Consider the following 72,089-nt stretch of genomic DNA (forward strand, 5'->3'; position numbering starts at 1 on the left):
CTCTGATCTGTCAATTGGCCCCCCCAAGTCATGGCCTGGAGATGGAGAACTCCTTCCTTTACAGACGCCCTTGCTCACCTCTACTAACAGATTTCTGGTATTTTCTCATAAAACTGCAGAGAAGGCTGAAGGAGGGGTGTGAAGGCGAAAGACACAATACTGTCTTTGAGAGAATGTTCAAATCAAGGGAGTGAACTGTATCAGGGAGAGGAATGAAAGGATATTCATGACACTCAATCAGTGGTCATGGGCCGGGACTGATCAATTTAAGGCTCTCATAATCATTAATTTTTTTATTTTTTAAGATTTTATTTATTTATTTGACAGACAGAGATCACGAGTAGGCAGAGAGGCAGGCAGAGAGAGAGGGGGAAGCAGGCTTCCTGCCGAGCAGAGAGCCCGACGCGGGGCTGGATCCCAGGACCCTGGGATCATGACTGAGCTGAAAGCAGAGGCTTTAACCCACTGAGCCACCCAGGCACCCCTTTGATAATCATTTATTTGCAGCTTCACTTAAGAACCTTGAAATACAAAGTAAAATAATTTTTTTGAAATTTCTTGAAATTATGATATACATACATACAGAAAATGGAATGTAAGTATAAATCTTGATGAACTTTCACAAAGTGAATGGTCCCCTCTTCACCAGCACCCAAACCAAGAAAAAAAACATTACCAGCTCCCACAGGTGTTTGTGGGTCCCCTCCTACTCATTATCCTATGCCAAGAGCAACCCCATCCCATCCATAACAGCGTAGAGTGGTTTTCCTGTTCTTGAGCTTCCTTTAAATGAAATCCTATGATACCTGCTCCTTTGTGTATGTTTCTCTTTCCCTCAGCACTGTACTTGTAAGGTTCGTCTATATTGCTCATGTAGCGGCGTCTATATAGCTCATGTAGGTCATTCCCAGGGGTGTAGAGAATTTCATCATGTAATTTTTTTTTCCATTTTACCATTTATTTATCTGTTCTACTGTTGAAGGGCATCGCCATATTTTTCAGGCATGGATGACTGAGGCAGTGCTTCTACGGCCATTTTTGGACATGATTTTTGATGAATGTATGGACAAGTCATGTTGCATGCACTAAGTGTTAACATCTATTGGCACAGAAAAGACAGGATCTGATTTTAAAAATCCATCCTTCATTCTCTGAGTTACTGTTCCCAAGTGAAGTCCCAAACCACTGAAACACAGTGCTGCCATCTTGCAAAGGAAAAGCAGGAAGTGCGACATGTCCGTATATAATCCTGCTCTCAGCTGGTTTTTTAGATGCTGTCTGTTGCAGGATGTCACACATGTGCATCTGGCCATAGGAGACAAGAGCTTTACATTATAGGGTCACTGAGATATTGGGTGATCACAGGAGCAATTCTTGCCATATGCATACACCATCCCTAGTCCTCCACCCTACCTCTACTTCCTGCCCATGACCTAGGTCACCTACATTGGGTGAACTCTGGGCTTCACATCCTCAACACAGTGCCCCTAATCAGCTGTTCTCTACATGGAAAAAAAAAAAAAAAAAGGAGGGGACTGCTTTGGAATCTGAATCTGAATTTAGATTCCCCACTCTTATGGTGACTCCCTTAGAGTTCTCTGATTTTCCCTGTTACCTGGCCTCTACTGGGGCCACCGAGGTCCAGTAAATGTATCTATATAACTTGGAACTTACAAGGAAGGGAGTCTTGACAGCACTCACCACTCTGGAAGACAGCATGGAGTTTCCTCAAAAAGTTGAAAATAGGGCTACTCTATGACCCAGCAATCACACTAACTGGGTATTTACCCTAAAGATATAAATGTAGTGATCTGAAAGGGCACGTGCACCCAAATGTTTACAGCAGCAATGTCCACAATAGTCAAACTATGGAAGAACATAGATGTCCATGAACAGATGAATGGATAAAGAAGATGCGGTACACACACACACACACACACACACACACACACACACAAAATATGGAATACTATGCAGCCATCAAAATAAATGGAATCTTGCCATTTGCAACACTGTGGATGGAACTAGAGGGTATTATGCTGAAATAATTGAAATAAGTCAACCAGAGAAAGACAGTTATCATATGATGTCTCTGATATGAGGAATTTGAGAGGCAGGGCAGGGGGTTGTGGTAGGTAGGAAAGGAAAAAAAATGAAACAAGATGGGATTGGGAGGGAGACAAACCATAAGAGACTCTCAATCTCACAAAACAAACTGAGGGTTGCTGGGGGGTGGGGGGGTAGGGAGAGGGTTCTTGGGTTATGGACATTGGGGAGGGTATGTGCTAGGGTGAGAGCTAAGATATTTTCTAACAAAACAATGGGTATCTACTTTCCATTTGGAGAATTACATGCAAAAAAGAATGTCTTTTCTGTGATGGCCCAACATTGGAAAGATAAAAAGCAAGTTGTAAAAGAATATAAACAATATAATATCATTTGTGTAAAATTTAAAACCCTAAGAAACGTTAGTATATTCTATTGGAAAAAGTTAAAAAAAAAATAGGCCTAAGAATGAAGCACACCAGTCCCAGATGGTGACCTCTGGATTGCAGTGGCTATAGTGGGGCTTGGGGAAGTCAGGAGGAGACCTTACCTGCATTTGTGGCTTTTTTTTTCCCAGAGCGATCCAAAGCAAATACAGCAAAATATTCATGTCTCTTAAATCCTGATAGCAGGTTTATGAATGGTTGTTACATTATTTTCTGAATTACCATTTATTGTTTGAAAAAATCCTTAATTTTTAGGGATGCCTGGGTGCATAGTCGTTCAGTGTCTGATTCTTGATCTCAGCTCAGGTCTGATCTCAGGGTCCTGAAGCTGAGCCCTGCGCCGGGCTCTGTGCTTAGTGTGGCTTCAGCTTGAGTTTCTCTCTCCCCCTTCTTCTGCCTCTCCCTGCTGTGCTCTTTCTTTCTCACTGAAATAAGTAAATACATCTTTAGGAAAAGGAGAGAAAAATTTCATAATTTTTAAATTAAATTTTAAAAAGTTTGCTCATCTACACTTCTCAAATGCTAAGCTGAAAATGTGAAGGTGAAAAGCAAAAAGGAAAACTGTATATATAGTTTAATCTCAACCATGTGCCCAAAAACGAAAGGAAAGGAGATTGAAAAACAAATCACAAATGTTAGCAGTTGTTTCCAGTTGGTATGAATAGTGGGTGGTGTGTGTGTGTATGTGTTAGTGTGTGTTAGAGTGTGTGTGTGTGTGTGTGTGCTAGAGATAGTATGTGTGTTCTTTGTATGCCCCTCATTTTCCCAATTACGAAAGGGACTCAGAATACCCCATTGAGGCATAAAAATTATTCTGAGCCGAAGCCATTTGAGAATCAACAGATACAGAAAAGAAGATCTGACCCCCTCTTATCTGCCTAAAAGCAGAACCTTCCAAAAGAATTCAACTGCCATAAATCCCCCTTCAAAGGAGTTTTCCCACACTGTGGAGAGATGAGAAGTTGGAAGTGGGATGAGAAATTGCCAAAGGAAACATTGTCACAAAACTATCATACCTCCCATCTACTCTCCTAAAGGCTCATTTATCTTTCTGAAAGTCATTCATTTTTCCGTAAGTGCCCTCGCTCCCCCCCTTCTCCTACTGAGATGGTAGATAAGCCCCATATTCTAAAAGCTTCTTTGAGCCACGTTTCTGTAGGCTCCCTTGTACTTACACGAATGCACTTTGCCTTTCCTCCTGTTCATTTGTCTTTTGTCAGCTTAATTTGCAAGCCCCCAATTACTGAATGTGAGTGGGTAAAGGAAATGATTTTCCTCCTCATATTATCTGTCTAATTATTAACCTAATAGTCCAACGTGTATAAATGAGGGGTGGGAGAAGAGTGGACTGCATTAAAGCGGTACCAAAAACCAGTGAGTCCTTGGGCTGGATTCCGACTCCCTGAGGCGCTTTGCCTTGCCTGTGGGAATTGCAAGTCAACCTCTGTCTCCTTCCACCTTGCTCAGAGGAAGAGCTCTGAGCCCCTGCCCCTCAGGCCCTGGGTTCTAACAGTTTTCTTGCCTGAAAGCTAGGTTTCAGCTCTGGGTATAAGAAACCAAAACCTATAACACAATTTAACTTTTATCTATTTTTATAATTATATATTATAAATTATATATACTTTTATTTAGTATATATAATTTATATATCATTTCACATAAAATCTCATTAGATATTTTCCAAAGACACTTTAAAGTTCTAGAAATTATATCCAATACATTGACATGGCTGCTTAGAGTGGAGAGGGTGTTGGTGACAGCAGTGGGAATGAAAGGGAGTCGTGGAATAAAGCAGAAAGGTGGTTCTATGTGGAGTAGTAACGTTAGTGTGCTGAACTTAGAAGTATGATTACCTTCACTTTTCAAGCTCGAGGCCCAAAAGACACAAAAATGTCCCACACAGGACCTCCTGGATCAAATGGGAAATAGGAAGGGTAGGAATCTCCATATTTTTTTCTAAGTTCTCTCAAGTGATTTTTTTTTTTTATTAGTTTAAGAGAGAGAATTCAGTGATTCATCAGTTGCGTAGAACACTCAGTGCTCATTGTATCAAGTGCCCTCCTTAATGCCCATCACTCAGTTACCCCATCTCTCCACCCTCCTTCCCTCCAACAGCCTCCAGTTTTGTTTCCTAGAGTTCAGCACGTCTTATCGTTTGCTTTCCTCCCAATTTTCATCTTATTTTATTTTTCCCTCCCTTCCCCTATGTTCATGTGTTTTCTTTATTAAATTCCACATATGAGTGAAATCATTTCTCTGACTGACTTATTTCATTTAGCATAATAACCTCTAGTTCCATCCACTGCCTTGCAAATGTCAAGATTTCCTTCTTTTTGATGGCTGAGTGATATTCCATTGTATGTATATATCGCTTCTTTATCCATTCATCTGTTGATGGACATTTGGGCTCTTTCCACAGTTCGGCTATTGTGGACATTGTTGCTATAAACATTGGGGTACACATGCCCCTTCAAATCACTATGTTTGTATCGTTTGGATAAATACCAAGTAGTGCAATTCTGGGTCATAGGACAATTCTGTTTTTAACCTTTTGAGGAACCTCCATACTGTTTTCCAGAGTGGCTGCATCAGCTTTCATTCCCACCAACAGTGTAAATAAGAGGGTTCCCCTTTCTCTGTATCTTTGCCAACATCTGTTGTTTTCTGAATTGTTAATTTTAGCCATTCTGACCAGTGTAAGGTGGTATTTCATTGTGGTTTTGATTTGGATTTCCCCGATGCCGAGTGATGTTGAGCATTTTTTTCATGTGTCTGTTGGCCATTTGTGTGTCTTCTTTGGAGAAATGTCTGTTCATGTCTTCTGCCTATTTCTTGACTGGATTTTTTGGTTTGTTTTTAGATGTTGAGTTTGGTAAGTTCTTTTCAGCTTTTGGATAGTAGGCCTTTATCAGATAAGACATTTGCAAATACTGTCTCTCATTCTGTGGATTGCCTTTTAGTTTTGTTGACTCTTTCCTTTGCTGTGCAAAAGTTTTTTATCTTGATGAGGTCCCAATAGTTCATTTTTGCTTTTATTTCCTTTGCCTCTGGAGGCCTGTCTAGCAAGAAGTTGCTGCAACCAAGGTCAAAGAGGTTTCTGCTTGTGTTTTCCTCTAGGAATTTGATGGATCCTTGTCTCACATTTAGGTCTTTCTTCCATTTTGAGTTTATCAAGTGCTCCTTAAACACCAAAAATCTAATCTAACTTAAGGGGGACCACCTGATTCTTGGTCACCAGGCTATGCCATGAACAGCAGAATCGAAGCTCCCAGGAAGGGCAAGCACAATTCTTCCCAAAGTCAAATTTCTGCGTGTATGTAAATATGAATTAACTCCAAGAATGAGGCACTATATAAATGCTGATTGCTCCTGGCAAACGTAATTTCCTACTTACCTTTTAGGAAATTTCCTTTTCAATACACCTGCAAAGGGAGGGAAAGAATCCGTTGTTCTTACTGTTGTTAATTATAACAAGAGTTAGGTGTTTCACCAAGATGAAAGAAGAGAATACAATATCCAGTGCAGAAAGGAACAGGCAGTTTCAGATACTCTGTGTGGGAATGTGACCTGGGATAGCTAGTAAATCCCATCCTAAAATTGCCCCTTAGGAATTTATCCTCCAGAAGGAGTCTTATGAATGTGCAAGACACATGTTTAAAAATGGCCAGTTCCACATAGATTGTCATTGAACACAGAAAGGGAGCCACCCAAACATCCTTGAATATGGAATTAACTGATTTTATTATGGTGTATCAATAATGATTGGGAAGAATGAGAATCTATGCATAGTAATGTAGAAACATCTAAGATGTAATATTTCCAAGAGATATTGCTGAAAGAAAAAGAACTGGGGAGACTAGTATGTCTAATATGAACCAAGTTTTGTTTTCTAAAGAAAGAAATGAACATAACTATTTTAGCATATGTCTAGACAAGGTTGAAAGCATATGCTCTGCATTGTTTGCAATGATAATCTCTATGGCATGAGATGGGGGAAGTTCCATTCTATATATTATGTATTTATGAAATAGTTGTATGGCAACCAACTCTGTATTACATTTCTAATCATAAAGAAAAGAACAAAGCTTTGTTGATCCCCAGCAAATGAGGGGGATAAAAGTCTAATATCTGAAGTGGTCTCCATTCTTCTGTACTACGTACTGTAGGACTTGAGACAACATGCTGGGAGAACACATTTTGATTAATTAGACATTTTGTGGTCAGGGAGGTTTACTAATAGGAACTAACTGGCTTATCATACAAGCAAAATGAAATAGCTTCCCCTAAAACAAACAAAAACTACATTAGCAAGATAGCTCAGCCAGACCAAGTGTTTATACATAGAAGGGCTTCAAGAGACTATAAGTAGCTCTGAAAACCAAAAGTGACTGGTTCTCATAGGATCTATAATCTTTTGAGCTATTTTCTTCAATATATCCTCCACTGAAGAGCAGTATAGATTTCTTGAAAAAAAAAAAAAAAAACCTATGAAATTGCTCTTAAAATAATACCCCATCTCCCTCCCCCAGCAGTACAATGATAAACTATAAACTGTAAAACAGATGAACTGTAAATCAGAGCGCAGCAATGGGGAAGGAATTGTGGGCACTTGAACTACAGTGACCTTGGAGGTATGTCAACACACAGACCTATGACTAGTTGGGTGCCCTCACCTCTCGGTGGGAGGCTGTACCTGTTACAGGAAGCTACAGGGCATGCCTCCTCCAGGTCATGGGGTGGGGGTGCATTCAAGGGAAGGGAATGCACTATTTTCAGGGAACCAATACCATTATGACATCCTGGTAAGCTCTGCCAGAGAGACCTAAGATGATATCAGCAGAGGGAACATAAACCAGAGATTCTGTACGGGTAGGGCAAGCATTGACTGCATTGTCAACTAGTTGGTCGACTGAGCAAGTCAGTTGTCTTTTTAGGTCTCAGTTTCCTTGTTTGAAAAGTAAGATGAATAATTGTATAAATCCATCTCAGTCATTTATCAGATAAGGTGGTTACAAGGATTAAATAAGATAATTCTTGCAAAGTGGTCAGCGTGACACTCAGTAGGTAGTTAGCAACTGATGTGTAGTGCAAATGATTATTAACCATTGGGGTTGATAAAATGACATATATTTTGAGACCAGTATTCTTTTTAGATGGTATATATTACTTCTCTACTTTTGTATAACAAATTACAATTGCCCCTTGAACAATGGGGAGTTAAGGACAATGACGACACTCCTGCATGGTTGATAATTCACATACAGCTTTTGACTCTCCAGAACCTTAACTACTAATAGCCTACTATTGACAGGAAGCCTTGCTGGTAATATAAGCCATCGTTTAACCATATTTTGTGTGTGTATCATGTACTATATTCTTATAATAAAGTAATCTAGAGAAAAAAAATTATCAAGAAAATCATAAGAGAAAATACATTTATAGGACTGTACTGCATTTATTGAAAAGAAAAATCCATGTGTAAGTGGACCCATGCAGTTCAAACCCATGTTGTTCAAAGGTCAATTGCAATCAACATTGTAATATCAACTAACAACTTACTGAGTGTTGTCTGTGTGCTAGGATTGTACTAACTCTTTTGTTTGTAGTAGATCCCTTAATCCAGCTCTGCAAGAGGGACAGTGCTATTATCATCCCGTTTTCCAGGTAAGGCAATTGAGACACAGAGAAGTTAGATAATAGCTCAAAGATCACAGAGAATAAAATTAGAGATTGGATTTCTGCCTGAACAGGCTGGCCATAAAGGAAGCTGATAGAGAGGCTCATGGAAGCTGTCGGCTCTCCATGACCAGCATCTTGAGCCTGCTCCCTCCCGGTTGTCCTTCCTACTGCACCAGCAGAAGGAAGGAAGGCTGGATATGTAGCAAAGAAGTTCAAGGACAAATTGGAACCCAAGAGGACCTTAGTATCACCCTCTCAACACCTGCTGTAACATTGAACTTCAGATGGCCACTTCTTCACTTCCACATCCGTTTCTCAGGCAACTTCATTTTTGGCAACTTTAACCCAGACCATACGAGAAAAGAGGTTTGGGGAAATGTAGTTCCAAACTATAACTAAGTTGCCAAAAGAACAATAGCGCACATTATATAGCACTGTATCTCTGGTTATTAAGTTGCCTCTGGAAATAGAGAATCTCTAAAATCACTTTTGTTTTGAAATACTTGTATTTGACTTTCCATTGGTCAACATCTTAAACACTACTGTAGCCAAACAAGCCCTTGGCTATCAGAACTAGAAAGAATGACCAATACGTGTTTGCACGTAGTAAGGGGAAATAATTTGTAGTAAGTGTTTATTTTATGTCAGGCTAAGATCTTTTTAGGTATTGTGCCATTTAATCTAATTGTTGTCTTAAACAGTGTTATTGGCATGCCTGATTTGCAGCTGAGGGAACACAGACCCGGAGAGACAAAGCCTTTTTTTCACAATCTTGTGGTTAGTAATAATAAAAATAATAACTGACTTTGGCTGAAGGCTTACTATGTGCCTGGCACTGTAATTTAAAAGCATAGTGTCATTTTATATGACCACAATACTTGAGTGAGAGGCCATTGTTACTCCTGCTTTACCTTGGAAGATAATGAGGCACAGAGTATTTCAATACCTTGTTCAAGGTCACATAGCTACTCGCAGGTAAGGCCACGGGTGGCAGAGATGACAGTGCTCGTCAAATATTGCCTCTGCTCTCTGATTTCCCCCAGAGTTGTTGGTCAGGGGTGGACATGTGACTACTTATATGCTACACTTGACGATGGGTACTAAGCAGAAGTAATGTGTGTCATTGCTGGGTCAAGGCAGAGTGTATATGAAGTTTTATATTCTCTCTTCTGCAGTACCTAGGGATAGTCCATGTGGTGGAGGCTCCCTCAGCATGAGTCCCTGAGTTACAGTGTGGAGCAGAGCCACCTACCCTGATATATAACATAAAAAAGAAGTTAATCATTTTTTACATTGAAATTTAGGGGTTCATTTGCTACTGTAGCATAACTTGCCTATCCCGACTAATGCACCCATGCTAGTCTAATCCTGGAGCCTCTGATCTTTTTTTTTTTTTTTTAACTGCTAAGCTATGCTGTCTTCACCAAGTGGTAGTGGTAGGAATGAGGACTTAGGTATAAAATAATATATGTGATTGCCCTTCAGAAATAAGTAGGCAAACATGGACAAAAGATATCTAGATATTGTGGTAAGTCCCATCTGACCACAAGTATTTGACTTACAAAAGTCAGTTGTGGCAATCAGTGATAATTCCCCTTGGCAGAATTCCAAGGGCTATTTGTAATATTTCACCTGAGAAGCAGAGCTATGGTCTCTAAATGAAGGGGAAAGAGGAAAGGAGAGCAAATTAAAACATAGCAGGGAAGAACAGAGTCCAGACTGCTGCCTGTTTTTGTAAATAAAGTTTTATTGGAACACAGATACACACTCCTTCACTCATTCTTGCATCCAATTGCTTTTGTCAATGGCTGCTTTCGCTCTACAGCAGTGGAGCTGAGTATTTGCAGCAGAGACCCCCATGGCCAGTGACGCCTAAAATAGTTGCTCTCTGGCTTTATGGAAAGGGAAGCATATGATCTTCCATTTGACACATGGTTACAAAGTCAGTAGCAGTCTAATGCTATGTCACAGTGCCTATGTCATGCCCCTGACTTAGTCTCATCGCATAGGCACTTTATCATCCCACATCATCACAAGAAGTGGGAGTATGGCACAATAAGGTATTTGGAGAGAGAGAGAATCCATATTCACATTAAATTTTATTATAGTAAATTGTTATAATTGTTCCAATTTCTTATTAATTGTTAATCACTTGGTATGTCTAATTTACAAATTACAAATTACAAATTATCATAGGTATGTATGCATAGGAGAATACGTAATATATATTATATATATATATTATATATATATATATATATATTACGTATTCTCCTATGCATACATACCTATGATAATTTGTAATTTGTAATATATATATATAATTTGTAATATATATATATATATATATGATTCAGTACTATCTACGGTTTCAGGCATCCACTGGGGGTTTTCGAACATAACCCCTGCAGATAAGAGGGCACTGCTCTATTCTGAAAATTCCCTTCTTAATCACACTTTCAAGTTAAATTAAGGCCTCCAAGGGCCCCATAAAAATGCAAATAGATTATCTGCTAACTCATTACCCCAGTTAACACCTTGGCACTAATTCCTTTTGCAGTCTTGTCTGTCTCCACTACATCTCTGAATGAGAGTAGTGAACTGTGGAGGAGGGAGGCGGGGAAGAGGAAAGGGATTGGGATGGGTTGGGGCAAGATTGAGAGGCTCCTGTTAAATGGCTGGTCAGCATGGCAAATAGAGTCAAGATCCCTTGCATCAGAATTTGGGCTCCATTTAGAGAAATCACTCTTCTGTGAGTGCATCCAACTAAATTGCCAATCTCTATTCTTAACCTTTGGGGTTGAGGGGCGACAAAGGGGCAGACCCTCATAAACAATGTAACATTCGCTCTTGTGAGTAATTTTCAGCTCTTGAGGTGCTGTCGCACACTGTTGCTCCACCTGGAGTCCCCTACCCTGTGTTCTGATTGGCTAAACTTTATGCATATGTCAAGGCTCAGGTTAGGCTCCTCTCCTCTAGGAAGTCTTCCCTTATTGACCAAGAGTGGGTGAGGTCTTCCCTTAGTCCCATATACTGTTCCTATTACCAGTACTTCAGAGTCCTGGCCCTGTTTCTAGATTGTTCTCTGAATAGCCAGGTCCCTGAAATGTCTGTCCCAAATGGCCTTAGTCTATTTCCAAGTGCCTGCAGAACTTCTTTCCTAGATTCTTCTTACAGAGGACAGATCACTTAGTATCCCTGGTTCTAAAGAATGGCTGAAGGGTCACTGCTTGGGGTGGGGGTGATGGTGGGTCCACTTTGTACACATTTGGAGGTGAGCTGTTAATGTGCAGGATGGAGCCTGAGGTAAGAAGAGAAAGGAGGTAGGTTTCATGGTCTCTGCAAAGGCTAGTAGTGGGCCTGGTCATCACCACCCTTATTTTCTGATATGATATTGCTCTGATTCTTATGCCATTAAGCAGTGAACAAATAGGGGGCAGGCGTTCTTCTCAATCCTCAGCTGGGTAAATTGCCAGGTGCCTTGTTAATTGTTGCAGTGTAGAGAAGCACGTGGAAATGGGACTCTGCACAGCTCTTGTGCCTTCCCACTTGGGGAAATATATTTGTAAAGGCTAAAAGTCTACCCAGATTCTCTCCCTCTGTGTGCCATCTGCAGAATTCCGTGGCTTGGAGATACCTGGGCTTGAAATGAATACAGAACCCTTTCTGGCAGGATTTACTTTTGCCACCTGACCTACTTCTAAAGAGTGAAGCTTCATTTAGAGAATTGGTGAAGTAAATTGACCTTGCAAAACTGTAATGAAACCACACCAGCCTAAGAACACTTGAATGGTGAATTCTCAGTGGTGAGCTGGGGAGAGGCATGGATATACTATGAATGAACCAGGCTGAGACCTGCCCCAGCCAGCAGAGATATTTTCATCCCATGAGCAGAATTCTGACTTTATCTTGCGTATTTATTCAGAACCTTGGCAGTTCAGTTCTGTTCAATGCCGGACTTCAAAAAATTGATTTATTAAATACCCATTATGTTAAATATTTAGGAATTTTGTGAGCCACTTGAAATTAAACATACTGGGAATAGCTATACAATGGATATTGACAAACACTTCAAATTAGGGCTCTCTTTCTTACTCTCTCCACCTCTGGCCCCCGACCAAACTAATTCACCAGCACACCACAGCTCATCCTGCAGAAAACCTCTTCTGCTTAGGATTGCAAGAGTCAGATACAAAATCATACAAAATCATTTCTTGGGGCACCTGGGTGGCTCAGTGGGTTAAAGCCTCTGCCTTCGGCTCGGGTCATGATCCCAGGGTGCTGGGATTGAGCCCCACATCGGGCTCTCTGCTCAGTGGAAGCCTGCTTCTCCCCCCACCTCCCCACTTCTCTGCCCATCTCTCTGCCTACTTGTGATCTCTGTCTGTCAAATAAATAAATAAAATCTTTTAAAAAATATCATTTCTTTATATTGTTATTTTTTTAAAAGATTTTATTTATTTACTTGACACAGAGAGAGAGATCACAAGTAGGCAGAGAGGCAGGCAGAGAGAGAGAGGGAAGCAGGCTCCCTGCTGAGCAGAGAGCCCAATATGGGACTCTATTCCAGGACCCTGAGACCATGACTGAGCCGAAGGCAGACACTTAACCCACTGAGCCACCCAGGCACCCCTAGATTGTTATTTTTTAAAAAAGATTTATTTATTTACTTTAGAGAGAGTGTGTATGTGAGCGAGTGCAGGAGGAAGGGCAGAGGGAGAGGGAGAAAGAGAGAGACTCAAGCAAATTCCTTGCTGATTACAGAGCCTGATGCCAGGTTCAATCTCATGACCTTGAGATCACAACCAGAGTCAAAACCAAGAATTGGACACTTAAGTGACTGCACCAACTAGGCACCCCAAAATATTTACTTTTTTAATCATAAAAGTATATATGCTTGTCGAAACAAACTAAAAAGAACTGAGTACGTGAAATATAAATTACAAGTCATTCTCTCTGAATACAAAATCCTCTCTCCCACAGAAGTAGCTTTGGAGTATAGCTTTCTAGAAGTTTTCTACAGTTATGCAAAAACATAGAAACAAATTTTCTTTTTTAGATAAATGGATTGAAGTCACACATGTTTTTTAATGCATTTATTCCCCTATAGGAATATATTGTGGATTTTTGTTCAAGTTAGATCATATAGGTCTACACCATTCATTTTAGTAACTAAGGGTATTCCATAGTACTGTCTTCATGATGGCCAGTCTGCTCATTTCCATTTGTTTTTTATTTTTATTTTTGCTTCTACAAATATGTTCTAATAATCATTCTGTGTGTGTGTCTGTGTATTTCCATACACATGCGGGAATATTTCCCTAGGATGGAGTCCCAGGACAAAAATTGTTGAGTGATAGCTTAGAAGATAGTGTTAAATTGTCCTGGAAGAGAAAATTGTACTAATACCCCCAATTACCAGCAAGTATGAGTGTGTTTACTTTTATAAATTCTCACCAACAATAAAGTTATTAATATTTTAAAGTTTTGAAAAGTTGTTAAAATTATATTTTATTGTTGTTTTAACTCACATTTCCTTATTCCCTAGGAAGACCACGTGTCTTGTTTTACATTTGTATTTCTTCTTTTGTGAATTACCAATTTATCTTCTTTGCTCATTTTTCTATTGAATTATTCATTTTAGAAATCAATGTGTAGGAACTTTCTAAATAAAATGTATTTTGGCCATTAGTCTGTAATGTGCATTGCAAACATTAGCTTCAAGTCTGTCTTTTGACTTTGTGTTATGTTTATTTATACAGAAGATCTATAAATTAAACTATCCAGGGATGGTTCTGTGTTATACTTATAAAGCCTGTTCATATCCCAAAGTATGAAAGCATTATCTTATAGTTTTCTAATACTTTTATTTTTCTTTTACATTTAATTTCATTGATTGTTTTTATCTATCCAGAATTTATTTTTGTGTAAGAGATAAGAATGAAAAGATGTATGGAGAAAAATGTTTCTTGCAATAATGTTTGAGTGGCAAGAAATTGGAAATAAATAACTCTATGTCTATCACTAGACATGTAATTAAATATATTATAAATCTATACTATAAGGCATTAGATAACTCATGAAAAGAAATAGTTAGGTCTGTACCTATTGACATGGAACAATGTCTTTGTTATGTTAGGAGAAGATACATTTCAGACAACTGTATGTGGTATGCACTGTGATGGGTGATGTCCAAGGTCATTTTGTACTGCTAATTCCGTGGACTACGGCATGACTGGCATCCTTACTGTGGTGCAATGTAGCACTGCTGTTAACCTCAGTGTAAAGTTTCGCAGGTGAGGTAAAGACAACACCAGGAGAGGTAGGTGCAAGGGAAGATTTATCAAAGGCATCTCTGGTGAAGTTTCAGGGCTCAGGAGAAGGGGAGCCGGGAAACTAATGCCGGGAGGAGGTGGGCACTCTTGGGCGAGGTTCTGCGCCTCCGGAGAGGGGAGTTGGGGAAGTCGCGCTGGAAGGGAGTCGGTGGGGGTCTTTTATCTGGCCAAGGCAGGGCATGGGCTCACATCCATATATGGTAAGGTATTTAGTGATTGGAGAGTATGGGGGGGTTCCTGATACTTCTATTTCCTGCATAGGTATCAGGTTACCTATGGAGCCGTGATCTGGGCATACAACCTTTTGGCGGGAGAGTCAAGGGTTAAGGAAGGTGGCGGGGAGAGGGCTGGAAGATGGCAGCCCCAGTGGTCATTTCTATTTTTCCTCCTGCATTCCTGGAGCCACTCACCCAACACTCAGTGTACCTTTAGCTGATATATGTGATGCATATCTTCCTGATCTCTGGAAAGTCCCCCTCATCTCCTTTCCTCTCTTGATGTACCCCTGAATCTTCTCTTTCTTGGTGGGCCCCCAACTGGGTTTCCAAGAGAGCTTTAGACAGAACATCTAGTAGGACCATGGGAATCAGACAGTCTTCCCCTCTAAACTCCAGCAGGGCAGACCACTTCCCCTATAGTCTCTCTTCCCACTTTGCCAGTTTGAGATCCCACAGCCAGGTTTCTGTGTCTGATGTCTTATGGAAGAATCAGGCACTATTCTGGGAAGCTTGATTCATGCAAGACACGTGGATGAGAAAGAAATGTTTGTTGGTAGTCATTGAATTTTGGGCTAGTTTCTTATGCAGCATTGTTGTGAAAATAGCTGATTGATTTTCTCCTTATTCTATGGAAACAAAATCCTAATTTTATTGGGGGCAGTAATGAGCTCAACTAAAAAGGATACATTTTTAATCTTTCTTAATTGCTTGGTGTGTCTGTGTAACTGAGTTTTGGTCAATGAGATAAAGTGCTGGGTCAGATTTCCAGGAAATTTAATTGAAAGGAACTGACTCCACTGAGAGGTAGACCCCTTTACCCTTCCCTCCTTTCTTCTTTCTGCTTCCAGTTTCTCAGAGGAGAACTGGAGAATCAGTGGCCACCTTTGGATCAGAAGATGCCTTTGGGATAGAAGCCAAGTTCTAAATTAGAGAAGAGGGAGGGCAAGAGCCTGGGTCCCTGATGTCTGTGGAGCCACCATAACAGTTCAGGTTGCCTGCCTCCAGATCCCTCTTACTTGAGAGAAAAAGAAGCTTCTATCTTGTTTAAGGCACTCCTAATCCTAACAGATTATGTCATAATGTGCTGAATGAGGATGCCAATTATAACTGTCTACGCTCTCATTGTAAAGATATTAAAACAGAATATATGTAAGAACAAAGACTAGAAGATACTAGAGCTAAAGGATAAGCTTGACTTGATGATGTGAAGGGAAATGTTTGCTGAGTGATGAATGGTTAGAGTCAGCCTGGATGAAAAGGCAGTATGCCAGGCAGGAGAATACCTTTGGCTTCTAGTTCTAGCCATGAGCAAATACTCGAGGTGTCACCTTTAATTCCTTTGAACCTCACTTTTCTCTTTTGCAAAATGGAATCAACCGGAAAATCCTATTTAAAAGTTAATTGTGATCATGAGAAATCAGCTAAAGCTCAGGTGACCGTGAGATTTATCATTCTATGGAGACATTTCTGGAAGACAAAGGATGTTACTGGGACTTTCCAGGCTACACTGGGTGTGATGGGTTTCAGACTGTTGGTCCTCCACCCAGCGGAGGGACACTTGAGTCCATGTTTGGTGCACTTGTCGGTTGTAATAATCAGCCTAGTTTTTACACATCTAATACAGGGGGACATCTTTTCTGCTTTTTTTCCCCCCACAAGATAACTGGAAGAACAACTGAAAAATTATATATTCACTAAATTAACAGTGCAATTCTGTGTTTATGTAATTGAGTTATATGGCCCCATTCATCCCACCCTGTAGAATTATACAGGGACAATACCTAAAGATGAACATCTTCCATGGTGGTCACAAGAGTCACATGAGCATCTATGAAATACTTTGAAAACTACAAAAGCTTCTGGGAATGCTAGGCATTTTCACTGATGGAGGAAAAATGTGAAATGACAGCCTTTGGGGGGACAGTAATTGCCTTGGAACACAGAAGTCAGTGGCCAAGAGATGATGCCTGCAGACATAAATGATATGCAGATAAGACCACAGTTACATGTCCTCTCCAGACCTTATCTCCTGAATATGGTCTTTGGAAAACCTGTGATGGAGACATCTTCAGTCAAAAACAAAGAAATGAAATAAGATGAAAAAAAAAATACAATAATGTACTACAATATTACCCAAGTTAAATTCCTTTGCCAGCTAAGCCCATTAAAGTGTAATTGTTACTGTCACTTACTTCAATGTATTATTAAGCACAAAGAATTATTATGATGATTGTTACTGTTGCAATTGTATAGTAAATTGACTCTTTTAAAGCAATTTGAAAACATTAAATAATTTTCCTGTAGGAGCAGCCCCCAAGGAGGAGTGAAGTTATGTTGCTCTGCCTGACCAGGCACACATGCGTGAGATTCTGTCTGGGATATATACTCCGCTTGCCTTGTCTCCTGCTGAAACCAGGCTGTGAGTACCTTATTCCTGTTCACTGATTCACGTTTATTCATTCATTTATGTATACTTACTCGAGGGCTTGCCATCCACTAGGTGTTTACTACAGCCGCGAAGAAGACTGTAAGTGCTGTTGGCTTCTCGCCCACTTTTCCTGAAACTTCAGCCTACTTATGAGCCTTCCGACTGCCAGTGTCTATATCTCTTTACCTGAGAGTATTCTCCAAAGTGATAAGAAGTCATTCACCACCACACTCAGCCACCCTTCAACAATGACTGATAAGAGTTAATGTATAAATACCCCGACTCTCTCACCCTTCAGATAGGAAACCTCTGTAGCATGGTTTTACAGTTTCCCAGAGTTACCCCTTGGGATTAAAATTCACTTACTCAGAATGGCAGCAGCTTGATAAAAAGCAACCTTTACTTATTTGTTTCCCTTCTGCATCTCATTCCTTTCCTGGGAGTATCTGGGATCCCTTCCCAAAATGGAATACTCACATCTAGTCCCTGTCTTAGAGTCTGCTTTTGGAGGGAATGCTGGAAGACATAACCCCTGACCTCAAGGAGGTATGGAAGAAGGATAACAGACTCCATTGCCTACAGAGGTCAGGCAGGTGTGGTAAATGAATGAAGCAAATTGACATTCCTTCCATGAGCATACCCAACTACCAATATATTTAGTGTTCAAGTCTTTAGCTCTGCCTAAAGACTTTACCTTTCTAGCTATTTTTTCTTCCCAAGATATAGTCCATGCTTCCCAGAGGATCTGAGGAGGAATGGTTGCCACCAGATAGCAACTGAATGACTGATGGTACGTTCAATAACCCATTCACTCATTCATTTGCTACCCATCAGCTTACCTACTAACCACTTAGGCATCCATCAGCCCATTTACTTAACACCATCCGCATACTCACCAGATACTCACTATCTCCTCATGTATCAATCCAAACATATACTAACTCATTGACTCACCACCCATCTAACCATTGGCTTACTGCTCACTCCCTCACTACTACCCATCCTCAGACACTTTTAAAGTCTTCATTCTGGGTATAAGATCATGCTAATCCAGTAGGGTAAAATAAGGAATTAATAAAATGTCAGCTGGGACCTTTATAAGCTGACCTCAACATATGTCATCTCTAGCTACTTCCTTTCCATGAATACTTTGGCCCATTAGAAATTTTCTGAATTCCTCAGGCTGTTTCACTTCGAGATGCATTTACTTTGAGTATTTCACCTCTTACCTCTCCCTCCCTATCTTTGTTATATGGATAACTTGTATTTATCCTTGAAAGCCATCTTGACAGTTAATACCTCTAACGGATGCTATAGTTTGTCACAGAGAGCCTCTCCTCCAGGACTGAGGTGCTCATTCGCTATACTGATGGGATGGGTTGTTGGTGGCTGATAGCTCACAGCACTCACTCTTCAGGGGCCTGACTGGTCCATCTGAGGGTATAAAGCCCTGATCCAGTTACCACAAATTGTATCTCTCTTAAGGTCCATCCCAGCTCAAGAGTTTCCTATGGGATATGTTGAGATCTCAGCTGCAGTTACAATGCAGTTGATGCTCTCCCTGGTCCAATTTTGCTCTTCTCACTCTCTGACAGGACACTCCTCAAGCAACTATCTGCACTCAAATCTTGGAGACTCAGAGTCAATTTCTAAGATAACCGGACCTAGCTTTGCAAAGTCTTCTCAAATTCTCGCAGCCCCTGCCCCAATAAATTAGAAAGAAACAAAGATTCAATCAGTTTGTCATCTTCTCCTCTGCGCCATCATGATACTTTATTTATATGACACATCTGTCAGTTAGGAAAACAGAGCTACTATTAATGTTATAGAATATTCTAGTCTGTTCGGGCTGCTATAACAAAATACCATGTACCGGCTGGCTTACAAACAACAGAAGTCTATGGCTCGCCATTCTGGGGACTAGGAAGTCCAAGATCAAGGTGCTAGCATGTTTGGGTGAGGGCCTTCTTCCAGGTCACAGAATTCTTACTGTATATTCACATGGGGGAAGGGGGTAGGGAGCTATGTGGCAGCTCCTTTGTAAGAACACTAATCCCACTCATGAGGGCTCTGCTCTAAGGACCTAAACACTTCCCAAAAGCTTCACCTTCTAACATCATCACTTTGGTATAAGGATTTTGACACGTGAGTTTGGCGGGGGTGGGGGGTAGATATTCAGACCATAGCATGAGAACCCGGGATTTAATGCAAGATTTTTTTCTTACATAAAAATGGAAGGCAGTGAGGAAATGAAGTTCTGGAAGTGAGGAGTCAGAGCAGCAAACAGATAGTAACTCATCATGTTTGTGAGAAGCACAGACGTGAATAGACAGTTGAAGCTTGCAGGGAAATCTGAGATGCTATGTATGTCTGACCACTCACATGTAATTCCAAAGGAGGTATCATGGAGAGCAGTATAGAGATTGCTGCCTCTGTGAAAGCAATTGTCCTTGCGGAATCTGTCATTTTGACAGGATTGTTGCCTTGTGGTCACTCTTGGTCAGCAGGGCTGGCAGTTGGCAATATGAGGTTGGTGAAGGTAGGAGGAGAGGAATCTGGGTGTATCTCTGGTTCTTTCTCTTCATGTTTGACCATCATAACCTCCTAAAGTCATGGTGTCTGTTTTTCTCTTGCTTTCTAAATCTCATATGAATTCTGTCTAGTCAACTTAAACCTAGAGTCAAAAGGAAAGGTGATCCTAGGGGATGTGGTTCCCAAACATAGATAGGAGTGAATGGTCGTGCTGAGTTGCCAACATGCATTCCAAACACATATAAAATTAGGACATTTAATGTAGTTCTTCACTGTTGGATCTTTCTGTCTTTGGTTTCCATCTGGATCAAGAGTTAGACCAACTGTAGACTGTGAGCCAAATCTCTCCCACTCCCTGTTTTTGTAAATAAAGTTTTATTAGAACATGGACATATCTATTCATTGTTTAGGACTGCTTTCTCAATATTGTAGCAGAGTTGAGTAGTAGTGACAAAGACGGTATGGCCACTAAGTCTAAAGCATTTAGTTTGGCCCTTTACGCACAATATTGGCTAACCCCTGCTCTGGACTGTGAGATCTGTGAAGGCAGGAGCTGTCCTGCTTTTTTGTGTGTTCCCGCTATCGGTGTCTCACACACTGCATGGGAGAGTTGAATAAATATTTATGAATTGATGGAATGAATTTTGGAGCTGAACATAAATCCATACAATTATTAACATAGGAGTTGATACATGAAGCAATATAAGATATAGCCATTGGTGAAACCAAAAATTGTTCTTTGGGGCAGAATATGTGAGTTATTTTCAGGTTTTGTAGATGGTATCAGGAAATTCTGGGTCAATTTGATGAAGGTACTAAGTTCCAGAAGAGTCAGGAAAGAAATTAGAAATTAGAAACCTTGGGTTTTAGACCTGGCTCTGTCATTTTTCAGCTTTGTGATCTAGAGCAAGTTACTAAAGACTTTCTGATCCCCCTTCTCAGCTATGGGGTGAGTATAAGAATATAGGCTTGCCAGACTCAGAGAGTTTTTGTGGCAAGCTAACGAACTATATGATGGCATGAAATGTTCTACAAACTGTAAAGCAATACCCAAATAAAAGGGATTACTTTGCAGTCAGAGATAATTTTCAAAATTAACACAGAATACCATGTTTGTAAAGCCCATGTTCTATTTGTGTTTCCCCAGGGATCTTAAACCTTGAAGCCTTGGTGGAATCAACAGGACCTAGGACTGTGACCCTGTGTGGGCAATGATGCCTCAGAGGTCAGAACACAGGATGCACTGTTGGTGGAAAATGGCCTTTTCCTTCTAAAAATTCTTCAAGTCTTCAATTTCTCCCTAGCAATGGGGTTCATCTTTTTATAGAACAGCATCTGATTTGTCAGCAACCTCTAGGTAGTTTATTGATTTAACATCTCTTCAGAGATGCTAAGAAATATGTGGTCTGCTGACAGCAATAGAGAGCCATGCCTTAGAAGGGGAATCTGATGGCTTGCTCCCAGCTGTCCTGGCTCAGAGCCTCTGCAATCACCGATTTTCAGAAAATTCTTTTAAATAGAGTTTATATTCCATTTTGAGCCACCTCCTTTTGCTTCCTCATTTCCCGACAATCAATGGGGATGGAGGTGTCTTTGCATGGCATCTCACACATTGTTGCTGAATGGAGTCATTTCACGGTGAAATAACCTAAATGGAAGAGAAATCTGCTTTGGTCAAGTGCTGAGGTTCACTGTGTAAAAACAATCAAGTTCCAGAAATGATTTGCAAAAATCCGTTTCTTTATTGTTTTGGAGCACAGAGACAATGGAATCTGTGAAGCAGGAGTCCTTGAACAAGAGTCTGGAAGGCTGGGCAGGCAGGGATCCTAGAAAGTAAAGAGAAGAAAGTTCATGCACCCTAGAATGAACTCCCTGGGCAGGAGGGCCGCCTAACATTCTCCTGCCTCCCTCCTTATTCCTTTCATAGCTCCCCACTTCCACGGGAGGACACTTTAGGGATCTGATTGGGCTGGACTGAATTTGTGGATGGGTCACTGTGTCTCAAAGGTCAAAAGCTTTGGATTCCTTTCTTTCCTTTGACCCTGGGTCTCTTTGACCCTGGATCCCACTCCCTGGGTGTGGTCAAGGTAGTCATTCTCCTGAATCCGCCATTTCCCCCCATTTCCTTCCTCTTGTCTTCTCATAAATATTTACGTTTAGGGGGAAAGCTGGGGGCTAGAATGACCAACTTGTTTGCCCTGGCCATCCTGCTTTTAGCACCCCAAACCTGGAAAACCTCGAGAACCCCCTCAGTCTCTAGCAAACTGATGGTTGTTCACCCTGGGCCCCATTTTATCCTCCAAACTAAGCTGTGTATTCCAACTCAACCGTTAATGGGGTACCTTGAGTTGGGGATTTTGGAGGTTGCCTCAGGTATTAGTAGCTAATTAAAGAAAAAAAATTTTTTTGAAATTCTCATTCGGATTTTTTCCCTTATTAACTGTTCTCTTTTTCTGGAATCTGCTGAAGAAAAGAGGTGAAGGGAAGGATGGGTCTCCTGCTGTAATGGCTCTAAGGTGAGTCTCAACACCTACAATGACGGTGTTTTGTAGACGCAGACACACAAGAAGCCTGTAGTATGTGGCCCAGGGAGCAGGAAAAGCAGAGAGATTTGGGGAGACTAAAGAAGGAAAGGGAAATAAAGATTTTTATGAAAACATGTCAATTCTTCAAAGGGGGCTCATCTTGAAGGCCTTATATTTAGGCCAACACTATTGAGCTCCCACATTGGGAGGCCCCAAGGTACTTGGGCCAGTGACAGAGTCCTGTCTCCAAGAGCACTTCCTTCTGCTTTCCTGGCCTCTTGGCTACTGTCTGTGGTGTGAGCTCCACCCCTTTTTGGGCAACAGGGAGGGAAGCCTTGGGGTAGCTCCAATTGGAAATCCACACTAAGGCCTCTTTCCCCAACTAGAGTTCTAGTAAAGTGAAAATGCCACACAGTTTCTTGGCCTGGGATAAATAATGTTTGTCATTCAGCACAAATGGGCATTGATCTCTTTAGAAGCCAGATTTCAGGGAGGTACAATGTCCTCGGCAGGCCACTAAATCTGAGATGATCAGCTCACCTTCTGGGAAGAGGGGCCAATTTTCTGATCCTTTAAGAAATATAAGTCAGGGAAGCCTGGGTGGCTCAGTGGGTTAAAGACTCTGCCTTCGGTTCAGGTCATGATCCCAGGGTCCTGGGATCGAGCCCTGCATTGGGCTCTCTGCTTGGTGGGGAGCCTGCTTCCTCCTCTCTCTCTCTCCCTCTCTCTCTCTCTTCCTGCTTGTGATCTCTGTCAAATAAATAAATAAAATCTTAAAAAAAAAAAGAAATATAAGTTATTGTTATACCAGAGAATTCTGGAAAATTGCTTAATCCTGGTCTCTTCTGCTTAATACCTGGTCTCACCTCAGGTAAGCAATGGAGTGTTTTCTCTCTCTTTGTGAGTTTGGTTATCATTACCTCATAGAAATACCTTATGAATATCTAAACATGTTGTTCTTTTGAAAAATTAGCGACTTTGGCCAACTCTGGGTCCCATTCTTTGAATAACAACCAGCAGCTGGAGTGGGATAGGGATTATCTCCTTTAGAGAGGGCACGGAGTTCCGAGTCCCCAACACCACCCCACCTGGTACTATCTCGCTTATATTGTACAATGGCCATTTCTCATTTACCTGGTTCCCCAGGGCCCATGGACCACTGGTTCTGTGAGCTCTGAGTTAGAGTCTAAACCGTCACACCGTCTTCCATAGTGACCATTTCCTTCCCGTCCTGGCCTCTCCTTGCTCCCCCTCTGCCTCCTTCCTTCCATTTCTACCCCAGCCCCTGTCCTCATTCAGGAGCTCCCTGCCTGGCAACAGAACTTTACACAGAAGCAGGCATCTCCTTCAGCGGGCATAGACCGCACTTAAACACAAGGTCCATTCCACACAACCGTCTAAGTCAGCAGATCTCGAAGTGTGGTCCCCGCAGCAGCGACAGTGGCAGCATCTCCTGGGAATTCCTTACAAATCCCAATTCTGAGGCTCCTCCTTGAACTGCCAAACCAAAAACGCAGGCGATGAGACCCAGGAGTCTGTCTTCTAGGCAATTCTGTTACACGCAAGTCTCAGAATCATTGGTCCACACTTTCAGGCACCCATTCGCTGAAAATAAAATCTGAGCCTGTGGAAGGCAATTTCCTTCTCTGGCTCTCATCTAAGTAAGCATAACGTAAAACCCCTCCTTGTTTTTTCTCCATATGCAGTCTGTGGAAGTGAAAGAAATGTCTGTTCGCAGTCCAGAAATCGCCACTTTGTGAGGTGTCTGAAGGCCTTTTAGCTGCAGTCTTGTTCACTTCGTTTCATGAGGCATTTCCTGTTGTCCAGGACACTCTTTTCCCTGTCACTGGCGTAAGGAAGGAAAGAGGTAACAACCCTTCCTCGTGGTCTATTGGCCTCAATCAGCTACTGTTAATTCTGCTTCTTCCTTGCTCCTGAGGCATAAATCTTGTCTCACCAGCTCTGGTTAAGTTCCTCGCAGGGAGGGGCTTCCAGCAAAGCCCAGTGGATGGATTTGAAGGAAACAACTTCATTTGTTCCTTTTGCCAGAGGTGGTGGCAGGAGCCGGAAACCTCGCTTCTCAAATCGGCTGAAGAGGGCTCTGTGAGTGAGACCTGCAAGGGAGCTCCAAATCCTGTTGTCTTGGGTGCAGGCATCTCTAGCGAGGGGCCCGAGAGCCCTCCAGACGGAGGGTCCCACTCAAGGAGGGTTCTGCTGGTGCCCCTCTGAGAACAAACCTGGGAATCAATTTCTACCCAGTGTGCTGACCATCGCACCAGGAAGAGGCAGGTCTCTGATTCTGGGATAGCTGGGAAGAGGCAGTGGGTCATGGGTAATGATTTGATCATGCAGTTGGTGGCAAGACCTTGACAGGACTTGATACAGTTGGACTGGGCCATCAGTTAAACAGCTAGCTGGCGTCAGCTCAAATGCATCAATTTTTTAATACCCCCTTCTTCTTATATGCTGGAAATTGAGGCACAGGGAAGGGAAGGGAAAGGATGTGTCATCTAGCCACTAGGGGACCATCCATTCACTCATTCATTGACTTTATCATTTCATAATACCCTATTAAGCAACATCTGTGTGCCAGATAATGAAAGGTGTATGTGTGTGTGTGTTTGTGTGTGTGTGTGTGTGTGTATGTGTTATGAGTTTCTTTTCTGTCATGTTCCAAATAATAGCTCTGATATTTCTGCAATTGATTTCATTAATTAAGTTAATTTTATTCATAATGTTGGGGACGTAAGAAATGGATGCAAATGAATGCTAATTTCCGAATTAGTATTTTGAGCTAAGGTCTTTGCCATTTTTAAAGGGAGAATTGCTGCCATAGTTTCGGAATTCCGAAATGAAGATTCTGTTTTTCTCCTTTGTCATTTAAGCTGGGTAGGCTCCCACCCTAGGAATGAAGTTTCTGAAGTCTTGATGACTTCCGTCCTGGTTTTATTCTAGCTCTTCAGAAGTATTCATTAGATGCTGGGAATATTGCCTTTTGCTTTCTTCCCTCATGACTCTTTTTGGTTCTGGATCGGAGAATTGGTGATAATGGGCTCTCTTCCCTCTTTTCCAATTCAGCTATTCGCTCTTTGCTCTCTTGCTTTACACATATACCTGGTAACACAGGATGGCACTCAGAGAGAGGAAAAAGTGCCTGGGGGAAGGTGTGTGTTTCAGACCTCTCCTGCTGCTGACTTGATCCATCACACATGTTTCTCTGTTAGCTTCAGGCCCAAGGGGAGGAATTCTTATGGAGAACGGCGAAGTGGAAAACGTTACTTCCTATAGACAGCAATGACCTCACAGAATGTGCTCTTCAGGTATTTATTTCAATGGAGGAGTTTCACTGCAGATGAAATTCCACCTGTTCCTTCTGAATGTCCCCACATGACAATAGCCCTCTGCCTTCATTCGGGTGGGTGGGGGATGGGGTGGGGAGATGTTCTGATTTCTGCTGGGGAGAAGCTTCTGATTCCAGGTCTTTGATGATTTTAGAGCTTCCTTGTGAAATGGGAGGGATGGTGAAACAGGCTGCTTGTGGTTATATCCAAGAATTTATATTCTGGACCAGGCTCCTTGGCCAAACACAGAGGATGTTTGAGGCTTCAGCCTTTGCAGCCATGTCTCTGACAGTGCCTGTCTGTCTCTCCTACTTCCCCATGACCCAGCCATGTGGAAGTGCCTTTCCATTCCCCAGACACTCCACAATGTTTGGTACCTTTGAGCCTTTGCACACTTACTCTCTCCATCAGTTCACTTGGGGGAATACGTGATGGTCTTTCAATGTCCTGGTCAGGTATCACCCCCTATATTGAGCCCAACAGAACCTCATCTCTCCCACCTCATCCTACCCCTAGGTAGAGTTGCTATTATTTCCTGAAGTTCTATTTGTATCTATGCTGGGGTGTTTATGATACCACTTTGCAACTGTTTTCCTATAATAAGATACTATCAGTGTTTAAGTGGAGAAATTATGAAGCAAGACTGCCTGGGCTCAGTCCCAGATCTGCCACTTACTAGCTGTGCAGTCTTGGGCAAGTTACTTGGCCTCTATATGTTAGTTTCCCCATCTGTGGGAAATTTTCAGAAATTTGCTTATTTCAGAAATTTGCTTTAAGGAGTAAATGAATTGTTGTTATTCCTCTTTTTCCTCCTCCCTCCATGAACCTCATTTCTTATGCCTAGTAATTTTCCCTGTATACAAATTGCCCTCAGGAATGGTAGCTACAGTCTAGGATAATTGATTTTTTGTTTTAAATTTCTTAAATAAACTTCTGCAAATTTGTAGCAGAAGCAGAAGTAATAGTGTTGAAGGTTGACGTCTCAAAATACTATCCAAAGTAACCTGTTGATAAAGCAAGGCTGAGTTTATTGCATACTACAATAAGGGAGATTATCATCAGGTTGACTGAGTCTTAATACCAAGGCAGAAAGGGAAGGGCGAAGTTGGAATATTTATGATTCAATTAGAATCATAAGGCAGGGTGCCTGGGTGTCTCTGTCCATCAAGTGTCTGACTCTTGGTTTTGGCTCAGGTCATAATTTCAGGATCATGAAATCAAGTCCCTTGTTGGGCTCTAAGCTACGTGAAGGGTCTGCTTGGATTCTTTCTCCCTCCCTCTCTGCTTTCCCCCTTCTGGTGCATGTGCTCTCTTGTTCTCTATCTCTAAAATCAATCAATCAATAATATATATATATTTTTTTAAATGGGCAAAATCCATGCCAGTTGACACAGCAAAGGGAGAATTTCAAGACAAGGTGTTCAAAGCAGGTCTTGATTGCTGATGAGCCTGGTGGATTTATCTATTGCTGTTTGTTGAGCACCTTTAGGAAATCTCTGTAACGAACCATAAAAGGTGTTCAGAATTTCATCTTCCTGGACAAGAGTGTCCTGGAATGGTCATGTTTACATAGATGGTAAGTTGGGTGGGCGTAGATCATTCTGGTCCTCAACACTTGAAAGATAAAATAGTTTTTATATCTAACAGACGTCTTTGTTGGGGTGTGGTTTGTCATGAAATCGCACATGGCTGAGTTGACAGTACAAACCATGATGTGTGGAGGATTTTGAGAACATAGTCCATGCACAGCAGAGAGGGGAAAATACAGGATGACATAGAAATCTTGGAATGCCACTCAAGAAGAGAAACCATCTAGCGGGAAGAAATTAGGAAGGATTGATATTGGAGCTTAAATGCTGTTGTCTCTCAGAGAAGTGCCTGTTGCACCTTCTTTAGGAAGCGGGAATGATAGAGACTCTCGAGTATTTGACAATCTGAGGGTCGTGGGGACTGGAATTCCATTTCTCATCTGGAACTAGTCAGTCAGCCTTTTGTGTCATGCCAACAAGAGGTCCCTGAAGTAAGCTAGGCAGAGGTTGCGGACCTTGTCTGGAGAAGGTTTGGGGGGTAGCAACCCAGCCTGCCATGTTGGATTGGGACCAGGAAGTGGGTGGAGAGCTGAGAGCTGGCAGGATTGCCTGGGCAGCATGGTGGCACTAGGTGAGGGGACATCACAGGGGAAGCTGTATTGCTCATGCCAGGCCAGACACTGAATGGGGAGCATAGCCGAGTGTCAGGCGTTACCCATGGAGAGAGGACCTGGGGCTCCTGGATGGATTACTGAGTGTTGCTTCCACTGGGAGAATAAGCAGTGAAGTGCAACAAATGATGTATTTCCGTTATCTGTTACCACAAAATAATCTGCCTCAAAATACTGGCTTAACTGCAACCCCCTAACAACCATTAGTTTTGCTCACAGATCTAGACGAGGGGGTGACTGGGCTCAGCTCACCCACTCTTGCTCAGCATCTGTGACGTGGCTGCAGATGGTGGCTGGGGCTGGGGTTGCTGTAAATATGTATTGGCTTGTTTTCCTTCTGGGCTGCGAAGACAGACAGCTGAGAGCAGGCCCAGCGGGGACTGCGCAAGCTTCTCTCTCTCTCTCTCCAGGCGGTCTCTCCATGGAGCAGCCTCTAGTCCTAGACTTGTTACATGGTGGCAACGTCTCAGAGAAAAGAAGGTGCTAGAAAACACCTTCGCAAACTCAAGTGAAAATGTAGGAACATGTAGTAGGAACATGAGAGGTGATTTGACCACAGCACACACACCAAAAAATCCCCTGGAATAAAAACCGTGATCCTTGAATCTCAAAGTTTTGTAGATGAATGGAAGAAGATGGTGACTGCTGAGACATGCACTGAAAGCTCAGGAGGAAGAATTTGAAACAAAATTGCAAAGAGAAGGAAATCCTGGAGAGAGAACTCCAGCAAGTTTGTACACAGATCGGTGAAGCCTTGTATATGAACAGCAGCTGTTTGGGAAGGCACAAGGGACAGAGATGAAGGAGAGCTTATTTATAAACAAATATAAAAAGAAATTTATCTGAGCTGATGAGAGAATTGAAGTGAAAGAAAACCATTAGTCTGCAGAGTGAAAACATTCCAAGTAACAAGCAGCATTAAGAAGAAAAGTCATATAATTCAGTATATCCTGGCACAATTTCATTTTTTAAAGATTTTATTTATTTATTTGAGAGACGGAGAGAGCACAAGTGGTGGGAGGGGCAGAGAAAGCATCAGATTCCCCGAACAGGGAGCCTAGGACCCTGGGATCATGACCTGAGCCAAAGGCAGATGCTTGACTGATGAGCCACCCAGGTGCCCCTATCCTGGTATAATTTATGAATTTAAAGGGTAGAGAAAAATATCCTATATCCTGCAAGATAGAAAAGAAAAATCATGTGGAAAAAAGAATCATGGTCATTTGACTGTATTTTGGCAACACCGCATATTAAAAGTGGCGTCATGTCTGTATACATTTCTAAGAGGGAAGTCGGTGCTGTACAATCTCACATGCAGCCAGGGTAGTATTCACCTGCCAAGGTGAAAGATTGAAATCTCCGGATTTACAATAATTCAGAGAAAGTACCTATGAGTAAAATAACTGAGAAAGAACTCTAAACAAACAGACCCTAGAGTGATAAGCAATGGACAGTGATGGAATGAACAGGAACACGTGACATGAGTGCTACGTGAAGATTCCGAGGCAGAGGAGGTCTCCTAGCTGGGTGATAATGTGTAAGTAAAAATGTCAAAATGTCCTCATAAAACAAAGAGGAGGAAAAGTAGATACACTCGAAAGGTCTTATCTTAGGGGGTATAAGGAAGGAAGAAAAGAGAGAAGGGTCAGGGCCTTCGATCGGTATGGGGTCCTCTGCTCAGAGGGGCTTTGTGCTTGATTTAACCCCCGCTGTTGCTGTTTTGAAATTATTAAATAACTTGGAACAGGGGCCCTTATTATCATCTCACAGGGAGATGACAACGCTGATCCTGAATAGAGGTCGTTAGCAGACTATATTTAAATCCTAAATCGACCCAGTTGAAATCCAAGAGGTGCTGATTTACTGTGAGTGGGAAAAGGAGAAGATATTCTCCCTGGTTGGCAGTGGTGGCTTGGAAACTTGGCTAAATTGAGAAATAGAGCAAAAATGATAGACGTTTGTACGCTGGCCCCCAATGTGTTTATAGGTGATCACGTGAGAGCTCTTTGAGGGAAGAGACGCTAATGTCCACATCTGGGTGTCCTCATGGGGCTTCCGATGGAGAAGCTGAGGAAGGGTGGTCTGAAGGAGCCGCCTGCCATCGTGCATCCCACCGCACATGGTGCATCACGCAAGAGATCAATTTTGAGAAACAGAAGACTTCTTAAGTTAGAGCATTCTCTGTATTGAGGGCCAATAGTTGCTGATGTTTTATTTTCAATGGCAAGTTTTCAGAAACTTTCCGGCACCCTGCTGAAGGTTGCCAGGAGACACAGGAGAAATAAACCAGGGCTACCATTCACAACTGAGTAAGAATTAGTCACCTCTCTCAAGGCCTCTCTTCCCATCTCTTGGGCAGACTTTTTCCTGCATGTTCTCCCTCTCTATCTTTTTAAGTTTTGCTTTGTGATAAATGCCCCTTGTCCAACTTGAGGAATCCATTCATCACACTTGCTAAAGTGGTCACCTCTGGGTTTTACTAGTCAGCTTCCACATTCTTCTCTGGTACCAAACCTGATTTTGTTCTAGGAATCCTTCCCTAGCCAGGACCAGGGTGGACGTAGGCATATGTGCTCTCTGGTTCTCTAGCTTGGTGATTGGGTGGCCCCACGCTCTGCCATCCAAGCTGGAATGCTTCTGAGATTGAAAGGGGGGTACTGTTGATGACTCTGCTGGGACCACGGGGAGATGGGGGCTCTTCCAGACAGACCTGGATGTGCGGTCAACCTACTTCAGACAGACCACCTGGCCCAAGGCATTCCAAGCAGAATGAGCATCTGGAAAATGAGCCGGGAAAAGGAGCAGCTCTCTCCCTGGAGACTATTAGGAGAGATGAGCTCTTTCTCTGACTGATGCCATGGGAGGGTGTCGGGCTGGGAATTGCTGCAGTCTATGTTGTCCTGTTGCTCTTGAGGGTGACAAAGCCAACACCTAAGGGGAGGAGGCGGGTGAAATCCCAGGGAACCAGAGCTGGAGCTGCCATGACACAGGTCCCTGATTTCTTCCACAACATGTCCAACCTCTGTATGCAGCCTTCCTGTAGCCCTGCCCCTCTCTGACCCTTGAACTGAGTTCTTATGTGAGATAGTGATTTTCCTATGGAATATTTCCTTTGGGAAGTCCCAGCATGATCTTAGAATATCATAAAGCTGTCCATACAGCAGCTCTGCATCCTAAAATTCCATTTTTATCTTTTGGTCATTTGTTGAGTACTCATTTTGTTCCATTCATTCAAGTTTCAAATCTTGGCGTCCTCGTTCTCTTAGATCTTCCTTTATTGTGTGAGTTGCATGGATGCATTTTCTTCTCTAGATCCAGCTAAAATTTCCCCCAAACTTCTTTGATATATGTCTTCCCTTCCATGCTTCCTCTTGAATGACTCGAAGATTTGGATTTTATTGGTTCATGTCAGACCCTCCTCACTAGCCTTCTGGCTTCCAGACTCTCTTCCTCCTCTAATCTTTGTGGCATTTTCTTTTTGGTGCCCCACTAGCACAACTTAAGGGCTCTGTCAAACAATGAATTTTGGATGCACAAAGTAAAATACGTAGGATTACAAAGTAAACCAACTGTATCAAAATACAGTTATTGAAATAAACTCCCCCATGCAAACATCTACTATAGTAACATATGTGCTTCTCTATTAATGCCTCAGACTATAAGATACAGATATAGGGTCAGTAACAACTATAATTTTAAATCTTTAATGAGCCTAAATGATATTTTTATATTATCTGCAACAACAGTACTGGGATATGAAGATATTCATAACTTTTATGCTGACAAATATACAGATACTTCTAATATGAATGCAATCTGGTGCCTTCAGTCAAGGTAGAAGAAAATGCTGCATTGCCATCAAAGATACGTGTAAATAAAAGGTTTATTTTTTTTCCTACCTAGGTATATGGATCCCAGGTTATGAGCCCCCACATTCATCAGTGCTGCATATAGCTGTTAGGTCAATTTCCTCCATGCAGACATTTCACTTGTCACTTCCTTCTTCAACCTGCTCTGGTTGTTACCCATGAGGCCAAAATCAGATTACTGGGCTTGGCATTCCTGAGCCATCGTGATACTTGCTCCCCTACCTGCCCAGACTTTTCTGACACCGTCATTCACCCTGGATCATGTTCCCTAGCCTAGGTGATTTCTTTGTTATCTTGAGAACACAGGAAGTATGCAACTCTGTGTTTACCCAGGCTTCTGTATTTTCTAGTGAAAGAAATATCATTTGCTTAAACAAAAAAGGATCCAAGTATGAATGGATCCAGGTGCACAAATAATTCTTCCTGGTATCCTTCTCTCTAAATCTCTCAATTCTCCTCCTCCTCCTCCTCCTTCTTCCCTTTGTCTTCTTCTTCTTTATCACTGGCTTTAGTTTCAGGCAAGATCCTTTGTATTATGGAAAGATAGGACTGGAAATCCAGGTGTTCGTACATTTTTTTTTTCCAATCCTAACCAAAAGAGATCTCATTCTAACATTTAAAAAAAAATTTTATTTTCTTATTTGACAGAGGGAGATAGCTATAGAGGAGGCACAAGCATGGGGGAGTGCTAGAGAGGGAGAAGCAGGCTCTCTGCTGAGCAGGGACTCCCCCACCCCACACACACACCTTGACACAGGGCTCCATCCCAGGATGCTAGGATCATGACCTGAGCCGAAGGCAGAAGCTTAATGACTGAGCCAACCAGGCACCCCATGGGAATCTCATTCTAAATGACATCAAGAAAAGCCCTTGGAGCTCTAGCTGGGAGGAAGGTGGGGTCCCTTCACTTTCATTGAATTGATAACTGTGATCAGAGAGCTAGAATATTCTGACTGAACAGTCCTGGGGCTGGCGATGATGTCAGCATACTCAAAGCACAGGGGCAGGACAAGAAAGGGGTCCACCCCAAAGAAAAATCAGGCTGCTGTTACCAGCAGAAAGCTTCCTAAGAGGGATAGGCAAAAACAATAGTTTGTCTGCTACTTTCTTGAAGACTGGGTTGCAATTCTTTCCATAAAATATGTTCTTCCCTGTCATTTTTCCCTAGGCAAAGCCCTTTCTTCATTCACAGAAAAGTAGGTAGGTCAGATAATTAATATCACTGAGCATCTGCTGTGCACCCGGTGCTTCAGATCCATGTCCCAGGTTTCAGATTCAGTGTCCCAGCTCATCAGAACAGCGGTGGAATTCAATTTATTTCTCCATAATCAAACTCAACTTGCTCTTGGTGGTGGGGGGACTTTTTTGTCACATTGAGATCACTCAAATTCTTCTGGCTTTAAATTTAATTTCTTTTTGAGATGGTACTCAATCAATTCAGGCTTTAAACTTAGTTAATTCAGTCAAAATTCCCTTTCAAGGCTGACCTCCCTTCTTAGTGGTTCTCCCTTCCCCTTTGGTCTCCAGGATGCTGCCGGAGGCACAGCACCATCACAGTGGCAAAGCAAGTGTGTCACCCAAGTGCTGACCCCATGGGCCTCAGCTGAGCTCACTCATGCTCCCTCACGGAGAGTGGGCCTTCATTCCAGCATCGTGCTTGCTGTGTTAACTGCTGTCCATGGACCAAGCCATGGGCTGGCTGTCATGATGTCTGTGTACTTGATACCCTCTTCCTCCTGACTCTGGGCCCCTCTCAGTGTGTGGATCCTTCACCCTCCGGCTGGATCCCTCCGCTGGGACATGAGGAATTTCGGATCTCTGTGGAAACCACAGATACTATCTCAGGGGCTCTTGCTGCCTCCATTTCCCTCCCTAAGTTACTGTGGGGTGTACTCTGAGGGGCTCCCAGGGGACTTACCCCCAGAATGACTGAAGTGACTTGAGGTGGAAGCCCCTTCACATTCAGCATGTCCTGAATTCATCTTACCTGGTTTTTCTAGCATCTCACACACGTCTCTAAACCACCTTCCCCCAGGACAAGGAGGACCAACCTTACCTGTAATCTTGCCCTTTTTCTTGTACCCCGAGGCTTTTATCTCCTCCCATGAGGCAGGACATGCCCTATTTCTCCATCCTCTAATCCTCTGAGTTTACAAGCTCTTAAATTTCAGAAACAGCAAACTTTTTTTTTTTCTCTCACTCTCAAAAAGCCACAGATTCTACAAAATGAAAGTCCTACTTTCATTCAGCTAATATTGCTAAATGTGCTTTGGTCTATTTTGAATGTCCCAAGCTGACCATCTAGTGTTCTGCTCCTGTGTGAGTTCTGTTGTCTCCCTGAAGGGATGGATGGTCACCGTCCTGGCTGGAGAGCAACAGTTCAACAGAACGACTGTGTTAGTCTCCTGTTGCTGCTATAACAAATTTCCACAAGCTTAGGGACTTAAAAAAATGCATCTTCAGACCTGCGAGATAAGGAGGCCAAAATGGCTTTTAGTAGACTGCATAGAATCTACATATCTGCAAGGCTGCATTCCTTCTAGAAGCTGTAGGGGAGAATCTGTTTCCCTGCCTTCCTCAGCTTCTAGAAGCTGTCTGAACTCCTTGGCTTGTGGCACTGCATCCCTCCCACCTCTGTTTCTGTCTTCACATCTCCTTCTCGGACTCTGTGCTCTTGCTTCCTCCTTACAGGGCTCTCTTTGATAACACTGGGTTCATCTGGGACATCCAGAATAATTTCCCCATCTCAAGACCTTTAATTACATCTTTAAAGTTCTTTTTACCATATAAGGTAACATTGTTACAGATTCCAGAGATTCTGATGTGGGCATCTTTAGGGGCCATTATTCAGCCTTCCACACTACCCAAAATGAAATATCTATCTATCTATAGATAAATAAAATATTGCAAGATACTACCTTGCAGTATGTTCTAATTCCTTATATCTTCCTAACAACCCTATGTATTGAATGTTATTATTCTCGTTTGACAGAAGAGGAAATTAAAGTGAAGTTTGGGTCAGTGATTGTCTGACTCCAAAGCTGGGATTCTCTCCACTACCTCGCAAAGAGTCCTTCTTCCCTCACAAGGCTACCCCAGTCCACATCAAGTCACCAGACCATATCTTTGTGTGGCAACTTTCCATTTGATTATATACCATTTGGAGTATATTCAGAATATAATGTGTGTTTATGTGTATGTTTAAGCCTTTCTTACCAGCCAGAATCATAAATGCCTAAGCCAGGATGAGATCTATTGCCACTTTTGAACCACTACTCCAATAGCATCACCATGGGGTGGCCACACAGTAAATATGTCATAAAAACTTGCTGATGTGATAGTTGGTACCAGAATCTGCATCATCCAGTCAGCTATCTCAAATTTATGGAGTTGTAGGCCCTGGGTCTACTTGAAAGATAGAAGTAAAAGACACACTCCCAAGTTCAGCTGCCTCGGGGGAGGAGATATGCTGAAGATATCCACAGTATGGTTCTATTCATAGTACCTATCGTTCCTCTCCCATGGAATATCAGACCTTGGGTCATGCCCTGTTGGACACTCTATGTCAGTTATTAAATCCTCACCAAATTCTGAAATTTAGAGGTGAGCTTTTTTGATGTTTTGGTCACTTTGCTTCTCTTATGTGACTCTCCTTGTTTCACAGACCATTTTCATGGATAGCTGCCTCCCAATTTCAGATTAACCAAATAAAAGGGACATTTGGTGGTTCCATTCACAAAAAGAGAGACACATGAAACTTTCTACTATACTAGGAGCAGGAACTATCCAACCTAATCATTAAGGACCTTGGGGTTCTAGGTAATTAGTATTTAGGCCCTAAAAATTCTTATCAAGGAACTACCAGTCATGATCCCAGGTTTTTTGTAATCAATATGGTAAAGGTACTAGTGGAACTAGAGATGACTTTGTGGCTACTAGGATGCCTGCTTACAAAGCTCAAGTGCATGGCTGCCCGATGAGGTCTGCCAGTGAGTCTCAGAAGCTTCCATGCTCAGTTCATCCTTGGTCACATTAATATTTTCTCTACTTCCTGACTGCCATCTTGTCTTTGATGAAATGAAGTGGATGGTTGTAGGAAAAGAGAAGTTGAAAAGAAAATAGAAATGCTATTAAATATTGTTGGAGCCCACTGAGGGTGAGGCATTCAGTGGTGGCCTTTATGTACAGTATCTCATTCATTCTTTCTAAGCATCTCTAAAAATATAAGTATGATTGTTCCCATGGCCCACAGATAGGGAAATGGGTCTTATAGAGGTTAAGGAACTTGACTGAGGTAAAACAGCATAGCCTAGTCTCTTCATTTCTCCAAAGCCTACATTGCTCTGGTTCAGGAATATACCATGGGGTCTGGCTGGAGCCACCGACGGATGGCTCTACTGGCATTTCTTTTGACTCCCTCAACTACATTCCTTGGCCTAATGGTCCATGAAATATACATAACATCCATACCCCTTTCATTCTCCCCAAATAACAGTTTCTGTACTCAAATAACTTTTGCATATACCACTTTCCTGGGTCTTAGAGAATTATCATATCAGACCTAAAAAGCCTATCAGTGGAGACAACTTAGGTCAAACCCGTTTTCCCCACATGTACTTCGCAGTTGCAACGCTGTATTTAAAAGAAACATCAGCTCAACTTTTGTGGGAACATATGTGTTCAGGAAACATCCACTTAGCACATAGGCAGTGCCCAGCTTCGAAGGGAATGCAAGAGATATAGAAAGAGGAGGAGACAAAACCAAAGGAAAGAACCATTTTTTGTTTCCTCCTTTGGAAACAAGCAGATGTCACCAAGGATGCCCAAAGGCAGTGAAAACATCCCACTCTCTCCTGTGCAATCCTTCGGGAGGGAACATGTGGGTCACGGACTGCTTACGCAATTGTTATTACAATTATAAGCATTAAGGAGTGCCCTCTCAGTCGATTAGCTGATGCTGCAGAGAATATACAGCAATAATATCACTAGCCTAATTTTCTGGGTCGAGGAGAGCCAAGGAATGGGAAAGAGTCTCTCCCTCTACTTCCTGGATCTTTGTGTGTTTGCCTTGAGCGAATACACCTCAAGATACAATTTTAAATTAAAAAACAAGAAAGTGTATTGGATTAATTCATCATGGCTGGTTTTCTACCTGGAGCAAAACTGACTTTCTAAGCTACCCATCCAAGCTTGTGTGGGAAATGGCGCAAAACCTGGGCTGGAGTTTTCACATTATGCTAGCTCCCTGACCAGTCAGAAATCAAGGGCTGAGGAGACATAGGAAGAGGGAGGCAGAGGCCAGGCTTCTCAGAGATACCTGCCCCCCATCTGCTGGGATAACAGGGCTGCTCTTTTCTTGCTGCGCTATTCTAGTTGTTGATTTCACTGTGCGTTGCTGGCGGATTTTAAGTAGAAAATGGTATGTGGTTAATTATACAGCTAATGAGCTCTGGGGAGTTTGCTTTCAGATTCCCTCACTCTAGGTGACAAGGGGAGAAAGTGCCATATAACATATTCTGCCCTTAGGGAGTGAGTTAAACAGAGTGAAAGTCAGATTTTGAAATCAGCACATTCATAAGAGAAGCATCTGGAGTTCTTGGATTTCTTGTACCAGGTGTATCAGTAATGCCTCTTTCTCTTGCTGCAAAGGCCTTTTGTGGAGAGTAGGTGTCCCCACCTTGGTTGTATTCTTTTCCACACTTCTGTGTACAGCTGTACCTGAGGGGGAGAAAAGAGGTGATATTTTACTAGCATCATTTCTTCCTGGTCTTCTGATGGGTGCTACAAGCCTGTAGAAATTCCAGACCTATCCAAGAGTCTGTGTCCCACCAAACAGATTTTAAATGTAATCAACTTTTAAGCACCCTTTCTTAGGAGGCTACCACAAGCAATTTTCCACGATAAATGAGAAACCAAAAAAGAAGAAAGTTTTGGAGTAAGGGAAACTGACAATCTCACACAGGAGTGTTGTGCAGGAAAACCCCTGGATGAAAATAAGGGGAGGCCCAGGGATGACAGCTGTGTGGTGGACTTAGACGACCAGACAAAAACGCTCTAGCAGGGAGAGTTTAACAAATAAAAGTAGAACCGACAGATCACTGGATACATTTCCCTATGGAAAAATGAACGGGGAGGCTATAGGATGGTATAAAACAGCTGGAAATAGCTATAGAGAAAATGAAGTAAGTGAAAAAAGTAAGGCAACTATGAAACCCATATAAAATGAGAAGTTATACCAGAAGGAAAACATTGATGGTATATTACTTATACTACTTATAATAGAAGTATAATGAGATGAAAGATCTATAAGTGGAGGGGTAGAGGCTATAAGAAAGCTAAATATTTACCTGCTATTATGAGTCTTGAGTAGATAGTTTCTAAAACTGGCAAATGAAAAAATAGCAATAAAATACATGTTTTGGTTAGCTGTGAAAAACAGAAACATGAACTGATAATGAATGAAACTAGACAAAAGTTTTTATTTCTCTCTCATTTGATATAGCTAAACAGTCTGGGGTGGTGGTGATAGTTTTACTCCACAGAGTCCTCAGTATTACCCAGTCTTCTGTGCTGTTGTTCTGATGGCATAGACTTCCATTCCCAGTTCATCTCATGGTCCAATGTGGCTGCTTAGGTTCCGGCCATATCTGAATTCCATCCATCAAGGAGGAAGAAAGAATGAAGAAGAAAACAGTTAAAGGATACGTTTCAGCTGTATTTTAAGGAAGTCATGTGAAAGTTACATATACCACTTTTATATCCCTTCGGCCTGGATTTAGTTGCATAACTATATGTAATTAAAAGAGGACTTGAACAAATGGTTTTTTATTCTGGAAATCACAAACTCAGTTAAAATTCGGGCATGTATTTCAATGGCAGAATGGAAAACAGATATAGAAGAAATTGACATTTTTTTTCTACACAGATTATTTAGAAATGTGGGAGTAAATTCCAGAAATATCTAAATTTACTGGAATTAATTACTGATTGGAGAATGAGGCTTTTGGAAGGAGAGAGGTGGTGCATATTATTGCTGTATTTCATTACAAGATTTTGGACCTTTCTTTCTTAACTTTTTGAGAAATTATATGCATCGTATTTTACTGATAAATAAGTTTAAAGAAATGATAGGGGTCTCTGGCATGTGGGTGTGATAGCAGGCTCTGAAAGTTGGGAAGATGTTTCTCTCCATTTTTTTTAATCCCCTGCTCATTTCTAAACCATAAGGCGAATCTGGTATTCTTAAGTTTCATTCCAAATTGAAAAATTACGATTCCAAATTATAGAGATAATAATTGGGCTTATATGGTCTTCCATATATGGTCTTCCCTCTACTCTACTTTTCTTGCTTTCTTACGAATATAAAGAAAATATAAAGAAAATCTTCTTGGGTCACCAGTGTGGCTCAGTCGGTTAAGTGTCTGTCTTTGGCTCAGGTCATGATCTCTTGATCCCTGGGATCAAGCCCTGCATTGGACTTCTTGCTTGGCAGGGAGCCTGCTGCTCCCTTTCCCTGCCACTCCCCCTGTTTGTGCTCGCTCTCTGTGTCAAGTAAGTAAAATAAAATCTTTTATCTTCCCAATAGATATTAGAAGCGATTATGATGGCAATAAACAAGGGACACATCTCAGAGGCTTAAATAAGATCTGTTTGCTTCCAAGATGTTAGACACCCTCTTTTGGGAAACTACATCTTTCTATTGTGGCTTTCCTCTTAATTCATAGCCTTTTAAACTGTAAAAAAACAATGAAGTTTTAATCTGGAGACTGATTTCACTAGTTCAGATAATAGGTCAAGTCAGATTTATCTTCCAGTTTCTTTGTTGGTAAATATTTCCCTCTTTCCAAATTCATATCCACCCCTGACTTAGAGAAGGTCCTGTTGATTCCAGCTTTCTTGTCTCAGTGAATGGAAGTCTATGTCATGAATCCTCAATTCATCTGCTATGTGAAAATGATCCACAGCCACAGAGAAGAAAATAGAATGTTAGATGAGAGAAACACAGTGCAAGTCCCAAGAAAGTGCCTGGGGGATAGTGATCAAAATGATATCAGTAAAATTATTATTAGCTATGCAATAATAATTTAATTGAAATTCAATTTACTGTAGTTGGATTTACCAAATAGTATGTTGGATTTTTTATAGGTCATCTTTGATCCTGGACAACCCTGCAAGGCAGGTATTATCATCTTCCTGACTTTAGAAAGAAAGAAGCAGCTCAGATATGTGTCATAGCTACACCAAGGTGTAACAATGAATCAGTGGGGTCTGGGTTTTAACTCAGGACTGTCTCACCTCAAAATCCATGTTTTCTCTCTCTCCCTCTTTTTTATTTAGGATTTATTTATTTATTCTGGGGAGTGGGGAGGAAGGGCAGAAGGCAAGGGAGACGGAGAGAGAAACTAAGCAGATGCCCCTCTGTGCTCTACCTCATAACCCGGAGATGGCAATCAAAGCAGAAACCAAAGAGAACAGGAATTGAATCCCATGCTCAACGGATTGGGCCACCCAGGCACCCCAGAGTCTGTGATATTTGGATGGCATGACTTTGAATTTCTGGTGGCTATCCCTTCCTAGGTCCAGGTGTCCAGCATGTTCTAAACATGTCTTAGGTGCTGTGCTTAATGAAGAGCATATAACCAGACCAAACAGAATTCATAATACTTAGTCTCCCTGTTAAAAATGCCCTGGTTCTGTTGATCAGCTAGTCCATTATTGGAGCGGATGTTGACAGTGCCCCATGCATATCCTCTGACCCTTACCAGATCAGTGTGTATCATCTGATCTCAAACGTCCACCGTCTGCACTTCTTTCTTCTGGAGCTGTCTGTTGTCACTGGCTTTGCTAACAGGCCAGAAAAACTGGGGAGTTAATGCCACCTAGGAGCTGTCCTCTATTTTCTTGTTTTTAAAGATTTGATTAGCACACAGAGGGAGAGGGAGAAACAGGCTCACCCTGAGCAGAGGCCAATGCTGATCTCCATCCCAGGACGCTAGGGTCCTAACCTGAGCTGAAGGCAGATGCTTAATGACTGAGCCACCCATGTACCCCTAGGAGCAGCTCTCTAGCAATGATGGCTGACAGCTGGTGTATTAATACGCCAACTCCCTCGCCCCTTGTGTGGGATAATTGAGGTGTGTGTCCTCTCCTGGCCCTGACACTGCCCCACAGGATTAGATTACAGTTGTCCACAGTGATAACTGGCTGGATAATGAGCCTTTTATTGGCTGCTTTTCCTCCCCCTTGCTGTTTTCCACACCCTTATCGCGTCTCCCATAGTTTCCAAATAATGTCTTTGCATTCAGATTCTTGTTTCAGCTCTTCCTTGAGGCAGTAACTCAAACTGATACAGCCTCCTTATCTATAGAAAAGTTGAGGACTGGGCGGTTTGGCTTAAAGCACAAACATCATGGGTGAAGTCAGACTTGAACTTGACTTTGACACATGGATAGGATTTGGGTAACAGGTGGGAAGGAGAGGACAGCACAGGTGAAGGCGGCCAGATGTTCAAGGGGGCAGATGAGGAAATGGAGTGCAGACTGCGGGCTTTGGTTCTGGATGATGAGGTCAGACTGTAATGGAGGAAAAAGAGCTCGGTCAGTGGGGAACAGAGCGCTCTCCCAGGTGCTTGAGCAGGACAGGAACTGTCAGACCCATTGCTTTTGGAGGCCATGTCTGGCTGGGAGCAGGCAGATAGGAAGAGGAAGGAGAGTGCTGAGTCAGAGAAGCCAGTGGGAAAACATCCATGTGATGGAAATAGGGAGAAGGCTGCCCCTAAAGTGGAGGCAAAAATACAGGGAGGAAGGGTAGTTGTGAGTCATTTCAAAGGAGAATCCATTGTGTTTAGTGGCTGACTAGCTACAAAGGATGCACGCGCGAGATGAGTCAGTGGCGACTGTTCTCCTCAGCCCGCAAACCCTGTGCCTCAAGCTGGGAGCAGCACTAATGACAGGCTGGTGCCGCTGACAGGAACCAATCCCCTTGCATGCTGAAGCACACTCTGTCCCTGGCTCTCTCTGCTTCTCCTTCCCAAGGCCACACTGAGCTCCTGTTGAATGGCGGCTCCTCTCTAGAGGGCACTTTTCTTTAATTAACTGAAACAAGCTTAGGCTGGGGTCAGACAGAGCAGGGCTCAAATCTTACTACTGTTTCCCAGGTGTGTGACCCTGAGCAAGCTTAGAAATGTCCTGAGCCTCAGTTTCCTTCTCTTTTCAATGTGGATAATAGTTAAGAGTTTTTCTTTATGATGGTGCTTTGAGGATTTAACAAGATAAAATGTGGAAATGGTCATCACAGTGTATGGCTCCCTGGTAAGTGCTCAGGAAATGATGTGCATTATTCTTATCAGAGTAGAAGGAACTGTCTCGCCCTTGCAACAGCTCTAAGAAAAGAGGACAATTAAAGTAAAAAAAACAAACAACAACAAAAAAACTATATCAATATCTGTATCTAAATAGCTATTTCTGTTGTGAAAAATAATTTTCCCACTATTCTTCTAAGTTCTTGCCCGAGAACTCCATGTGAAAAAGGCAGATTAACAGAAGGAAAACAGAATATTAATAACATGTAGACTTCCTGTGCCTATGGGAGATACCCAGGAGAACTCAGTAGCTCCCTGACATGGCCCAAGCCACCACTTTAAATACTATCTCCAGCTAAAGGCGGAAGAAGATGTTGAGGGCTTGGGGACGCCAGTTATAGGAGGAAAAACACAGTAAATGAAGGTAAGTTTGTTATGCAGATTTAAGTCCTTGTTTCTCTGTTAAGAGCTGTAGAGATTTGGAGCCATCCTTCTCTTCCTGGTACCGAGAGGGAGACAGTTACACAGGAAGCGTGAATGTCCCCCATAAAAGAAGAATTTCTACTCAATTTTCGGAGTGTCACCTGTGTCTGCTGTTTCTTAAGAATACTGGACCTAAAACAATTGTTATACCAAGGAGCATATTTAGGGATGGTATATTCTGCTCCCCTTTCACTATCTATCCTTTTGAGGCCTAGAAACAGATAATACTGTTCAGGATTCTGCAGGAAGCGCAGCATTAGGATTGTGGATGAAGAAATAATCGTCTCAGCTCTGGACAATTTTTTCATCTCTAGATAGCTACAATATTGGGGGAGTTTCTATTCTATTCTTCGTGCCAGAGATCATATCCCATTTCATGGATGGCTTTAGGTCAATAAGTAGGTCTATTTTTTGCTCTTCAAAAGGCTCCCAAACACAATTCATTTCAAACAAAAGTCACCACCCGCCTCGCCTCCCTTTCATGCTCCTGACCATGAAAATGGTCCCGCACACAGAACTCCAGCCCCGCTCAGCTGCTCAGTGGGGAGGAATAAACACAGACCTGAGCTAAATGGGCGCAGTTTTCTTGTACAGCAAGGATGACAAAGGGAATGCACCCTCTTTCATTCTGTTCTCAAGACCGTGCTGACTGATTCTTCAGCCAGCCAATTCACAACACAGCATTTCAGAGAGTGGTTATTTAGTCTGAAAAAAAAGCCTCTGAATTGAGTAGGATGTCTTCATGTGGCATTTTTCTTGGGCTTTCTCAGTGTGCCTGAGGCTTTCTGTTCATCCTGGCCTGATTCCTAGGTAAGCCATTAACTGGGCCTTCTCTGCCGGCCTCACACCTGCCTGGCACTAGTTCCCACGGTTGCCTCAGTCACATGCTGCCAGGCTGCTGGTGAGGCTGGACGTGTGCTTGGTTCTCCTCTGCTCATCAGAGGAGGCCACTGTGGCGCAGCTCTTAAATGGACCTCCTGTGACTAACGTCTCCCATTGGATCAAACTTCGTGATTTCTGATACTTAGCAGAAATCTCTAAGTGCCAAAAAAGGCTTTCCTAAATCTCCTCAAAATCAAAATGGCAAAAGTCCGAATGGATTGTTCATCTCTGTTTTCAGGGGTTTAGGCGTACAGCTGACCTGGGGAAGAGAAAATTTCATTAGCCCACCCTGTCTGGCTTCTTTAGAGCAGGATTCTGTCCACTAAGAACAACACCTTACATGTGGAGCTGCCTGGGTGAGGCGTCCAGGGGGAAGATGGGGGGTTTGGAGAGGAGGAGATACACATCTTTTAATAAAGGCTGAAATGTTAAATTGCAAAAGAGGAAGAAAAAAATCATTTTGTTTCAGTCGGGTGTCAGCACTGGCTAATTATAGAATGGAATGATTTGAGGATTCAGTTTCCTTCTCTAGAAAAGAGCTGGAAAACTACTGAATGTGGTGGCACACTTCAGGCTACTGTAGCATAGGGAGTCACTATGTGGTAGTCTAGTGGTACTTCCTCTGGGACATCAAGGTTGGGAGGTAACTTGGTGTAGTAGAAGTTCTTGGTCTCCCCCAGCCCATTCCTCTAGGAGGCCAGCATGCCACCCCCAGCTGCTGTGGGTGTTGGTTACTAATGGCTCACAGCTGTCCCCTTCTCCATAGAAGGTCTCTCTTTGGTCTGTGCTGCCATGCCCAGCAATGGCGGGTATTTACACTTCCTACTCCACCCCGTCCTTACCAGGCAGCCCACAGCAATGAATCACTATCACTGATGGTAAAAATCCCAGTCCCTTGTTTCTAGGCAGGACAAACATGGTACAGTTTACTTCACAGAGCTCACCGTGACATTGGTTGAGACTATACTTCATCTGAAAGCACACTGTTACTTAGACTTTTCATCTGTCTTATCCTGCGCCCCTCATCTCCCCCTGAGTTTCACCTGAAAGTGCTTCCTTACTAAATCACAGGCCTAAGAACACTTGCCTCAGGCTCTGCAATCTGCAGAACCCAACCTAGGACACCTGGCTTATCCAGGAGGTAGGCTGAGAGTTGGTTGTCTTCTTTGTCGGAGGTAGCATAAAGCAGTACTCTCCCTTCTCTCTCCCACAATGCCCTCTGAGTAGATTGCAACTTAATCGTGGGCATGTAGAGGCTTCTCGTTGGATATGACTTGCCTGACTATGACCCTCTTAAATTAAAAACATGTTTTTTAAAGATTCATTTATTTCAGAGAGAGAGAGAGAGAGAGAAAGAATGTGCATGAATGGGAGGGGCAGAGGGACAGGAGTGAGAATCCCAGTCTCTGAGCAGAGCACATAGCCTGACACCAGGATCAATCTCATGACCCTGAGATCATGACGGGAGCTGAAACCGAGTGGGAGGCTAAACTGACTGAGCCAACCAGAAGCCCCCTTAAATAAACAAAGTGAAAGGAAAAAAAAGTCTTAACTGCCTATGTGCTAAATTTTAGTTGTTCAGTTGGACTTTTTCATAAGAATGCTTTGTCAGTGGGCATGGGATTCTTAGAAGTTTTCTACTAATTAGAAAGTGACTCTCCTCGCCCAACATACTTCCACAATTATCCAAGTACTACAGAAAATTATACTTTTGATGTTCATTCCATGTGTTTCCCTTCTTTCTGCCAAAATCATGACTTTGAAACTCAAGAGTTTCCTCTTAGAACTAATTATCATAGTTTCTTTAAGTGTATTAGAGTGCCCTTGCCTTTCCAAAAATTCTATCCATGTAAACGTTCCAAAAAAAAAAATGAATGCTTTTTATTTCATTTTTGTAGGGCTTTTATTCTGAGTGGTTTAATTTAACACCCGTGAGAGGGAACTTGAGCACATGAATGGAAGAGCCTGGTAGAAAACTGTAAGAATTCAAGGGCAATGGATGTCTCTAGTATTAACCCCTCCATATGATTCTGTCTCTTGGTCCAAAGGAAATGTCTTAGATGGGGCTCCTTCTGCAGAAGCACACCCTGAGATAAGAATTTACATGAAAACGACTTATTAAGGAAGTGTTATGATGAGGAGTAGTAAGGCAGCGGGAGCACAGACGGGGCGGTGTGGAAACTGACATTTCTGTTTTTTTTTCTCTGTGCGCAGAACAGCTCCAGCAGTCTGAAGAGGTGTCGGAAATTGGTCACAGGGGCCGCGTGTCCAAAGTCAACTGAATTAGAACCTGGGAGAGGAGCACACAGAAACGTATTAGCACACCCCTCCCCCCCACCTCGGGCCCCAGAGAGGGGAACTGGGCGGAGCACTGACAGAACCCACCTCGGGGAGGAAACTATACAGACAGGTAGGCTATCTGGTCCAAGCAGATCTGAATTTGAGGCATTTAGGCCAAAGAATATGGTCTGTGCTACGTTCCAGCCACCACAATGCGGATTATACCACCTGTCAGATGTTCCAGTCCACCCTGCTTGCTCTAAGGCGATGATGACCAAACTCCCCTGGGGCCTATTGTCAGATAGTTCAGAGTTAATCAGGTTTTTATACAGTCAACTGGGGTTGGATAAATCAAATCGTGGGCATGTATTCTGATAACTGTGGATGTCAGTGTCTGTGTGAGCAGCTAAAGATTCATGAAGCCGTGAACGGAAGCGAATCAGGTCGCGCCGCGCCCCCCAACATGCTGCTCTGCCATATTGATTATTTTGAGCTGAAGGCACTTGAGAAACGGCAGATGTGGGAAGGGTTTTCTGCCCTCACCCTTTCTACCAAAAAGCAGACATAGAATTTCCTGTGAGAAAGGTGCCCTCCCTGTAGCAGTGAGATAAGAACATTCTTATCACCAGAGACGAGGAGTCAGTGCCCAAACAGACCTGTACAAACCAACCTACTAAGTGAATCCTTCCCTTCTCTTAGTTTTCCCCATGTACTTCCTAGTCTCCACTCCACTATTTCCTCCCTCCAGCCCAAGCCCCACTGTCTTGTGTATTGCCTCAATGTATTGTTCTTTATGTGACAAGAGCTAGAAGCTTTTGGGAACGGCTTCTTCAGGTCTTCATTTTCCTTCTGAAAGCTCCCATGTACACCTAAATATTTTAAATTAGTGTGTATGCTTCTCTCCTACTAATCTCTTATGTCATTTTCATTCTTGGGCCAACTGCAGAAGCTAAGAGGGTAGAAGGAAGTTGTTCTTTCCCTATAGAACACAAGCAGCAAAACCAGCAGATCATCATCTCCTAGAAGTGCTCGAGGGTTGGTTTACAAATCTCCACGGAGAGCAGAGCAGGTGAGTGATTCCTGAAGAGTATGGTGGGCTTGTGGCCGCCCTCCTGGAACGCGTGACAGATCCTCAAGCAATCCTTCTGGGTCTCGAAGCAGGTAAACACAGACAAGAGAAGACAGAGTGGCCCTGTGGCTGTGAAGGTGGGAAACCAGAAATAAATCCAGGTGTGAGAGGTTGCTGATAGGGATCTTTCCTTTGTCCCTGAATGTTGCCTGTGGACCACATCTGAAAACAATAGTACCCCACCTTCTGAAGAGCCACGAGAGAGTAACATAAGGGACCCATCTGGGTTTGCCAAGAACCTGCAAATAAAAATACAGGATAGCCACTTAAGTTTAAATTCTAGGTAAACAATAAATTACTTTTAGTACTCCTAACTGTTGCAGCATGCTGAAAATTTGTTTATTTAAGTAAGTGTGTCCCATGCAGTGCTTAGAATATAATCTTACAGAAACAATTTGTTTTCTTATCTGAAATGTAAATTTACGTGGCAGTCCTACAGTTTATCTGCAACCTCAGGTCCAACACTTCCAGTCCAGTCTTATCTTATCAAAATGTGGAAGGAGTATCTCTGCTCTCACCTGTTGGCAGCCCAGCCCCAGCTCCCCGCCTGTCTCCTTACTGAGAAGACTGGGGGACGAGCGGGTCACTGGAGCAGTCTTATGGAGAGAGCATTCTGGGGAGTGAGGTTGTAGCCTTCCTTCCCCACAGAGGAGGAAGCGAGAGTTGTGGTTTTCTGTCTGAAGCAAGAAAGATGCAAAATCCTTGAGGGCACTTGTAAAGATTAGAGGTAGATGCCCTGCAAGGACAGGAGATTTTGATTCTCTGGTTGGATGGAATCTCGCTGATTAGCCCCTGTGCCGGCAGAGCAGGGGAGGCAGAGTGATGAGGCAGAGGCAGGGCAGCAGGGGATGGGATTATACTTCCAAAGGTGGTTTGCCTTGGCAAAGATGAACACCAGCATCCAAGGGAAGCTGCACAAGGTAGCTGGGCTTGAATTGGTGTTCTCACAAACCCCCTCCGGGGATGCTTGCTAGTCAAGGGGACCCTGGGGAATGCCACTGGGCAGAGGCTGTGGGGCTGGGGGGCTGTGGAAGGGTGAAGATTGAACTCGACTGCCACTTCAGGGAACTGGGGGATAGGGAGAAATCTCCAGGCTCTGAGATAACTCACCCCGTGCTTACCAGGGGGCTAGAAGGTGAAGGCCAAAGAAGCAGCCACAGCCAGCGAGAAGAGGCAGGTCTCCATGGCCAAGGAAGTAATGATGTTTCTGCTCTCCCTGCCTCCTCCTGCTCTAATCAGTTTCTCAACCTCAGAGGTGGAGACTAGGACAGAGGGGGAGTGGTGTGGGTAAGCCACCCCGGTAAACACACACGCTGTGTCTTCAGCCACAAGTGCAGTCAGGGGAGGGGGCAGAGAATCTCTGGATGCCCCTAAGGTGAAAATTTAAAACTGGTCCAAACCAGTTTTAATAATGAAAAGTGACGAAATGCTTTGGAATCCCCTCAAGTTGTAAAGAGAAATGTGGATTTGATAAAGTGGGGGTAAAAGCAGAGATGGGAAGGAAAAGAACTCTTTTATGTCTAACTCCGAGGGACATAAAAACGCTCATAAACCAATGCCATCTAGCAAAACGGATTCCAAGAAGGGCAGATTCTCCTGGTGATGTGACGGCTGGGGCTCTGGGCGGGCTACCCACGGAGGGGATGTGGTCTGGTCGCCCTTGCCTGTGGCTCTGCTGGATGGGAGGGGAAAGGAGAGGCACCTTGGTGAGGCTGGAGACACCCGGACACGTCTCCTTCCAGAAGACCCAGACCCAGACCCAGGCCGGGTCCAGCGCTGGAACCAGGGAGGGGAGGAGCCCTTTGAGACCACGCCCCCAGACTGAGTGGGCGGTGTGGGGGCGGGGTCTGGATTTGAATGTGTGTGTAAATAACTGAAGGAAAAGGGTGGCTTTTAAATGAGGATTATAACCAATAAAACTTTAAGTTGGTAAACTGCACCAGTTATCATTTAAATCATCTCGCTTAGATATTGGAATAATTTCTGCTTATATGCAACACCACTCAGTATATGCATATGAAAATACATTCACGTAAAAATGCCTTCGGTATGATGGATTCTGCGATTCTCCTCCAGTTCTGATTGCATTCTTATGAATAAAAGTTCCTCGGTGAAAACTCAGCCGACAGCCGACTGCTGATGATGTACGAGGCAGGGTTGGAGCCGGTTCACATTTCCATGCTTGCGACTGCCCTGCAGGGCTTAGCGAGGGAAGAACTTGCATATGTCGGTGAAATGGGAAGCCCTGACGCAGGGGCTGCTGCTTGGAAGCGGATCTGAGGAAGACGGCAGCCCCATTTTTCCATAGTCAATTCCAGCTGACAATCTTCGCTCTAAGCTCTGCTTTCTTTGGTCCCTTTCACCATGTCTGACACAATGCCTTGCTTTTTTGGCTGCAGAAGCTGACACAAGTATTTTTCCAGCTTGCTAATCCACGATTTTTAAAATGATGGGTAATAATATTCACATTGATCTTGCAAATCAGAGTTTGCCATAACTAACCCTTTTCCAGAGTGTAATCGCTGAAGTCAAAATGGGCAATCACAGGCGCCTGGGTGGCTCAGTGGTTTAAAGCTTGTGCTTTCGGCTCAGGTCATGATCCCAGGGTCCTGGGATCAAGCTCCGCTTGGGGCTCTCTGCTCCGTGGAGAGCCTGCTTCCTCCTCTCTCGCCCTGCCTGCCTCTCTGCCTACTTGTGATCTCTGTCTGTCAAATAAATAATTAAAATCTTAAAAAAAAAAAAGTTATTCAAAATGGGCAATCACAAGTTTGCAAAGTTGGACAGCAAAGAGACAGTATTTAAAAATCGTAGTTGTACTGAGTATTGAGGTGGAGAGGTTAGGAATATTCTCCTATCTTTTTTTCCTGGCTGGCTTGTTAGGTCGGGCGATTTTTCGGAGAGGGTTATCATTAAATAACGTCTATTTTCTGTAGCGTGGTGCCCTTGAGAAAATTATTTAACCTCTTTCCACCTTAGTAGTATCCTGTTTAATGAGGATAATAATAGCATTTACCTCTTAGAGTTGTTGAGGTTAAATAGCCTTTTATAAATCTCTATCTGTATAAATCTGTAAGAGAATAGGTCTGGATATAGATACAAATACACAGATATAGATAGAATCTTTAATCTATTCCCAGCACATAGAAAACTCATAATAAATATTATTTTGGGTAGTAATGCTACTACAATTATTATTATTATTATCATCATCATCAGTTTTCAAGGTAGTAAAAGGGCAGTACCGCACAGTAGTAAGACCATATATACATTCTAGAGAAAGTGAATTGTCAAGTCATGGCTCTGCCACTTATGGTGAGATCTTGGGTGAAGTTAATGAGCCCAGGAGCTACTCACCAAATACTCCTGGTACAGGCTATTCCATAAGAAAAGTGGGGACTGCAAAGGTAATATATGAAAGTGCCTGACACCCAGAATTTCACTACATACTAGCTTCTTCCTCCACTTTTTGGAGGGCCCATAAAAGACCCCAAGTTTTGCATCTTTACATTGATTTCTTCGTCCTGATACATTTCACTCTTCTCCTCCCTCATTTTGATAAAATGAGACAAAATACATTGGAAATAAAATGTATGATTTCCCTGGACCCTAGCCTACCCAATTTTTCTATGGAAGGGTTTCTATCTCACTAGCACTCAAATAATGGAGTTGAAATGACTCATCTTTCTTCTTCAGGATCACTGGGTCTAGCCAATGAATTTAGTGAACACGATGTGCCCAGGTGAACAAGTGGGAGTGATTTGTTTTTCCTCTTGGAACCTTCTACTGGATAGGATAGTCCCTGTCCCTGCCTCATCCGAACCCCGCCATGGTCTGAATTTAGAGGCCCCCCTGATCTTAGGAAACACTTAGGACACCTGCTTGCTAAGGTCAACCACAGAGCCGCATTCTCTGCTGGAGGAGATGTGGGAAGAGCATAGGGCATTGGATAACCTAGGGGGTCTTTCACATGGCTCCACAATGAAATCACCTTGGGGGCTTTGAAAAATTCCTGTGCCCTGGCTGTGCCCGAGTACCATGAAGTCAGAAATTAAAAAACGATCCAGATGGTTTTGATGGGCAGTTAAGACTGAGAACAACCGTCTCAGGCAACTCCACTCAGACCTTTGCATATCAGGGAAATACTTACGTAAATAAAATGACCATTATTCTTCAAATGGAATGGAACCTTATAATTCTTTTTTATTTTTCAAACTTTTAATTTTTTTTTAAAGATCGTATTTATTTATTTGAGATGGACAGAGATAATGAGAGAGAGCAGGAGCGGGGAGGAGGGAGAAGCAGACTCCCCACTGAGAAGGGAGCCCCAGGCATGGCTCGATCCCAGGACCCTGGGATCGTGACCCAAGTTGAAGGGAGACGATTAACCAACTGAGCCACACAGGTGCCCTCATGATTCTTTTTAACATGCGCTAAGTATTCAGGCTTTTTTTTTTTTTTCCCACTAAACTATTTTTGAGATTCTAACAAATTTTATTGTGGTATTAGGTTACATAGCATAAAAATGCACCTATTTTAAATGCATAATTCAATGGCTTTTGACAAATATATATACACACTGAAGGGTGGCACAATATGCCACTCCAGAATATGCCACTTTGGTGTAAGTGTTATTTTGAGTTACAGGCTCTTGAAAAATAGGAAATACAAGAAAAACACCCTGATCTTCTTTCCCGTAAGAGCGGGAGATGAGATTCCCACATGAAAGATGTTCTCCCAGCACCAGATGCAAAGTAAATTCTTATTACCAAAGATGAGAAGTTAGGACCTAGAGAATTCTATTCAAACAGAACTTGTTAAAATTACTCTTATCTTTCTTTGGCCTTCCCACATAGTTTAGTTACTTTTCCATAATTGCTTCTCTTTGTCCGACCTACTCTAAAAGCCACCTCTTTGGGTCTTCATTCCTTAGGAGGGTTTCCATGTCAGGTAAAGCTTATACAAATGTGTGTGTTTTTCTGCTGTTAATCTGTCTTATGTCAATTTAATTCTCATGCCCACTGAAAAACCCTAAGATGGTAGCGGTAACAATCTGCCTCCTTTACAATGCTGAGGTAACCACCACCACCACCATCAAGGCATACGACATTTCCAGAAAGTTCTTTTGTGCCTCTTTGGAGTCTCTCAGGAAGCGAATGATTTCTTCCTGTCATCATAGATGAGTTTGGGGATTATGCTCTATGCACTCTTTTGTTTCTGGCTTCTTCTGGATAGAATAATGTGTTTGAGATTCACCCACGTTGTATGTATCAATAGTTCATTCTTTTTATTGATAAGCAATAATCCAGTCTCTGAATATATTACTATTTGTCCATCCATTCGCCTCTTGGTGGACATTTTCCAATTCGAGTACCAATTTTTTTGGGGAGGGGGTACTTCTCTCCATATTTTTTCTCTCACAGCTATTTTATAATGAAATCAGGGAAGGTGGTCTATGACCAGAGCCCCAGTTTTTCTATGAATTCCAGGGTTGGGTTCAAGTAACATACTCAGTAGTAACTGGGCACCTGGTCAGCTTGTCCTCCGTGATGTATAATGGAATCGCCCAGCCATATTATGCTTTCTTAAGCTCTCAGAGCCATTGGTTTATGTGAAATCATAGACACTGCTCACCCGGGGCAGTTTCATCAGTTCTGGGTTGCTGTTTACTCCATTATAGTCAAGCTCAGGTACTCACTAAAAGCTTAAGTGACTCATTTAATAATATTTCTTTGGCAACCTACACCTAACTTCTGTGTTTTATGATATCATAACAGAATGGATATGTTCAGCTATGTAGCTGAATCATAAAGGCCTTAAAGTATCCCCAAGCTGCCAGTTATTCCCCAGAGTTAGTTTGTAAAGCAAGCTTGTCTCACACACACACACACACACGTGCGTGCACACACATTATAGATGGACATATAGGAAATATATCTTACATGTATACATGTATTTATGATCCTTTTCACTTTATATTAGAAAATAAAGACTATGCTGATAAAGCCTCTTATAAACACTTTTTACTGACTGCATACCAATCTTTTGTGTGGCTATGCCATAATCAACTTAATTATTTCCCTCTAATGAAATTTTTAGGTTATTTCCATTTTCCTCTCTAACATAAAAATATTCCAAAGATCATACATGGGCCCACACAATTCTCTGTATCACTTTGTCTTCTTAACTACTGGTTTTTGATTTTTCTAAAAAAGCACTTCATGCCATGACCTTGAATTTTCTTCTTTTCCCTCTACAGTGAATAGATGTCTGTGCTAGGTCACTGATACAAATATTCATTTCTAGGAATGTTTCTGGTGTCTAGGAACTGTGAAGAAAGTCCAGCGGCTTTTCAGTGCTCTTGGATTTAATGTTACAAAGACCATTACTTTTCAAAATTCTTAGTAAGCCTTCTGCTGTTAACCCGAAGCTCATCAATATTAAGGGTAATTTCCCACATCGCAAATATCAATGTTGTCTAAGGGAGTTCTAACTCAGGCCACAGTACAATAGGCTGTAGAATTGGGTGCTGGGGGAAAAAAATCAATTCTAGAAAAATCCACAATGATATTCAATAAAAAATCATATTTGGTCTATAAATTTTCAAAGATCTGACCATTTTATTTGTAGTAGGTAAATTTATTTTACCCATATTATTTACAAATTTAGAAATCCAATATTTGTTTTATTGTATTAAACAGCAGATTGAAAACAATGTATAAGATACTGTTGCTTCTTGTTTTAGCTGGTCATGAGCAGACTTCTCCAGTGATAATTCAAATTTATTCACAAATCTTGTCCAGTTGCCTGTAGTAGAATGTTTCTGAGGGCCTCAGACAGGTGGAGACGATGTCTGTGTCACAAATGATTTTGCATACGATGTTTATAGTCTAGGAAATATTCTCTGGCATTGGTCAAGGTAAGACAGCATTTTTTTCTGGTCTAGAAATTATCATTTATCCTTATATTCTCCCCTTTTCGTCACATTCTGTCAGGATGATCAATATTGTGGAGATGAGGAGAAATGTGAGGCTAGGGTCCAGGAAACCACTAGAAACATTTACTTTTTTGGTATGTAATTATTGATACATTAAAAAATGTAGGCAGATTAAACATGTTTCCCAGGCCCAAAGGATGCTCCTTGGAGAAAAAGAGTGTGGGAAATTCCTGGCAGGAGGCTGCTAGAGAAGGCAATACCTTAATTCTCTGTGTAAACTGACATAAATCCTAGGTTCTGCTCCAGGAAGTAAGTACGTGGTCAGAATGGGCCCAAAGAAACAAAACAAAGACTCTGAGACCTAAACAGGTCAATCCCTGACTGATACATGAGTGAGTCCAGCCCTAACAGTACAATAAAGGCTTTGAAAACTCAAATGACACTGAAACCACCATGCAGAGAGGGTGAGGAAGAACCTATAGTCTGAAACTGAGTTGACTGCTTGCTGTTACAGCAGCAGTACAGCCCTTCCACTCTATTCTGGAAATATGAATAGAACCCATGGTCTTAAATGTAGTATTCACAATGTCCAGATACAATCTAATCCAAAATACCCAACAAAAATGAGACAGAAAGATTTGCCAAACTTTAAAGAAAAAAGACAATCATATGTCAAACATAAAGTTACCTAGAAATTAGAATTATCAGTTAGACTTTAAAACTATTATTATAACCATTCTCAATGAGGTAAAGCCAGACACTCTGGAAAGGAATGGAAAGAAACAGATCTCCGCACAAAATAAGAACTATCAAAAGGAGCAAACATAAAGTTGAGAAATGAGAAATACAGTATATGAAATGAAAAAATTCACTGGGTGATATCCATAGCAGAGTGGAGATGACAGATGAAAGAGTCAGTGAGCTTAAAGGTATATCAATAGAAATTATCACCTTTGGATAATAGAGAAAAGATTTTAAGAGATAACAGAACCTCAGGCTCCTGTGGGACAACATCAAATGGTCTACTGTTGATATTACTGAAGTACCAGAAAAATAGGAGAATGAGACACACAGAAAAAAATATTTGAAGAAATATTGTCTGAAAGTTCCCAAATTAGATGAAAGACATTAACTGACAGTATCAAGAAGGTCAGTTCGTCCTTACAGCCCTAAAAGATCCATAGTATTTGAATAGTTATGGATCAATAGCATATCAATAACCATACCATTACATTAACTGTAAATGGTTTAGGACACTAATAGACAATAATTGTCAGATTGGACAAGCAAAAAGCCAACAAAAATAAAAGATCCATCTTTTAGCTATCCATTACTATCCTACTTTAAGTATAATGATAGACCATGAGACACTCTGGACTCTGGGAAACAAATTGAGAGTTTCAGAGGAGAAGAGGGTAGGGGGAGGGCATAGCCGCTGATGGTTATTGAGGAGGGCATGTGTTGTGATGAGCACTGGGTGTTGTGCACAACTAATGAATCATTGAACACTTCATCAGAAACTAATAATACACTACACGGTAGCTAAATGAACATAATAAAAAGATAAAAATAATCATATACATAGGTTAGGAGTAAATCATGGAAAAAGTATATATGCAAACACTAATGAAAAGAAACTGGGAGTGTCTATATTAATATCAAACATTGTAGACTTCACAATCAGAAAAATTCCTAGGGATAAAGAAGGGCATTAATGATGATAAAATGGTAAGTTTACTAAAATGAAGCAGTCTCAAATATATACTTACTTAAAATCAGAGCTTCAAAATACAAACCCATCCAAAAACTAGTGGGAGTAAGTTGAAGAGTAGACAAATCCACACAAACCACTGAGTGGTTACATAGAAGGACTTCAACTTAACTGTTCCCTCAATTATATGTGAGACCACAGCACACACGAAAAGATCTTAGCATCACTAGTAATTAAAGAAATGAAAATTAAAATCATGAGATACCACCAGACACCTACCCAAATTTCTAAAATTAAAAAAGAAATAGAGGAATGACAATATGATCAAGTATCAGGTGCTGGTAATGATGCAGAAAAACTGAAATTCTTATACCTTGTTGGTAGGAATGAAAAATGGTGCGGTCACTTTAAAGAGTAGTTTGGTTGCCAGTTTCTTTTACATCAAGCTTACACTTTACATTTGACCTAGCTCTCGCCTCCCCCCAAATCTGTAGATGAATGATCACAGCAGTTGTATTCATAGTTTACAGAAACTGGAAAAGACGAGCTTTAGCCGATGCCTGGGTAAACAAACGTAGTATAATCATGCAATGGAGTACTACTCAGCAGTAAAAAGGAACAAGTACTGAAACAAGCAGCAGTGTGCATGAATCTCGGTTGTATTACACTAAGTATGAGAAGCCTGACAAAATGCTACATACCATCTCATTGACATGATATTCCAGGATAAAACTATACCATATCAGGTGGAGGGAAGATATAAGATACAGGGTAGGCTCCAAGGCTACAAATCTGATGAGAAGGCAACTCATAAAGGTGAAGTAGAGTGATCACAAAGAGAGAGCCCACTTCTCACCCCCCACACTCCGTCCTTAAGCCAGGGCTTAAGGGAAGGGAGGGTGTGCATATAGAGGAGAAGCATGGAGCACTATTTGGAGGTGAGGAAGCTAGCCTGTACTTGAGTGTCATGATGGTTACGTGACTCCAGGTGTTTGTCAAAACTCACAGCACTGTATGTCCCCCCCCACCCCAAACTGCATTTAACTGTGTGCAAATTTTAAAAAGAAATCTGAAGTTGTTCTGCTGCCCTCAACCCTATGCCCAGCCATCCTTTCCATCTATGTTTTCTTGCACATTCTATGGAAGCATAAAACTGGGACAGAGATTGAGAGAGAGAGAGAGAGTTGTCAAAGTCATGAGTCACTGGCCTCATCAAACAACTGCTGTTGTGTGTTCTCATGCCTGCAAAACACTTTAGAAGGATGTTGTACATTTGGAAGTCTGCACAGCACATTTGCTGATTTCGCTGTCCTGAGTCTTTTTGAGGGGTGGCAAAGAGAATTAGAGGTTGCAGGGTGAAGAGAGAGCCACAGAATGTCCTGTTCCTCCATTTTTGATGTGATAAGGAGAAATGAGTTGGCCATGAGCATGGCTGAATTGGTTTTTTTGCAACTCATGCACAAGGAATATCGGTTGGGCAAGAATGCCCCAGTAGTAAGAGGCTGTGTGTACTGGCTGTAGGAAAGGAACTTTGAACAAGTCAGAAGAAGGAAATAATGATCCAGTGCTTTCTAGCTCCTATAACCTGGCAATGCAATGTCAGCGTGACAAAAATGGATTGATCACAATGAGGTCCATTGATCACAATGAGGTAAAGGAAAGCCAAGGGGCTTATTCTGCTATTTGTCAAGGTGTCTAGAAACCACCCAAGTAGAGAGGCTCTGGAGGAGAGTACAATTGAGATTTTGGATTTTGAGAAGAAGGATTGGGCAAGAGCAGAGCCGAAGGATGGTTTAACTTTCAACACCATGGCATATGGCAGCCTTCGGGCAGGAGTGAGCCTCCCTCATCTCAGCCACACTGATCTTCCCTCTCCTTCTCCTCCACCTGGGTCACTCTTGATACTGGACAAGAGAACTCAGAAAGCTGGTAAGGGGGCTGGGACACAAGATAGTTCTATTGCAACTTCCCTTCCCCCACAGTTCAATCTACTCCCAATTTTTTTTTCTTCTAAATTGAACACATGCTTGGAGTTCTAAAGTACATTGGCCTTTTTAAGTTGCCAAACAATGGAAAAGTATAGAATCTGCCCAGGATAAGCAATAGGAAGATTCAACAGAGAATGGCCAAAGTGAATGGCTGAAGAAAAAAAAATCCAAGTTTCACGTATCCAGCCAAGTTCAGCCTGTTCAGTAGATTTGCCTCATACAGATAGTTTCACATCAAGTGCCTTTAGAATATGCTAGTCATGGTGGATGAGAAAACAGCGCCTATTTCAACTGCTCCCTGGTTCTGGGAAGCCTTGTACTCCAGGATCCAGTCCCAGATTTAGGAAGTGTTTCTTAGGGCAAAGGTAGTTTCAGGATTGATTCGACCTTTGAAATCAATTTGGAGGCAATATGTCAGGTATCTAAACCAACTTTGCTTTGCATTGTAGGATATAAGACAACACATTGATGGTGTTAGTTTTTTCAGTAAATCCCAATTTTGAAAACAAAAATTGAAATGCATCATGTGCCCACAATGTGCCAGAACTGTGTTAGCTTTGAATAGATTTTGGCTCATAGAAATTGCACAAGAGCAAAAGGAAAGGATTATGAAAGCGAAAACTTAAGAAAGTAAAGTAACTGTCAAATGCTATATAGCTAGTAATATTAATTCTGGGATTCTTTCTTTAAAAACTATGCTCTTTCTGTTGCTCTATGGAGTAACACACTGAAGCCTCACACCTCCTTTATCAGCCTCTTCAAAACAATTTCATGTGCTCTACTAAACACCTCCTATCTGGCTCTCTATTTCCTTTCACCAGATTTCTTGGCAGAGGAAAGTTGAGGCTGCAGAGGCTTTCTTTTTCTTTTTTTTCTTTAATTTTTTTTTTTTTTTTTTTTTTTTTTTGAGAGAGGGAGAATACCCGCATGTACAGAGGGAGAGGATTTCAAGCTGACTCCCCTTGAGCACAAAGCTCGTTTCAGGGCTTGGTCCCATGATCCATAAGATCATAATATGATCCAGAATCACGAGTTGGATGCTAAGCTGACTGAGCCACCGGGTGACTCTGCTGCTGAGGCTGCTTTAAAGGTGTGGGTCTGAAAGTTCCTGCCAAATGCCAAGACTGTTTGTGTGTGTTCATTTGAGCGGTAAAGTAGGTACTTTGCATTTATGGAGACTATATACCTAAACATATGTACATGAATTTCTCCAAAAAGAGAGGCTGTGGAAATAGTTAATTCTCATCTCCCATCTCTCACTAACTTTGGGGTAGCCACTGTCTGTGTACTCACAAGTCACAAGTCCAGCATGTGCAATTTATGTGCCCAAGGACCACTTTTTCTGCAGACACCTGGGACTCCCCACCTGATAGCTTTCTTTGGTGGCAAGAGCAAGCTCAGCCTGTGCAAGAGGAGACTGGAAATTCTGAGGATTTCATGCTTTCCTAGCAAACCCCTATTTGGGGTTTATTATAGACCAAGGTTGAGGATAAATATCCCAATTGCTTCTTCCCTTGGATGAGACACTCTGAAATATCTGTACGCAGTCTCCCAGAGGAACCCCAGGGGACTGAGTCCCATTAGCTCACAGCAAGAGTCTGCCAAGTAATGCATCTTATGCTAGTTTCCTTTTCTTGTCTTTCTTACTTCCCTACTCCACAAGCAATGCTTTCTGGGATCACCTCCTAAGTAAATTACATGTATCCAATCCTTGTCTCAGGGTCTGCTTATGGGAATCCATCCAAAGACACATTTCAAAGAATGATTTTTCACACTTCTACATTCTCTGTTTACATTTGAAATCATCTATGTTAAATATGCATACAATCAGACTACTATCTCAACAGAATCTTGTTTTATCAGTTGCAAGTCAGGTTACTCTCCTGAAAATGTCATCTTCCTTATTTTCTAGACACACAAAGGCACAACGAACACGGTCCTATACTTAGTGCACAATTTCCCCTCTGATTTTGCTCTTTAATGCTTTTCAGGTTAATGACCTCTTTTGGTTCACCTGATTCCAGGGAACTATTTCAAATTGTTTGAAATGGTTCAAATGGGGAACTGTGTGCTCTCTCCTTCCTCTCATTATGCTGTGGCTAAATGGAGCTAACAGAGCAACAGACTCTGGCTGATTGTCCCTGACCACTCATAATTGAAGCAGATAGGCAGTGGTGGCTATCAGTGAGAAGTGGTTTATCTCTCTAGGGGAAAAAGTGACTTGATGTAGTTGAGTCTACCTTTTTCATGGGTGTGGCAGGCGAGAACTATGCCTCCTAGAATAAAAAGGGAACAAGGGTGCCTCTTCAGAGTCATTGTGTATATGTGTTGTCCAGGTGTGTGATCATGTGTATACGTACATTTATAACAGTTACGTTACCAGAGAGAGAAGTAAACTCTGTATTCTCTTTTGAGCAAAATATCTCAACACCAGGTATGGTTACATTGTTTAGAACTTTTGTGTTTGTTTATTGAGAGTTCTGTGATTTTTATTTTCTAGGATTTCCTACTTCCTCTTCCTCCTCCTGAATAACTGAGGAGTTTGTGAAACCCTGTGAGGTTCAGGAAGAGGAAGACTACAGTTACCCACCATTATATATTTAAGGAGTGGGTTTATTATTACTCTAGCTTGTGTGTAATGTGAGCCTCAATAATGCCCTCCCTCCCCCAACCAAGATGTCCACATCTTAATCCCCAGAACCTGTGAATGATCCCTTCTATGACAAAGGGGGCTTTGCTGATGTGATTATTTGAAAGATCTTGAAATGAGAGATTATCCTGGATTAGCAAGGTGGGCCCAAAAGGTCATCTGAATGTTCCTATAAGGGTGCCCACCTGGCTCTGGAAAAGCTTGCAATTTTTGATCTCCGGGCCAGGGGTTCAAGCCCAACATTGGGGCAGACATGACTAAAATCAATAAATTAATTAAAAAAACATGTCTTTATAAGAAGGAGGCAGAGGGAGATGTCATCAGAGAAGAGGAAAAGGCAATGTGGCAGCAGAAGCAGAGATTGGAGTGATGGGGTCACACGCAGTGGAATGCCCCCAGTCACCAGAAGCTTCAAAAGGCAAGGCATGGATCTTCCTCCAGACCCTCTGGAAGGAAACCAGTCCTCTTAACACCTTGGTTTTGGCCTTGTAAGACTCATTTTGCACCTCTGAACTCAAGAATGGTAAGAGAATAAATTTGTGTCATCTAAAGCCATTAACCATGTGGTAATTTGTTATAGCGCAACAAGAAATGAATTCAAGGCCCCAAAATTGCTGAAGCTGCTTGAAAAGTTGTACAGATGGTTGATGAACTGTCATGTGAATCGTTCAGGGAAGTTCTTTTGTTCTTGTTCCCAATTTCCACTTGTGCATTCCTGCCACTGGTGAAACCTCACGGTGGATATTCCCAGATACAGTGAACATAACAAAGGCTGGAGTGATGGCTTGGCTAAGGGAAGGGAGGTGGTGAGGATCATGCCTGAAAGTGAAAGAGGTCCCACTTCTGGTCTATGCAAAACAGTGATGGACCATGGAGCCGGTTGCCTGGTCATGGCCGAGGGATCCCAAGTGATGATGTAAAGGGGCAGATGATCCAACTTGGAGGCATGAATTTCAGGAACCTGGCTGGAGGTGTTTGGTATGATGCCCAGTTCCTCTGCAGCTCTCCTTTGCTTGCAGCTTTTAGGTGTCTGTGTGTGATTAAGTTCTAAGCTAGATTTCGTTGGGTGGGCGCGGAGGATACGAGGGTGGATACACTTTGGCTGACTCTCTCCCAGGTATTTTAGACTCCATTATTTCTCTGAACTCCTGTTTGAAGCATGAGTGGCGGGATAAGGCTCAAATAGGTTAGGCACAGTGCCTGGGTTACAGAGATAGAGAGTAATAGAGCTGAGATTCAAACCTGGATCCAGGGGACACTCACGTCTGACCCTAACTGATAGACCACACTGCCTCTAGCTCAAGTACCCTGGAAATGGCTGGTGTGTTCTTCCTCCTCATCTGGTTCTTTTCCTTCTGCCCCACATCCTACTCTTCTGTTAGCACTGGAGGCCATCTAGGTGAAAGGATCAGGGAGCACGGTTTGTGCTCACCCAAATCATCTAATTTCTTCCTCCTTCTTCATGCACAAACCATCTACATGCTATAGAGAGAGTTCCATCAGGGAAAACAATGAGATGTTTTATTTCAAATGGTCCTCAGTCACAGCTGTGAACAACAACCAATAATGTGCATGGATCATGGTGTTTACTTTTTGATAAAACTCATTTGTACGTTGTCTTTTTGTTGTCACAGGGGCTTTTAAAGCAGGTAATGTTAGCACACTTCATAGAGAAGAAACCAGGGCTCAAAGAGGTCACACAAATAGAAAGTCTCCTATTCATTTCATTCCAAATCCACTTCCCAGCTAATCAGTGAGAATCTACTGAGTATCTCGAAGCATCCCAGGGATCTTTGAAGGCTTGGTCAGCACCGCCTGGGTCAGACTTTGGTGGTGTTAGGGCTGTTTTGTACATATTCAGTTGGCTCCTTTTAGCAAGAAATTGTCACTTTTATGTAGTGACAGTTCACAGTCACCTCTGCCTTCGCAGGAAATCAATGTCCATTCAAAATTCTTCTTCCATCTGAAGAATAGAACAGTCTCTCCTATAGCTCCTTCCCGTGTTTGCATTAGGGCATGAGGCTGCATCGAATACAGGCTGCCTATATCCTCCATTCATTCGATAAATATTTATCAAGGACTGACAGTATGCTGGGCACTTTATCAGGTGATGAGAGTGTAAAGGTGAGCAAAAAAAAAAAAATGTGGAACTAACAGTGTAGTAGGAGAGAAAGACAAATAAATCATCAGAAGTCCATCAGCAATTGGGCCTGCGACCTAGCGACCCAGCTGAACACAGCTGTTTTAAAATTACCTGGGATTTAATTTGCAGGTATGACTGAGTGACAACATGGAGAGGTCCATGCCATTAGAAGACTTTATTGGGGTGTTGGGCTGGCTCAATTGATCGAGCATGGAACTCTTAATCTCAGGGTTGTTAAGTTCAAGCCCCATGTTGGGTGTAGAGTTTACTTAAATAAATAAAAACTTAAAAATATAAAAAGAAGAGTTTATCACTTACAGTTTCTTTCTTTTTTTTTTTTTTAAAGATTTTATTTATTTATTTGACAGAAAGAGAGATCACAAGTAGGCAGAGAGGCAGGCAGAGAGAGAGGGGGAAGCAGGCTCCTTGCTGAACAGAGAGCCCGGTGTGGGCCTTGAATCCAGGACCCTGAGATCATGACCTGAGCTGAAGGCAGAGGCTTAACCCACTGAGCCACCCAGGCACCCTCACTTACAGTTTCTAAGAGAGGGGGATATACTATGGCATGACACAGGGAAGCACCAGGCTCTGTCAACAGGCGGAGAGAGTGAGCATAGGTGAGAGCCTTTATTACTATAGTCATAAGAAGTCTTTAGGTGAGGACATCCCCTAAGTGGGCAGGAGAAAAAAATACAGATATTGGGGTTTGTGGTATGTATCTATAAAACCTGCAATAGCACAGGCATCATATAGATGTAAACAACTTTAACTATTAGTTTAGCCATGCTTTGAAGATGCCAAAACATCAAGTTATAGAAAATCACGAATTATTCTAGCAACCTTGATCCATAAGCTCCCTGAAGATATTTGAGAAGTGGATGTTATGGTTGAGTACCATTGAGAGTCTGGGGTTACTACACAGTACCAGCTCACCAATACAGTATCCTTGACAGTTGCAAAGAATTGACCTTCATGAAGAACGATCCAGGGAAGTCAATGCCCTGACTTCACTCTCTTCTCTCCCTTTAAGAGCCTTCCAGAGAACAGAAGGCAAAAAAGACCATTAATGTGGTCCATATAGATTAGCCACCTGGGGCAGAGAATAGGAAGGTGCTGGGGAGCTTAAAAACCTAAAAGATGAGTAAAAGTGAGCTGTGAAAGGACCAAGTTCTAGGCTGACAATGCAGCAGGCGCCAAGGTCCTTGGGTGGGAGGCAGCAGGCTGTCTTGGGGGAAAGGCACTGCTGTGACAGGAAGTCAGAGAACAACAGGAAAACTAGTCAGTAACAAGAGTGGAGAGGAAGACAAGGTTTCCTTGTACCTCTTTATGGACCACACGAGTTATTTTGCCCAGTATCTTAAAAGGGTTTTCAGCAAGGATAACAGATGACATCACTGTATCTGTGTTTTTTAAACAAAACGCTCTGGTTGCTGGACTGATGACAGGAGAGAGGGAAGCAAATACGAGGAGAGGAGGCCAGTTAGGAGGCTATTCCGGGGTAGATCTTTAAATACTGGGCCATACCGAATCAGCCAAGCAAATACATCAGCTGCCTCTGCCCTGAATGGTTTTTGAGTGTCAGTGAGGGGCCGTGGACAAAGCCAGGACACCGCTGACCAGAACGGTCTCCGACTGCAGGGTGGAAATCAGTTGGCCCCTATGGCCCGGAGGAGGAAACATTCTTCTCCAGCTGGAGACACCCGAGTCAAGGTCCTTCTGTGTCAAATGGTGTCACAGAAACTCGCCAAGTAACTGGGAGGAATGTTCTGTTTCTGGGGAATGGACCAGTCCCCAGGCACCCCCCAGTGAGAAGTTGGCTTTCATCCTGGGCGTGTTGGAAGGATGCTTTTCATTGGCTCTTGTGCTTTGGTTCTCCAGGAGGAACCAGAGCAGAGGGAAGTTTCCTGGAGCCTCAAGTTAAAACAGGCAGGACATTACTTCGCCACACCCCCTTCCTTGGTTGTGGCTGCTGTCTCATTGCTCCCTGATGGGATATGAGGGGGAAAACCTGAAATTCCCCTTGGGACCTCCGTGTCATCAACGTAGCCCTCTGGAAATTGACCTCAGGGAGGGAGAGTCCCTGAGGAGAAACCTGCTTGCACCAGACTCTTCACTTCCTTACTCCCCTCTCCTGGCTCCTTTTGTACACTTGGCTAGCTCTCCTTTCTGTTTCTTCCCTGTTCTGTTTGCTTTCAAAGTTATAACCCCTTTTTCTCCAATTTCCTGACTACAGTAATCATTTCTGTCAGGCCCGAGAGACGACCAAATTAATGAAATTCCTTGTCAATAAAGAAAGGACATTTATTAAATGGAAATTGTGCTTAAATACGACAGAGAGCATAGCTCAAGGCTAAGGGTTCAGAAGCATAAAGAAATTATTTGGAGGAATGTTTCGTGTAGGGGAATTTGTATTAAGCATCAATATGTTCTGCTTGTAAAGACTCCCTGCTTCACGGAGCTGAGGAAGTGGTGGCAGAATTTAGAGGCAAAGCACCGGGAATCTAGCACCAGGTCCACCCCCTGCACCAGGGACTAACTGTGTGGCCTTGGGAAGGTTCGTTAATCTCTCTGCCTCCATTTCCTCATCCACAAAATGGGCAAATTTATGTAATCCTCCCTATAACACTTTGTCATAGCAAGTGAATGAATTTATATCTTATATTTAAAATAAGGCTAGACATGTAGGAAGCATTCATAAGTATTTGTTGCTACTGTTAGCCTCAAAGGAGGTCAGTAACATGCATTTGTGTGCAGAAAAGTGTTAATCTCATTTTATGAATGGTAAGACTAAGGATGTTCCTTCCAGAAATAAAACGGTCCTAAGACATGCAGAAATACAACTTGAGAATTCCATTGCTTTTTTAGATCATACATTCAAAAGAAAAATTTGCAGCTAGGGTAAAACAGAAGCCACAGATAGAACGGAAATCTGTCACTGTTCCATGTAAGAGTCGGAAGGCTGGTAATGAAATAGAAATGATGGTGACAGCACCATTTATTGAAGAGACTGTCTTTTTTCCACTGTATATTTTTTCCTGTTTTGTCGAAGATTAATTGACCATAGAGTTGAGGGTCCATATCTGGGCTCTCTACTCTGTTCCACTGGTCTATGTGTCTGTTTTTATGCCAGTACCATGCTGTCTTGGTGATCACAGCTTTGTAGTAAAGCTTGAAATCAGGTAACGTTATGCCCCCAGTTTTATTTTTGTTTTTCAGCATTTCCTTAGTGATTCTGGGTCTCTTCTGATTCCATACAAATTTTGGGGTTATTTGCTCCAGCTCTTTGAAGAATACCAGTGGAATTTTGATAAGAATGGCATTAAAAGTATAGATTGCTCTAGGCAGTATAGACATTTTAACAATGTTTATTCTTCTGATCCAAGAGCATGGAATGGTCTTCCATCTTTTTGTGTCTTCTTCGATTTCTTTCATGAATGTTCTGTAGTTCCTCAAGTACAGATCCTTTACCTCTTTGGTTAGGTTTATTCCCAGGTATCTTATGGTTCTTGGTGCTATAGTAAATGGAATTGATTCTCTAATTTCCCTTTCTGTATTTTCATTGTTAATTTTCTAAGAAAGCCACTGATTTCTGCACATTGACTTTGTATCCTGCCACATTACTGAATTGCTGTATGAGTTCTAGTAGTTTGGGGGTGGAGTCTTTTGGGTTTTCCATAGAAAGAATCATGTCATCTGCGAATAGAGAGAGTTTGACTTCTTCATTGCCAATTTGGATACCTTTTATTTCTCTTTGTTGTCTGATTGCCGTTGCTAGGACTTCTGATACTATGTTGAACAAGAGTGGTGAAAGTGGGAATCCTTGTCTTGTTCAATAAATGGTGCTGGGAAAACCGGGCAGCTATATGTAGAAGAATGAAACTCGACCATTCTCCATTCTCTTACACCGTACACAAAGATAAACTCAAAATGGATAAAAGACCTCAACGTGAGACAGGAATCCATCAGAATCCTAGAGGAGGACATAGGCAGTAATCTCTTCAATATCAGCCACAGCAACTTCTTTCAAGATATGTCTCCAAAGGCAAAGGAAACAAAAGCAAAAATAAACTTTGGGACTTCATCAAAATCAAAAGCTTCTGCACAGCAAAAGAAACAGTCAAAAAAACAAAGAGGCAACCCACGGAAGGGGAGAAGATACTTGCAAATGACAGTACAGACAAAAGGTTGATATCCAGGATCAATAATGAACTCCTCAAACTCAACACACACAAAACAGGCAATCATACCAAAAAATGGGCAGAAGATATGAACAGACACTTCTCCAATCAAGACATACAAATGGCTATCAGACGCATGAAAAAATATTCATCATCGCTAGCCCTCAGGGAGTTTCAAATTAAAACCACATTGAGATATCACCTTACACCAGTTAGAATGGCCAAAATTAGCAAGACAGAAAACAACATGCGTTGGAGGGGATGTGGAGAAAGGGGAACCCTCTTACAGTGTTGGTGGGAATGCAAGTTGGTGCAGCCTCTTTGGAGAACAGTGTGGAGATTCCTCAAGAAATTAAAAATAGAACTTCCCTATGACCCTGCAATTGCACTCCTGGGTATTTACCCCAAAGATACAGATGTAGTGAAAAGAAGGGCCATCTGTACCCCAGTGTTTATAGCAGCAATGGCCACGGTCGCCAAACTATGGAAAGAACCAAGATGCCCTTCAACGGACGAATGAATAAGGAAAATGTGGTTCATATACACTATGGAGTATTATGCCTGCATTAGAAAGGATGAATACCCAACTTTTGTAGCAACATGGACGGGACTGGAAGAGATTATGCTGAGTGAAATAAGTCAAGCAGAGAGAGTCAATTATCATATGGTTTCACTTATTTGTGGAGCACAACAAATAGCATGGAGGACAAGGGGTGTTAGAGAGGAGAAGGGAGTTGGGGTAAATTGGAAGGGGAGGGGAATCATGAGAGACTATGGACTCTGAAAAACAATCTGAGGGGTTTGAAGTGGTGGGGGGGGTGGGAGGTTGGAGTACCAGGTGGTGGGTATTATAGAGGGCACGGATTGCATGGAGCACTGGGTGTGGTGAAAAATAATGAATACTGTTATGCTGAAAATAAATAAATTTAATAAAAAAAAAAGAAATGATGGTGACAATAATGGTAATTTAGCAGAACAGAACAAACAGCCATCCCCGCCATCACTGAACATTTTATCTTTCTGGTCACCTCCTGAAATAGTCTCCAGAGTCATAAAATGTGTTTCTTCTTGGCTACTCCAGCTTCAGGTGCCATCAGTGAGTAGACATATTATTGCCTTTCCGCAGTGATTTAGTTACCTGGAGAGTAGCGGAAGTATGGCACAGGTGATAAGAATCTTCCAGGGCCCAGTGTCTATCTTCAGATGTGCAGACATGGGGGGCTTGCAGGAGAAGCTGTTGCCCCAGCTGGTGTGTCTGGCCAGCTGCGCACGCGCCTGCCTCAAGAGCTACAGAAAGCAGGAGCTGGAGGGCCTGGAGGGTAGTCACTGCTCCATGTCAGTGAGGGTGGCTGGCAGGTCAATGAGAACGTGCAGGAGTTGAGACAGGGCCAATCTATACCCACCTTTTGGAACATAAAAACATGGCTGCTGCTCTCCTTCCCTTTTCCAAAACTCACAGAATTTTTCCTCTGGCAAACTTAATCTGGGACAGAGAAGAACATTTTTGGGGAAATGTTAGCAAAGGTGACAAAACAAAGTGGCCACACATGGAGAAAGGGGTTCAAAAAGAGTGAAGATATTTGGGGTCAATAATGCAAATGACCACATGTAATAACATAGAGGAACCAATTCAGTGCATGTGAGGAGTTGTTGCCTACCACTACCCATTCTTGTTTATTGAGCCTAAAGATGGCAGTGTCCTTCATCAATTCTACAAATTGGGTTTCTCTCCTCTCTGGAGAAAGCAATACATGTTGATTTTACTGGGCCGCCAGACAGAAGCAGGCAAGTTTGGGGTAAAAATGTAAGAAATGGGCCCACAGGTGGAAGACGGTAATGTTGTCGACAATTCATAGACCATATGAATGGTCTATGAATTGTCCATATGAATATGTCTACTGAGACCATATCAGGTCCTTATTCTGAGTCAAGAGGAAATGCAGGCCACCTTGTTTAGGTTTACCCTTGGTGAGAGTTACACAAAAGTATCTGGAGAAAGTGAGGGAAAAAACCCTCAAACAGGGCATCTGGGTGGCTCAGTGGTTTAGGGCCTCTGCCTTCAGCTTGGGTCATGATCCCAGGGTCCTGGGATCGAGCCCCACATCGGGCTCTCTGCTCAGTGGGGAGTCTGCTTCCCCCTCTGTCTCTCTGCCTGCCTCTCTGACTACTTGGGAACTCTGTCTGTCAAATAATTAAATAAAATCTTAAAAAAACAAAAAACAAAAAAGCCATATATGATGAAGGAGCAACGAGGCATTCCAGAATGTTTCTGATGGGCCACAACTGGTTGTACAACTCTGAGGAAGTTTCAGTTTCCTCTGGTACCTCATCTGTGAGTGGAAGTATTAGACCAAGTAAGTGTCTGGCTGCTTTCTATGTATTATGAGCCAAAGAAACTCTTAGATGATCCACATGACTTCTGCTGTGCTTCACGCCACCATGTTTCTCTGTCTTCTGTTTACAACTGTGCGCTTAGACTTTGGGGGAGGGGCAGACGTGCCCACATCTAATACTCAAGTACTGGCTTCTCTTGCTGGAAAAGCTGCTATTTAACTTCAGTTAGTACAATTTACCTCATTTGTGTCTCAGTTTCTCCTCCCTTATTTCCTGATCGAAAGAGGTGTAGGTATGTGCCTATGTGAACTCCACTCCGCTTTTTGGAATGAATCAACTTTTCAAAACAGGGAATTGTGCTAATTTTATCTTCCTGGCATCACAAAGGTCGAATGAGGCTGAGGAAAGATGATAGTAATATGGTGTTAGGGGTGGAAAGGGGTTGAGCTGCATGTTGGAGGGGAAATGGAGGAAAATAAATCCTAATAAAACCCAACAGTGCTGTGTTTCACAGGCAAAACTTGTTTCCGAATTGAAGCATAGAAAGTGGTATATTTGAGACACTCTGTCTCCCTGGCTGGGATTTTTTCGTTTGTTTGTCTTTTGAGAGTTTTTAAGATCAGAAAATGTATATGTATCCCTGCTATAAATTAGTAATTGAGAGTTATAGACTCCAGGACCACCTAATTAACTCCTGCTCTGAAGGACCACCATGGCATACTAGTAAAATGAACAATGTTGACCGCACATTATTCAATGAGCAGAACTATTTCCAGATAACCCAGGGAATTACCCTGCCTTACCTGGGCAATGAGGCACAGAGAGTAAGACCTCCTTTCTCCTCATGGAAGAAGTTACTTCTAAGATCAGGGTCTTCTATAATCTGAGGGGCCAAATTTGCCAGAGAGTCAGAGCAGCTGGCTTTCTCAGACAGTTACTATAAACAGCCGGCATCCCAAATCCAGACTGCTTGGCAGTAAGCACTCTTTATCCTCCTTCCCCCTCCACCCCTCCCAGCTCTAGCAATGTGAAAATGGAGAGCCAACAAGACGGAAGGGCTATTTCCTCTGGAACAAAGCCCACATTGTGTCTAGCAGATGCCACAGCTGTATTTGTTTAGGTCATCCGAAAGTACACACTGAGACCCAGTGACAAGGGCAAGCCATTTATGGCGGATCATGTCGGCGAAAGATAAGTGTGGGGGGGAATCAGCAGGGAAAATTCGGACCACACTATGGGCCTAATCTGTGTCAAGGAGGGGGAAGGTGCGCAGGTGTAGGAGGAGGAAACTCAGACAGGTGCACTGGACTCAAGTAGAATAAAGAGCTTAACAGGAAACAAAAAGGAAGCTCCTGTTTGGGTTCCACCAGGATTAAATGGGATTAGTTGAGTAGTTCTTATAATCTTCTTCACAAAAGAATGCAATTTCAGTTCCATTGGCGATTCTAGCTGCTTTCAGAGTCCTGTCTTCTTTTAGACAGAATCTGTCATCATCTCCCAAACTCAACACAAGTTCGCTTTTCTTTGGTTTATAAGCTCAGCGAAAAATCTTTTGTCTATCGTATTTGTAATTTCTGAATGGCGATGAGAGGCTTGTCCTTAAGGGCTCATCTTGCTTTAGAAATGCTATCAATTGCTAGGTACAGGTTGGTCCAGATTAACTGTGATATAGTATAGGTTTGAAATTGTAATGCTCAAATGAACAAATGAGGAGACCTGTAATGCGAGTTGTCTTTGGAAGTCATGTAAAGAAATTCCTTCCAATTCAGCAATTTCATTTATAGGTAGGTCCTCTAGGAAACCCGCATCCCTTGATGCACCTCTGAGGGTTCTGCCCAGCCCAATGGACAGGGCCGTCACAGCTTGCCAACAGAGGGCACCCGGGCACAAATGGCAAGCCCTCCTACCAGTACGATGCTCAGCCATTGGCTGAAGGCTGCTTGAGGACAGCATGGACTTACTGTAGATCCCAGAGGCCCTGAAAGAGGAGGCTGGCGGCTAGCTCATGGCAATCCTCTCTTGAATGAGGAGTGAGAAGGCGATACTCTGGCTGCCTCACTGGCTCTGGCACGCCTGTCCATCGGATCATATAAGATGGAGTACACTGTGGATTTCTGTTTTGCTGACCCCGCCCTTGTGACTTTTTGCTTTCTTCAATCCGATTTATTCCTTACTCTTCACAATGTGACCTTGTAGAACTAGTTTTGAAGTTTGGTGCATCAATGGGAGAGCCGTCTGCATATCATGATTGTGATCAACCCACGTCTGCAGGCCGCTGGTTCTCATTTGTTTGCTCTCTGGAGGACACCAGGGGAATTTTGTGCTTGGGTAGGAGCAGCCTTGCCATGCATGGTGGTGCCTACAACCCCAGTGGTGAGCCGGGCCTCTTGGGCTTGCAAACTACTCCAACAGCTTATGCAAGGTGCTCCTCAATTCATGCTAATTGAATTAAATAACAAGTTTACTTTTCAGCAGTCACAAAGATGGTCACCTTCAGTGACATAACATCTTTTTAAAGTACAATTTGCATAAAATCTACAAGATCGATCAAGTGGTTGGGTTTCCATCACATTTAGAAAGGCAGTGTTGTTCATGCTCTTCAGAGACAGAGAAGACTTTTAAAAACACTTTCAGAAAAGAAAAGGCTATACAGAGTACTATGGAATCCCACTTCTCTAAATTTTAAGCAGGCCACATAGAGTCAAGTACAACCATTTGTCTGTCATCAAATTGATGTTGGAACCCTGCCCCAGATCTTGTTTGACAACCTGTATCCTCTGCCCCATCCTTCTAACTCCCCTCTGTACTTCAGGGGCCAGAAGTCCATGAACTATCTTGCTCAGAACCTCGTATTTCCAGCCCCATGGATGTCATTTACATTCTGTCAATGAAAAGGTCTTACACAGAGATGGAGTAGAGGTAGACATCATTTCTTCCTTCAGTGGGGACAGGCAGATGTACAACGGCTTTGCAGATATGCAACTTAATTTTCCCAGTGGCTTCTGAGTTTTTCTGATCTTTGCCTGCCCCAGGGCTCGACATGTTACTCACCCCTGCATGAAAGCAGTGTTGTTCCATCCTAGGAGGCTCTAATTGCAGCAGTGAAGCTGAAAGCTTAATACCAGCTTCCTGCCTTGGACTTCTCCAGCCCTTCCAACAGTTTTGTGATCACCAAATTGTCTGTATTAAGGCCTGATTTTCTTTGAAATACCTCAACTGATTTTAGTTTTTCTGAACAGTAGAGACTTGTGCATGATATTGTCCCCCCAGTTCTCCAACTTTATGGTGACCATCTTCAGAAGTTTAATGGAACACTAAATCCTAAACAACCATTTAATTTGAGGGCAGCCATGACCGTGAAGACACTTCTTCCTTATTAGAGCCCAATTCTTCTTCCTTGTCATTCTCCTTTGAAGTAGCTCTATCATTTGTGACCATTCAGAATTAATGGGATCCTT

General features: G+C 42.4%; 2 long non-coding RNA genes across 2 annotated transcripts; one reads left to right on the plus strand and one right to left on the minus strand.

Moving 5' to 3' along the window:
* Positions 1–21,424: 21,424 nt before the first annotated feature.
* Positions 21,425–34,869, minus strand: LOC116600772. Its single transcript, XR_004289805.1, has 3 exons — positions 34,836–34,869; positions 33,676–33,778; positions 21,425–21,510 (listed from the first exon to the last, which is right to left on the minus strand). It is a non-coding gene; the product is annotated as an uncharacterized LOC116600772 (long non-coding RNA).
* A 178-nt stretch (positions 34,870–35,047) lies between these two features.
* On the plus strand, positions 35,048–46,970 carry LOC116600774. The gene is made up of 3 exons (XR_004289806.1): positions 35,048–35,222; positions 45,499–45,694; positions 46,550–46,970. It is a non-coding gene; the product is annotated as an uncharacterized LOC116600774 (long non-coding RNA).
* The last annotated feature ends 25,119 nt before the right edge of the window (positions 46,971–72,089 follow it).

The sequence above is a fragment of the Mustela erminea genome, chromosome 1 (assembly GCF_009829155.1).
Source record: "Mustela erminea isolate mMusErm1 chromosome 1, mMusErm1.Pri, whole genome shotgun sequence".
NCBI lineage: Eukaryota > Metazoa > Chordata > Mammalia > Carnivora > Mustelidae > Mustela > Mustela erminea.